At 46.2% G+C, this 72,089-nt stretch overlaps 1 protein-coding gene across 1 annotated transcript; it reads left to right on the top strand.

The window, feature by feature from the left end:
- The first annotated feature begins 13,898 nt into the window (after window positions 1–13,898).
- On the top strand, window positions 13,899–57,737 carry LOC139275596 (NXPE family member 3-like). The gene is made up of 5 exons (XM_070892767.1): window positions 13,899–14,015; window positions 15,208–15,995; window positions 16,423–16,496; window positions 22,336–22,545; window positions 57,178–57,737. Exons 1-5 carry the CDS (start codon window positions 13,899–13,901, stop codon window positions 57,735–57,737), a joined length of 1,749 nt encoding a protein of 582 aa, XP_070748868.1.
- The last annotated feature ends 14,352 nt before the right edge of the window (window positions 57,738–72,089 follow it).

The following is a 72,089-nucleotide window of genomic DNA, read 5'->3' as shown; positions in this document are numbered from 1 at the left end:
AAGGTCACGTAGTGACTGTGTCTGCAGTACATGCCTCGTGTGAATTTGTAATACGGTGCAGGAACATCACACATATCACACTTGTTAGTAATTGTACAGTTAGTAATGGTGTTGTATCTATTCATCTTGTCCTGTAAATTAAGGCAAAGGACGAGGGAAGGGAATCTTGAAGGGTTATTAAAATGAAACAAGGCCAAAGTGTTTGTGAAAGTATAAACTAAAGTCAGGTGGTTTAAGGTCAAACGTTGTTTTGTTGTAAAAAGTAAGTAATGTGGAGATTTGACTGAAGACTGCAATATACCCAAAAAGGCTCAGGAAAAAGAAGAAGCCACCTAGAGTAATGTCTCTGAGTGTATAACAAGAGACATTAAAGGGGGAAGTTTAAGGGTTACACATTTCGTGATCAGGGCACAGCAAGAGGCCATGGATTCAAATGGTTTAAAAGAAAACCTGTGGGGCTGTTGGGTAGGAGAAAGAGCGCCAGCCTGGGGCAGGTGGTGACTCATAACTGATTAATGCAATTTCTGCGGTCAGGAGCGAGACCTGATTACCAAAAGGGCTTTGATAAAATCAAGCAGAGAAACCCATGGATGAATTGGCCGGAGGGGAAAAAACAGTTCCCTATGGAGACTACAAGTCTGTGAAAATCCAGGAGCACAAAGGATCCCACAAGGCGTGCATTTTTGGATAGCAAGGCATAAAAGATAAGGAGTTATCTTTGGCCCTGCCGATTCCATGCACAGATGAGTGGGGGAATTGTGACCATCCAAACAGATCCAAATCCATCATTCAGCCATCGAGACTCATCCAGATGCATTAACTGAAAGCAGCCCAGCAGGAGACTTGTATAATTGAATGGATATATATGAAGGAGCTCACAGAAGTAAAACACCTCAGAACAACAGGTCAAAGGAACAATGACCACGAAAGGGGAACAATGGAAAAAAGACCAAGAAGAGAGAGATGACGAGAAGGAAACAAAAGCAGGAGGAGAGACAAGCGCAGAAGCAAGCAGCTGGGACCCAACCTTTTTCCTAGCTCCATGAGCCGACAGTCCACAACAGCAGCAATTGGTTGGATGGGTGATTGTATGTCTTCCATCAATCTCTAAGAAGTTTTGTTCTGTAATTTTTAGTTGATTTTTTGCAATAAACTAACATTTGGGTTTAAGCCTAAACTTTGCGTTATGTGGAGTCCTTCCTGTAATTCCCGAGGTCTAGGATTCAAAGTAGAGTGAAAAACGAACACCTTGCATAGGCGGGCGTTGTTAACAGCGCCACGCACATTCACAAAATCACTAACGGGAGGTGCAAATGCACTGAATTTCTATCCCGTTATTTACTGTGAGTCAGATGATAGCACTCCTTCTTCTGAATCAGGAGGTTGTGGGTTCAAGTCCCACTCCAAAGACTTTTAATTATTTTTATTTATTCATTCATAACTTCTGTGCATCATTGGCAAGGCCTGTATTTATTGTTTATCTCTCATTAGAACATAAGATTTTTTTTTGATTGATTCACGAGATGTGGATGTCGCTGGCAAGGCCAGCATTTATTGCCCATTCCTAATTGCCCTTGAGAAGGTGGTGGTGATCCACCTTCTTGAACCACTGGAGTCCTTGAGGTGAAGGTACTCCCACAGTGCTGTTAGGGAGGGAGTCCCACGATTTTGACCCAGCGACGATAAAGGAAAGGCGATATATTTCCAAATCAGGATGGTGTGTGACTTGGAGGGGAACTTGGTGTTCCCTTGTGCCTGCTGCCCTTGTACTTCGAGGTGGTAGAGGTCATAGGTTTGAGAGGTGTTGTTGAAGAAGCCTTGGCGAGTTGCTGCAGTGCATCTTGTAGATGGTGCACACTGCAGCCACGGTGCACCAATGATGGAGAGAGTGAATCTTGAAGGTGGTGGATGGGGTGTCAATCAAGCGGGCTGTTTTGTCCTGGATGGTGTTGAGCTTCTTGAGTTTTGTTGGAGCTGCACTCATCCAGGCAAATGGAGAGTATGCCATCATATTTCTGACTTGTGCCTTGTAGATAGTGGAGGCTTTGGGGAGTCTGGCGATGAGTAACTCGCTGCAGAATACCCAGCCTCTGACCTGCTTTTGTAGCCACAATGTTTTTGTGGCTGGTCAAGCTAAGATTCTGGTCAGTGGTGATCTGCAGAATGTTGATGGTGGGTATTGCGGTGATGGTAATCCCATTGAATATCAAGTGAAGTGGCTAGACCTTCTCTTGTTGGAGATGGTCATTGCCGAGCACTTGTGTAGTGTAACTGTTACTTGATACAGGTAGTAGAGTTTTGGATGAGCACACATTTATGTAGTGTGGAAGATGGGAGTTCAGCCAGGAGAGCATTGGAATGGTCAGGTCTAGAGGTAACAAATGTATGGGTGAGGGTTTCAGCAGAAGATGAGGTGAGGCAGAGTAGGAGTGAGGCGATGCTATGGAGGTGGAAGTAGGCGGTCTTAGTGACGGAGTGGGTATGTGGTCGGAAGCTCATCGCGGGGTCAAACACAACATCAAGGTTGTGTATAGTCTGGCTCAGCTTCATACAGTTGCCAAGGAATGGGATGGAAACGGTGGTCAGGGAATGGAGTTTGTAGCGGGGACCAAAGACAATGGCTTCAGTCTTTCTAGTATTTAGTTGGAGAACATTCTGCTCACTTTCCTCAATAAGACATCCTTACAAGGTCCAGGTCACACATCATACTCCTTTGTTTGCTGACCTACATTGGCTCCTGGACCCCAATCCCTCAAATTGAAAATGTTCATCCTAATATCGAAGTCGGTTCATTGCTTCACCGTTTCCTATCATTGTAACATTCTCTAGCTCTGTAATGCTTTGTGACCTCTGTGTTTCTCCAGCTCTTGTACATCCCACACTTGCTTTGACCCCCATCAATGGCCGTGCTTTTTGCTGTCTAACCCCTAAGTTCTGGAATTCCCTCCTTAAACCGTTCCACTTGCCTCTCCTTCTTTAAGACATTCCTAATAACCTATCACATTGAACAAGTTTTTTGTCACCTTTACTAATTGCTAGGATGAGAGTGTTGTCCTATGAAAAAAAAGACTTGCATTTACATAGTGTCTTTCCTGACCACCGGATGTCCCAAAGCGCTTTACCACCAATGAAGTACATTTTAGTTGCAATTTAAGAAATGCAGCAGCAAAATTTGTTCACAGTAAGCTTCCACAACCAGCAATGTGACAATGCAAGTCTCCAGGAAATTCTGGGCCATTTTAGGTAACATCGGAAATTTGTTTTGAATTCCACACCAACAATAACTTGCATTTATATAGCACATTAAATGCAGGAAAAGTTCCCAAGGTGCTTTACAGGAGTGTGATAAGTCAAAAAAAATGACACTGAGCCAAAGAAGGAGATATTAGGCCGGGCATCTAAAAGCTTGGTCAAAGAGGTTGGTTTTAAAGAGTGCCTTAAAGTAGGAGAGAGAGGAAGAGGCGGATTGAAGGCCTGGCTGCCAATGGCGGTGCAAAAAGAACGGGGAGTCTAGAGTGGAGCAATGCAGATTTCTTGGAAGTTTATTGGGTTGGAGAAGGTTACAGAGATAGTAAGGGTGAGGTGATGGAGGAATTTGAACATGAGGATGAGAATTTAAAATCGAGGTATTGATGGACTGGGAGGCAATGTTGGTCAGTGAGCACAGGGGTGATGGGTGAGCGTGGTGCAGATTAGGATACTGGCAACAGAGTTTTGGATGAGTTCAGGTTTATGGAGGATGGGGGGTCAATCAGGAAATCATTGGAATAGTCGAAATTGGAAGTTATAGAAAAGCATGGATGAGGGTTTCAGGAGCAGATGGGCTGTGGCTGGGGTGGAGACAGGTGATGTTAGGGAGGTGCAAATAGGCTTTGTGATGGAGAGGTTATGGGGTCAGAAGTTCAACTTATGTTCAAATAGCACGGCGAGGCTGCGAACATTGTAGTTCAGCCTTAGACAGGAGGAGGATGGAATCGGTGGCGAGGGAGTTTTATGCCTTTTATTTACCGGCACTGGGTAATGAGTTGTGAATCTGTTCATTCAGGTCTTGCTGAAGAAAATGAATAAACTCTTCTTCCATTAGCACAAAAGTAACTGTCAATCTGTAGACAGAAAGCTCAGAAGGAGGGGAAGAGAATTAAATCAATCAGGGAAGTATGAAAGGAGTAACAAGCAAAGTGAAAAAGAAACACATTGTCGAAAAATGTTAGTATAAGGGAACCAAAGTCATAAAAAGGAAAGTCTCCGGGAGGTGGATGCAGTCATTCACATGTCAAGTGAATCGGTTCGGAAGGTGGTTGAAGGAAAGTGGAGTAAAAGGAATTGAGAATAAAACGGGCAGATTGGATTCGGACTTCTGCTTGTGTGGAGGATAAACATTAGCAGGGAGTGGGTTGGGTCGAATGGCTTGTTTCTGTAACAAACCTGTCAAAACACTTCTTAGTCTTGAAGGTTGTCAGCTCAGGGTGAAAAACACATTCTCAAGTTTCTCTTTCATCATTTTAATCACTTATTTCTGGTAGCTTTCTAGTGAATCTGTGATACAACTTTTCATTGCTTTTATCCTTCCTATAATGGGTTGCCTAAAGCTGTACATAAAACTATTTTCTAAGTTCTTTTACAAGTTCAACGTTATCCTTACTCCTAAATTCCAGGAACAGATGGATTCTGTTTGCTATTTTATGCCTTTTATCTACCTGCACTGCCACCTTTTATTGACCTGTGAAGCTGCCTCTCTGGATAGTGGGACTCGTCCAGTTTATTTTCACTAAGTCTTCAGAAATGTCCACCCATCCTGCACCCTTCACCATCCAGGAAAAAGTGAAACACCAAAAATACCCCAAGACATGTTTTTGTCGGAAGCTGTATGTCATGTATCTCACACTACTGTACATAACTGTATCTTACCATGCTATACATGACTGTAACTAGAGATGACCTGTAACCACAAGCTTACCTTACCACCAGGGGTGCACGTGCAGGAGACACTGGATAGCTGTCCCAGACAGGTATATAAGGACAGGTCTCAGGCAAGTGTGGCATTTGAGAGCTGTGTAATAAAGGTGCAGGTCCTGAGTGACCTTGACTTCAATATGTGCCTCATGTTGTGTCAGAAACGAGCGTACATGCTTAAACAAAGGGGACTACAGTGGGATGAGGGCAGAGTTGGCTAAAATAGACTGGAAACAAGGACTAAACGGTGGCACAATTGAGGAACAGTGGAGGACTTTTAAAGAGCTCTTTCATAGTGCGCAACAAAAATATATTCCAGTGAAAAAGAAGGGCGGTAAGAGAAGGGATAACCAGCCGTGGATAACCAAGGAAATAAAGGAAAGTATCAAATCAAAGACCAATGCGTATAAGGTGGCCAAGGTTAATGGGAAACTAGAAGATTGGGAAAATTTTTTAAGGAACAGCAAAGAATGACTAAAAAAGCAATAAAGAAAGGGAAGATAGATTACGAAGGTAAACTTGCGCAAAACATAAAAACGGATAGTAAAAGCTTTTACAGATATATAAAACGGAAAAGAGTGACTAAAGTAACTGTTGGTCCCTTAGAAGATGAAAAGGGGGATTTAATAATGGGAAATGTAGAAATGGCTGAGTCCTTAAACAATTATTTTGCTTCCATCTTCACAGTGGAAGACACAAAAACCATGCCAAAATTTGCCGGCCACAGGAATGTGGGAAGAGAGGACCTTGAGACAATCACTATCACTTGGGGGGTAGTGTTGGACAGGCTAATGGGACTGAAGGTAGACAAGTTCCCTGGTCCTGATGAAATGCATCCCAGGGTATTAAAAGAGATGGCGGAAGTTATAGCAGATGCATTCGTTATAATCTACCAAAATTCTCTGGACTCTGGGGAGGTACCATCGGATTGGAAAGCAGCTAATGTAACGCCTCTGTTTAAAAAAGGGGGCAGGCAAAAGGCAGGTAACTATAGGCCGGTTAGTTTAACATCTGTAGTGGGGAAAATGCTTGAAACTATCATTAAGGAAGAAATAGCGGGACATCTAGATAGGAATAGTGCAATCAAGCAGAAGCAGCATGGATTCATGAAAGGGAAATCATGTTTAACTAACTTACTGGAATTCTTTGAGGATATAACGAGCATGGTGGATAGAGGTGTACCGATGGATGTGGTGTATTTAGATTTCCAAAAGGCATTCGATAAGGTGCCACACAAAAGGTTACTGCAGAAGATAAAGATACGCGGAGTCAGAGGAAATGTATTTGCATGGATAGAGAATTGGCTGGTGAACAGAAAGCAGAGAGTCGGGATAAATGGGTCCTTTTCCGGTTGGAAATCAGTGGTTAGTGGTGTGCCACAGGGATCGGTACTGGGACCTCAACTGTTTAGAATATAGATAGATTACCTAGAAGAGGGGACAGAGTGTAGTGCAACAAAATTTGCAGATGACACTAAGATTAGTGGGAAAGCGGGTTGTGTAGAGGACGCAGAGAGGCTGCAAGGAGATTTGGATAGGTTAAGCGAATGGGCTAAGATTTGTCAGATGGAATACAATGTTAGAAAGTGTGAGGTCATCCACCTTGGGAAAGAACACAGTAAAAGGAAATATTATTTGAATGGGGAGAAATTACAACATGCTGTGGTGCAGAGGGACCTGGGGGTCCTTGTGCATGAATCCCAAAAGGTTAGTTTGCAGGTGCAGCAGGTAATCAGGAAGGCGAATGGAATGTTGGCCTTCATTACGAGAGGGATGGAGTACAAAAGCAGGGAGGTCTTGCTGCAACTGTATAAGGTATTGATAAGGCCATGCCTGGAGTACTGCATGCAGTTTTGGTCACCTTACTTAAGGAAGGATATACTAGCTTTGGAAGGGGTACAGAGACGATTCACTCGGCTGATTCGAGAAATGAGGGGGTTACCTTATGATGATAGATTGAGTAGACTGGGTCTTTACTCGTTGGAGTTCAGAAGGATGAGGGGTGATCTTATCGAAACATTTAAAATCATGAAAGGGATAGAGGCAGAGAGGTTGTTTCCACTGGTAGGGGAGACTAGAACTAGGGGTCACAGCCTCAAAATACAGAGGAGCCAATTTAAAACCGAGTTGAGAAAGAATTTCTTCTCCCAGAGGGTTGTGAATCTGTGGAATTCTCTGCCCAAGGAAGCAGTTGAGGCTAGCTCATTGAATGTTTTCAAGTCAAAGATAGATAGATTTTTAACCAATAAGGGAATTAAGGGTTACAGGGAGAGGGCGGGTAAGTGGAGCTGAGTCCACGACCAGATCAGTCATGATCTTATTGAATGGCGGAGCAGGCTCGAGGGGCTAGATGGCCTACTCCTGTTCCTAATTCTTATGTTCTTATGTTCTTATGTGAATCTGTACTGCAGGGACAGAATTTTACAGTGGCGACGAGTTACGGGATTACAGAATCCACAGAATGGCGACCAACGGCTCAGATGAAAAATACAATGCTGGAGATAATTGGGAGGACTTTATAGAAAGGCTCCAGCAAAGCTTTGTAACCAAAGACTGGTTAGGCGACGATAAGGCAGACAAGAGAAGAGCCCATCTCTTGACCAGCTGTGGCTCAAAAACATACATCTTAATGAAGGACCTGCTGGCACCCGAGAAACCAGCAAGCAAGTCGTTTGAAGAGTTGAGCACACTGGTAAAAGACCACCTGAAGCCAGCGAGCAGCCTACACATGGCCAGATGCAGGTTCTACAACTACAGACACTGTGTGAGCCAGAGCATACCCGACTTCGTGGCGGAACTTCGGAGGTTGACTAGCTTATGTGAGTTCTCCGATGAACTAAGGAGAGAAGTACTGAGAGACTTTTTTATTGAAGGAATATGCCACGTAGGCATATTCCGAAAGCTCATAGAGACCAAGAACTTGACTCTAGAGGCAGCAGCACTGGTTGCACAGACATTCCTGGCAGGAGAAGAAGAGACGAGGTTGATCTACAGTGTGGGTATGACAACTAACGAAACATCGGAACAAGGGGTTCACAGCGTGAAACACGCCGCTACCCCCACACACAGACAAAGGCAGGAGAGCATTTCCTCAACAGCAGGCAGTGGCGCCAGAAGCCATCAAGGGTCACATGAACAGCCGTTCACACCTCATCAACCCACAATGCGAGCAATCAACTACAAACTGAGAGAAGCTCAAGAGAGATCAGCCAGACGTAGCTCATCCTTTGGAAACAATGGAAGCGGTCTGTGCTGGAGATATGGGGGAAGGCACTCATCAAGGGGGTGTCGATTTCAGCATGCTGTTTGCAGAAACTGCGACTATACAGGGCATCTGGCCCGCTTGTGCAGAAAAACGGCAGCTCAGCTAGTATACGAATCGGAAGTGTCGGAAAGCAGACCAGAAGACGGTGGGGACAATACCCGGTACATCGATGTACAGTGGGTCAACACGATCAATGTCCACTGCCCCTACAACAAGACGCCTCCAATAATGAAGAGGGTCCTAATCAACGGGATACCCGTCAACATGGAGCTGGATACGGGAGCGAGTCAATCTCTCATGAGCGCTCAACAATTTGAACAGCTGTGGCCGCACAAAAGAGACAGACCAAAACTCACAAGGATCGACACCAAACTAAGGATCTATACCAAAGAAATCATCCCAGTCCTCGGCAGCGCCATGCTCTCCGTCACACACAAAGGGACAGTGAACCGACTTCCCCTGTGGATTGTCCCCGGAGATCTCCCAGCACTGCTGGGGAGAAGCTGGCTGGCAAAACTAAACTGGAACTGGGATGATGTTCACGTCATGTCATTAGAGGAACGGACCTCCTGCTCAACAGTTCTAAGTCGATTTGAACATCTCTTTCAGCCAGGTGTGCGCACCTTCAAAGGGGCTAAAGTCAAAATCTACATCACACAGGATGCTAGACCGGTCCATCACAAGGCTACAGCTGTGCCCTATGTGACGAGGGAAAAGATTGAACATGAACTGGACAGGCTTCTGCGGGAAGGCATTATCTCACCCGTGGAATTTAGCGACTGGGAAAGTCCCAGCGTCCCAGTCATGAAGCCTGATGGATCCGTACGAATCTGTGGGGACTACAAATCTACCATAAACAGAGTCTGCTTACAGGACCAATACCCGCTGCCCAGAGCAGAGGACTTATTTGCCACATTGGCTGGAGGAAAACTTTTCTCAAAACTATATCTCACATCTGCGTATATGATGCAAGAATTGACCGACGAGTCCAAGCTACTCACCACCATCAACACACATCGAGGCCTTTTCATGTACAATCGATGCCCATTCGGCATCAGGTCGACAGCTGCTATATTCCAGTGCAACATGGAGAGTCTGCTCAAGTCCATTCCGGGGACGGTTGTATTTCAAGATGACATACTTATCATGGGCAGGGACACCGACTCCCATCTCCGCAATTTGGAGGAAGTACTCAAGCGGTTGGATCGGGTAGGCCGAAGAGTTAAGAAATCCAAGTACCTGATTCTCGCGCCCAAGGTTGAATTTTTGGGCAGAAGGATTGCCGCTGATGGAATCCGCCCAACAGAGTCTAAAACTGAAGCAATTCGCCTGGCAGCCAGGCCCCAGAATGTCTCAGAACTGCGCGCCTTTCTCGGGCTACTCAATTACTTTGGGAACTTTATGCAGAACTTAAGCTGGAGCCTCTCCATATGATCCTCAGAAAGGGGTGCGATTGGTTTTGGGGGGGACGCCCAGGAATGTGCCTTCAATAAGGCACGCAACCTTCTGTGTTCCAACAGTGTTTTGGCTTTCTTTGATCCGGTAAAAAGCTAGTTCTTACATGTGATGTGTCAGTGTACAGGGTCGGGTGCGTTTTACAACCTGTCAATAGTGTGGGTAAATTACAACCCATAGCTTATGCCTCCAGGTCACTTTCGCGGGTGGAGCACGGGTATGGAGTGGTAGAGAAGGAGGTGCTCGCATGCGTGTACGGTGTCAAAAAGATGCACCAATACCTTTTCGGGGCCAAGTTCGCGTTAGAAACCGACCACAAGCCCCTCACGTCCATTCTATCCGAGAGCAAGGCAATAAATGCCAACGCCTCAGCGCGCATTCAACAGTGGGCACTCATGCTGGCGTCTTACGATTACACCATAAGGCACAGACCAGGCACAGACAACTGTGCCGACGCACTTAGCAGGCTACCTGTGGCGACCACGGAAGGGTCTGACGAACAGGACTGTGAGATAGTCATGGCAATCAATGCCTTTGAGTCCACAGGTTTGCCCATGACGGCTCGCCAAATTAGAGCCTGGACGTCGAGCGACCCCACGTTATCCCTAGTAAAAAGATGTGTCTTAACTGGTGACTGGGCAGAGGCTCGCGATGCCTGCCCCGAGGAGATCAAACCTTTCAATAGGTGCATTCATGAGCTGTCACTACAAGCAGACTGCCTGATGTGGGACAGCCGAGTAGTTGTGCCTCTGCGAGGCAGAGAGGCATTTGTCCGGGAGCTCCACCGCGAGCACCTGTGGATTGTTCTCATGAAGGCCATAGCCAGATCCCACGTCTGGTGGCCTGGCATTGACACAGACTTGGAGCTCTGCGTCCGACGGTGCACCATTTGTGCCCAACTCAGTAATGCCCCCAGGGAGGCCCCCCTGAGCCCCTGGCCCTGGCCTACCAAACCGTTGTTGCGGGTGCACGTAGACTATGCGGGCCCATTCATGGGCAAAATGTTCCTCGTAGTTGTAGATGCATTTTCTAAGTGGATCGAATGCACCATTTTAAACTCGAGCACCACCTCCACCACTGTGGAGAGGCTTGGAACCATGTTCGCAACGCACGGCATTCCTGACATATTGGTCAGTGATAATGGTCCGTGCTTCACCAGCGCAGAATTCCAAGATTTTATAAGTGACCACGGCATAAATCACGTTAAGATGGCACCGTTCAAGCCAGCCTCCAACGGCCAGGCAGAGCAAGCAGTGCAGACCATTAAACAAGGCATGCTCAACATCCAAGATCCCACGCTGCAGGGCCGCCTGTCGAAACTGCTGCTGGCATACAGATCTCATCCGCATTCATTGACTGGAGCTCCCCCCGCGCAACTATTAATGAAATGGACCTTAAAGATGAGGCTCTCATTAATCTTCCCAGACATGCATGAAATTGTACCATGACCGAAATTCGAGGGGGAGGGGACAAAGTGTTTGTGCTAAACTATGGCAGGGGTCCCAAATGGCTTGCAGGGACAGTAACAGGCAAGGAAGGAAACAGACTACTGGTGGTACAAATGGACAATGGCCAAACCTGCTGGAGGCATGTCGACCAAGTCAAAAGTAGATTTATCAACAACACTGCTGAACCAGAGGCAGACTACAATGTGGAACTCACACCACACCTGGTGGACAGACAGAGGGAACAACCTGAGGAAAGGGCAATCCCAACAGACAGCCCAGGTGAGACATCAACAATCATACTGAATGAAACAGACAGCCCAAACGAGATACCAACAATCACACCGAAAGAAAAACAGGCACCAAGGCAAACAACTGAACCACAACTCAGACGCTCCACGCGAGAGCGTAGACCACCTGAGAGACTGTACCTATAAAGACAATAAGACCTTGGGGGAGGGTGATGTCATGTATCTCACACTACTCTACATAACTTTATCTTACCATGCTATACATGACTGTAACTAGAGATGACCTGTAACCACAAGCTTACCTTACCACCAGGGTGCACTTGCAGGAGACACTGGATACATGTCCCAGACAGGTATATAAGGACAAGTCTCAGGCAAGTGTGGCATTCGAGAGCTGTGTAATAAAGGTGCAGGTCCTGAGTGACCTTGACTTCAGTATGTGCCTCGTGTGAATCTGTACTGAAGGGACAGGACTTTACACTGTAAGCAGCATTGTGAAAAACCACCAGCAGTGAGCCCGAGCTAAAGTGTTTCTGACGCAAGTAACATCTCATTTTAAAAAGATAACCATGATCATCCCAAACTGATGCCGTGCATCCTAAAATCCTTGTCACCCAACAAAAATATTCCCTCACCCGATGGCCCGTGGAGAAGGGAGGGTGGCAAACAAAGTCTGGAAGCGGAGAAAGTAATCAGACATTCTCGATCATTTTACTCCCCTGGTGGCAGACATAGAAATCAGTCAATACATCCACTGGCAAACGTTCAGCAGAAGTTGGTAATCATGGGAACTTGGATCAACGATGATATCTGACCCCGGGCCTCCCACTGCCCACAACCCTCCGAACTGAGAAGGAAATCTGGCTTCTCCCCACCTCCCGATGAGAAGAAACTCCCCCTCCACTCCACTCCCCCCTCCGCTCTACTCCCCTTCACCTCCACACCCACTCCCCTACCCTACACTCCACTTCCCCTCTCCTCCACTCCCCCCTCCCAGTCCTAAAAAGACAAACTCTTTGACTTCTTTGAGGCCTCCACCTTTAAGTAATTGTGCCTCTGAGTCAAAAGGTCTCGGATTCAAGACCCACTCCAGAGACTTGAGCACATCATCCAGGGTGACATTTCATTCAAGTATTGAGAATGCTGCACTGTCGGAGGTACCCTCTTTCAGATGAGATGTTAAAACGAGCATCTCAGGTGGACGTAAAATATCCCTTGGTTCTGTTCGAAGTAGACCGAGTCAAAGCCAATATTTATCCCACAACAAAAATCATTAAAAAACCCAGATTATCTGGTCTTTTATTGCATCACTGTACATGGGACCTTGCTATGTATAAATTGGCTGCTATATTTCCTTACAACACAATAGTGACTCCATTTCCCTAGAAAGTACTTCATTGGCTGTGAAACGGTATGGGATGTTCTGAGGTCATGAAACGTGCTGTATAAATGCAAATTTTTTTCTCTCTTATCTTGGTCCCTCAGAGGAAAATCTCTCCTGGCATCCGCCCCCATTACCCCTCTCCCTCTCCACTCCCCTCCCCCTCCCCCCTGCCCCTTCCTCCCCCTCCCTCATTGCCCTTTGCTATCGATCTCTTTTGTGGTATTTCGTCCAATGCAATTTGTGAATCCATAAAAACAACACCAGCTGCATAGAATAGAATAGATTAGTACAGTACAGAAGGAGGCCACTTGTCCCATCGAGTCAGTGCCGGCTCTTTCAAAGAGCAATCCCGTTAGTCCCATTCCCCCCCCCCGCACCCCTCTCTTTCCCCGTATCCCTACCATTTTTCTCCTTCAAGTATTTATCCAATTCCCTTTTGAAGGCTATTATTAAATCTGTATCCATCACCCTATCAGACAGTGCATTCCAAATCCTAACCACGCATTGCATAAGAACATTTTTCCTCGTGTCACCTCCGATTCTTTTGCCAATCACCTTAAATGTGTGCCCTCTGATTGTCGACCCTTCAGCCACTGTAAACAGTTTCTCTTTATTTAATCTATCTAAACCTATCAAATCTCCTCTCCAAAACGGACAACCTCAGCCTCTCCAGTCTATCCACATAACTGTAATCCCTCATTCCTGGAACCATTCTTGTAAATCACTTCATGCCCTTCCTAAAGTGTATATTCTTTATGTATGCTCTCTGGTAGAATTCATTGAAGAAATATTAGTCAAGCATAAAATATTTTTAAGAAATCAGTACTGACTGGCGGTTTTAACTTGTGTTTCTCCAAGTGCTTAGTAATATAGGTTAGTAGTTAGTAGTAATTACCTGGCTTCTCCTGGTCTCTTTTTTTTTAGAGGGATGCCACATTTGCCACCCTCCAGTTCTCTGACACAATTTCACTGTCTAGAGGATTTGGGGAAATTAAACTCAGCGGCTTCCCTTCGGGCGCTCGAATAGTAACTATCAGGTCCCAGTGATTTGTTGATCTTAAAGTTATTGGTGTTTTTTGTGGCAGATTTACAAAGCAGAAGTGCTAAACAGACTGATGCTGAACTGGTGCACAGTGACCTTCTAGTATGGATGAACAAACCACAAAAAAAGCTGCTCTTCCCTCCTCCATATTCCGCTCCCTTTTCACATTGCTGATTCTGATGACACTGCTGATGCTGATTCTAAACTTGCGTCTTATAAAGGTGTGTAGAGTGGTAAAACCAATTGTTTCTCTTCTGGACTCAGTGACGCCCAACATGTTCTCGCCCTATGCCATGCTCTTTCAACATAAGTCATTGGATAATGATCAGGAGTGGGAGTGCTGACTGATTATACACATTCTACAGATTGGTTTTCACTCCTGGTCTGAGATGCAGTCTGAAAATCTAAAACTCCTAATGCATGCTGCTTCATTTAAGTACATAACCCATTTAATTATGGTGTAGCAATCCTTAAGAAATCTGTGATCTAAACTACCTTTCATTTATTCTTTTTTGACTACATGGAAATGCAAATTTAAAAAAAATTACTTCATTGGCTGTAAAATGCTTTGCGACGTTCAGTGTCATGAAAGGTGCTATATAAATGCAAGTCATTCTTTCTTTTTGCATAGAATGGACAGCATAAGAACAGGCCATTTGGCCCAACAGGCCACGCCGGTGATTATGCTCCACACGAGCCTCCTCCAACCCCTCTTCCTCTAACTCTATCTGTATAACCTTCCATTTCTTTCTCCCTAATGTATTTATCCAGCTTCCCCTTAAATGCATCTGTGATATTCGCTCACATTCTAGCGAGTACCACATTCTAAACACGCTCAGGGTAAAGACCTTTCTCTGGAATTCCCATTGGATTTATTAGTGACAATGTTATATTTATGGCCCCTTGTTTTAGTCTCCCCCAGAGGTGGAAACATCTTCCCTCTATCTACCCTATTAAACCCTTTCATAATCTTAAAGATTTCTATCAGGTCACTCCTCAACCTTCTCTTCTCTAGAGTAAAGAGCTCAGTCTGTTCAATCTTCCCTGATGAGTATAACCTCTCTGCTCTGGTATCATCCTTGTAAATCTTTTTTGCTCCTTCCCCAGTACATCTACATCATTGTGTAATATGGAGACCAAAACTGTGCAAATGCCCCAATGGTGGTCTCTACAGGTTTAACATCACTTCTCTGCTATTCAATTCTATCCCTCTAGAAAGAAACCCCAGTGCTTTGTTTGCTTTTTATGGCCTTATTAGCCTGCATCACTACTTTTGTTGATTGTGTATCTGTACCCCGAGATCCCTTTGCCCTCTACCCCATTTAAACTCTGGAGGAGGGTGTATGTTGGGAAATAACATGTATGCAATCACAATACAAAACATATTTATTAAAATGTTGTTCCTTTTCATAGTTTGATAAACATTCAATTTCTGGATCAGAGTCCAAATGGAGGAGATATCCAACTCCAAAGATTTATTCTGCAATGAGGCAGAAAGTGGAACCAAGGAAGACCCCTTGGACACAGCAATTGGTGCAATGTGGTTACCAGAATCAGAGCTTCACCCCTGAAGAAAGGTCAGAGGGGACAATCCTTATGAAAATGATTGAATGGCCAAAACCTCCCAAGCCTGCTGTGCCCTTTCTGAAAAGCAGCGACCCCTCACATGCTCGCTTTGTTATTCTAAATTCTGGAAAGACTTTCTATGTTGGAGATCAGTTACAAGTGATGCTGCGTATGAATGATTTTGAAGGACACCCAAAGCAGTATGGGGGTGACTACCTCCAAGGCCGGATCCACACTCCAGCTTTAAAAGCCGGATCAGCGGGAACAGTTGTAGATAACCAAAATGGATTTTACTATATAACTTTTAATTTATCTTGGCCAGGCAAAGTCGAAGCGTCTGTTTCCCTGGTTCATCCCAGTGAAGGGATCCAAGTACTTGAAAGGCTGCGCGAGGAAGAGCCAGATAGAGTGTATTTTCAAAGTGCCTTCAAATATGGGGGTACTTCAGAGACCACTGTGTGCAATCTTTGTTTGCCTCATACTAAACCGCTCTGTAACTTTACTGATCCCAGGACTGGGGAACCCTGGTTCTGTTACAGACCAAAGGAACTGCCCTGCGCTGCTCGTATCAACCATGCTAAAGGAGGATATAAGAAAGGACTCTTAATTGGAGAAGAAGGTCGTTATTTCCAAAGGTATATAACTTACATTCTTTTATTTATATATTGATTTTCCTTCTCCTGTTCTGACTCAGATTGTGATATGTGTGTGACTTCTCGAACCAAACTTCCCAATACTGGAATGTCAAATAAAAACTTGAACATTGTGAGAACAAATCTCAATTCCATTTGTTTCTTATCATAAGTTCAACCCATAGGAAGCATAGATCACCAAGAGTGAGATAACTGATGTCACTTTGTCTTTTAAAGATAAACTTTATTTATGAAACTGACACTGGTTATACATGGAAAGAATGACAGTAATACATTTGATCTGTTGAAATAAATTTCAGATAAATGTTTGAGGAATAGGAAAGCTGAAATTAGTTTTGGGCTGTCTCCTGTAAGTCTTCATTTTTACATTGATTCAACGGCTTCATGTACAATATGTTTACATTTTCAGTAAAGTTAACATCAAGAAGCCCATATTACCCAGTGCCAAAGGTTATATAACCGTAGAGCCTTCACCTCGGGCAGGTAAGATAGCTTTAAGTTCATGATAAATAAGTTGAAGGTTTGCTACATTAGCTGGAGTATGATTAAGCAGAATAGTGAAGTAATTCTTTGCTGCAAATGCTCAGAAATTTGGGGCTTTTTTTCAAATAAGGTGTAATTTAATGCCCATGTAGCGGTTTACTGAATTAGATTATCGTTCTGGGTACAAGATTATTTAGAGCAAGTAGGATTTATAAGTTGCTTTTTAAAAAAACAAATTCATTGGAAGAACATTCAATTGAAAATTCAAGTTTTTTTACCGATAAATGGGACACATTTTTATCAAATTGCTCTTACGTGGTGTGAATAATGTTATGGCTTTTCAAAATATGACGTGCATTTCCTGCAGTGTAGAAAATCCAAACTTAAACTTGATAAAGTGGGATATTACAAATTATAATCAGAGAAATTAATGATCTGATCATGTACGCAGCTCCACTTCCCTGCCTGCTCCCCATAACCCTTTATTTCCTTATCGCTCAAAAATCTGTCTATCTCTGTCTTAAATATATTCAATGATACAGCCTCCACAGCTCTCCAGGGTAGAGAAGTCCATAGATTTACAATCCTCTGAGAGAAGAAATTCCTCCTCATCTCAGTTTTAAATGGGCGGCCCTTTATTCTGAGTCTATGGGACCGAAATTCATCACTCATCGCCCACTTCTGCCGACAATGCTCTTCCTGACCCACCCAGTGCCACTTTCGAGGTGGCTAGGAGCGGGCGGGAGGAGAGAACCGCCGGGAACCGCCCGCTGATGTCAGCAGACGGCTGAGTGGTGCAACTGAGCTCCCGCCCGCCGAGCTCCCAGATACCTGTGGGCGGGAGTCAGCGGGACTCGGCGGCAGAACAGGGGTGGACTGCTGGCTGGAGGCTGGTCTGTCCCCGATGGTAAGTAGGAAGAAGCTGAAAAAAAGTTAAGTGAACATTTTAAAGGTAAGCGAACACCTGGAGGTGTTCCGATAGTTTTTACATTTTTTTTTCCAGCTCTTCGACCTTCCGTGGGCCCGACTCCATCCTCGGTGGCACTTGGGCGGCAAGCGCCTCTGCCGCCGAGAATGAGACCTCCCACCCGCTGCCACCCAGATTGGCGGTGTACGTCGTTCATTTGCTGCTTGCTGACCTTCGAGGGACTTCGGCCATGAATATCCCGCCCAAAATACCATCCGGTACCTCGGCGGCCATCTGAGCGGCACTTGGGCGGGCGGAGCCTTGATGAAAATCAGCCCCTATGAACGCTCGTTTTAGTTTTCCCTATGAGTGGAAATATCCTCTCTGCATCCACCTTGTCGAGCCCCCTAATTATCTTACATGTTTCGATAAGATCATCTCTCATTCTTCTGAACTCCAATGAGTATAGGCCCAACCTACTCAATGTATCTTCATAAGTCAAGCCTCTCATCTCCAGAATCAACCTAGTGAACCTTCTCTGAACAGCCTCCAATGCAAGCATATCCTTCTTTAAATACGGAGACCAAAACTGTACACAGTACTCGAGGTGTAGCCTCACCAATACCCTGTACAGTTGTAGCAGGACTTCCCTGCTTTTATACTCTATCCCCCTTGCAATAAAGGCCAATATTCTATTTGCCTTCCTGAATATTTGCTGTACCTGCATACTAACTTGTTGTGTTTCATGCACAAGGGTCCCCAGGTCCCTCTGTACTTCAGCACTTTGCAACTTTTCTCCATTTAAATTATAATTTGCTTTTCTGTTTTTTTCTGCCGAAGTGGACAACCTCATATTTTCCCACATTATACTCCATCTGCCAAATTTTTGCCCACCCAATTAGCCCGTCAATATCACATTATTTTATCAGTACTACTTCTTTAGTGATTGTATTAAGTTCCTTCCTCCCTATAGCCCCTTGTTTATCCACTATTGGGATGTTTTTCGTGTCTTCTACTGTGAAGACCGATACAAAATATTTGTTCAACGTCTGGTTTAAGATCCAACTTTCTCACCCTCCAACTGAATTTGAAATTCAACCATGTTATGGTCACTCTTTCCAAGAGGATCCTCTACTAGGAGATGATTTATTAATCCTGTCTCATTACACAGTACCAGATCTAAGATAGCCTGCTGCCTGTTTGGTTCCGCAATGTATTGTTCAAGGAAACTATCCCGGATACACTCTATGGAACTCTTCCTCAAGGCTACCCTGGCCAATTTGTTTTGTCCAATCAATATGACGGCTAAAATCGCTCATGATTATTGCCGTTCCTTTTTTACAAGCCTCTATTATTTCTTGATTTATACTCCATCTTATAGTGTAGCTACTGTTAGGGGACCTATAGACTACGCCCACCAACGACATTTTCCCCTTATTATTCCTTATCTCCGCACAAACTAATTCAATATTTTGATTTTCTGAGCCAATATCATTTCTCACTAACGGGTTGATGTCATCCTTTATTAACAGTGTTACCCCACCTCCTTCTCCTTTCTGACTGTCCTTCCAAATGGTCAAATACCTCTGAATATTTAGTTCCCAGCCTTGGTCAGCTTGCAACCATGTCTCTGTAATGGCTATCAGACCATACCCATTTTATCTATTTGTGCTATCAACTCATCTACTTTGTTACGAATGCAGCGTGCAATCAGATAGAGAGCTTTTAAATTTGTATTTTACCATCATTCCTGCTTTGACCCCACTTTCCGATTCACCTTTATGTTTATACATTCTGTCCCTTCCTGTCATGCTCTGGTTTTCATTTCCCCAGTGCTACCCAGCTCTATTGCCTTTTCCTTATTCTTTGACTTTTAAATTTTTCACTCAGCTGAACCCTCCCCCGCCTCCCCCCCACCCGCCCCCACTAATTAGTTTAAAGCCCTCTCGACAGCCCTAGTTATTCGGTTCGCCAGGACCCTAGCCCCAGCACGTTCCAAATGGAGTCCTTCCCAACGGAACAGCTTCCTCTTACCCCAGTACTGCTGCCAGTGTCCCACGAACCAAAACCCATTTCTTCCACACCTGTCTTTGAGCCACGTGTTTAACTCTCTGATCTTATTTACTCTATGCAAATTTGCTCATGGTTCAGGTAGTAATCCAGAGATTATTTCCTTTGTGGTTCTATTTTTTAATTTGGCCTCGAGCTGCTCAGAATCTCTCAGCAGAACCTCTTTTTTGTCCTACCTATGTCGTTGTTCCCACGTGGACCACGACAACTGGATCTTCCCCCTCCCACTCCAAGTTCGTGTCCAGCCCAGAGGAGATGTCCTTAACCCTGGCACCGGGCAGGCAACACAGCCTTCAGGACTCACGCTCTCGGCTGCAGAGAACAGTATCCATCGCCCTAATTATACTGTCCGCTACCACTACAATGTTTCTTTTTACTCCCTCCACTTGAATGGACCCCTGTACCACACTGTATCGACAGTATCAAGCCCTCTCAGAATTTTATATGTTTCAATGGGATCAATTTTCCATCTTCTCAATGCCTTGGAGTATAGGCCGATTTTACTCAACCTCTTGTCACAGGGCAAACCTCTCATCCCAGGAATTAAGCTAGTGAACCTTTGTTGCACAACCTCTAAGGCAAGTATACCCTTCCTTCGGTACGAAGACCAAAACCTCAGTACTCCAGGTGTGATCTCACCAAAGACATACAATTGCAACAAGATTCAATACATAGCCGTGAACAGTTTATATTGTATAGGAAAAATAACCAGTTAGTAGCTTCTTTCCTAACCTAACCTCTATTCTCAGGGGAAGTGGGATAGACCTGGACTAGAAGCAATACCAAAGAAGGCAATAGTTAAAAGTCAGGGGTGGTGCAACTTTAACATTTTAATTATTTGTTTCCATCATATTTTCTGGAGAAAGTAAAACATTTTATTTGGCAGCCACATGTACAAAAGGCTGTACTCAATGGGACATGACTATATGGTCCACATTAAATTGTGGCCTCGCCGGGTGCGTACGATGTGTGCACCCACCCAAAGAGGCCTCGCAAATGCCGGTTCTCAGCACGCAGTGCATGCATCCCCATAGGAAGGACGTCCGTGAGGCAGTGATTGGGCTATTTGCTCAACTCTAGCCCAGCGAATGTCCTTCAAACTCTTACATGTGGTAAACAAGATTCCAGCGTAAGTTTTAAAACATAAAAAAATTAAATTTAAGCACTAATTTTAATATTAAAAACTCTGTCCATTAAGGTAAGTTTATTTTTAACCCTATTAAAACACATTAAAAAAATTCAAATCAAATATTTTTTTCTAAAACATTTATTTACATTCAGTTTCAATGTTTTTATTTATTGTGTTGTGTTTCTTGTTTTTAGAGGGTATTCTCATTGATAGTATTGGGAGCTCGTACAAACGGTGTTCCCATTATTATCAATGAGAATACTCAGGGGCTGAAGTTGCCCCTCTCCTTAAGGCCTGTTACCACCACAAATCACCAGCCACGCTGCGGAGTGGAGTGGCTGCCAACTTTTCATGGAATGGCCGCTGATAGCCCAATTGCCCTTCCGAGGTTTCCCAGCGGTGCCCCAATCTCCCCCCCCCACCGCCACTGCTCTGCTGCTGCCGATCCGTGTTAATTGCGTCATCACCGTGCACACCGCCGATTTACCCCTCCACCCCCACCGCCACTACTCCGCTGCTGCCGATCCGTGTTAATTGCGTCATCACCGTGCACACCGCCGATCTACCCCCCACCCAGCCCCCGCCACTACTCCGCTGCTGCCGATCCGTGTTAATTGCGTCATCACCGTGCACACCGCCGATTTACCCCTCCACCCCCCCCCCACCGCCACTACTCCGCTGCTGCCGATCTGTGTTAATTGCGTCATCACCGTGCACACCGCCGATCTACCCACCACCCGGACCCCGACAGCGACATTCCCCTCTGAAAATCTTCGGCCCGCACGGCGGCGCCAAAACCTGTTTTTTCTGGTGATCCACTGAGGCTGAGGCCTTCTGCATCGGCGGTAAGGCTTCCTTTAAAGGGGAGAATGCACTGCCGCTGCCGCCATGTTTTTTTTGTCGGCCGACTTACCCAATGACACAGCATTGACTTGAATACTGCTCGAATCATTTTTTTTGTGTGTGTGTATTTCTAGGATTTATTTCTAGAGGGATAGAATTGAAAAATAAAGCAGTTACGTTAAACTTGTATCGAACATTGGTTAGACCTCACTTGGAGTACTGTGTATAATTCTAGTCATCATATTAGAGGCACTGGAGGGTGCAGAGAAGATTTACAAGAATGATACCCGAAATGTGAGGTGAACCTATCAGGAAGGGATGAACAGCCTGCGTCTCTTCACTTGAAAAGAGAAGACTGAGGGGTGACTTAATAAATGTATTTAAAATTATGAAAGGTTTTCAAAGAGTAGACAGAGAGAATATTTCCACTTGTGGGAAAGAGCAAAACTAGAGGCCATCAATATAAGAAAGTCGGCAAGAAATCAAATAGGGAATTCGGCGGAAATGTTTTACACAGAAAGTGGTGAGAATGTGGAACTCGCTACCACAGAGAGTGGTTGAGGCAAATAGTATAGATACATTTAAGGGTAGGCTAGATACACATATGAGGGAGAAGGGAATAAAGGATTTTGCTAACAGAGTTAGATGAGGAAAGATGGGAGGAGGCTGGAGTCTAGCATAAACACTGGCAGGGACTGGTTGGGTCGAATAGCCTATTTCTGTGCTGTATATTCTATGTAATGTTATGTAATACTTTCTGTGGCAACAGCTAATGGTGCTGCTGGGATTTGTCATTGTCATGGAAACTGTGATTTGCCAAATGGAAATGTACTGATAACCGAAGGTATAATGCTTCATGATTCCTGTATCTTGGATCTCTTTATTTTCAGCTGCAGTTCTGGGAGAATGTGTCCCTGGAAAGCCTTTGGTATCACCATCGGGCTTTTATTATAAGGACCAGTGGATGTCAACGACCTGCAATATTCGCCGCTTTGACACCCCTGCAAGAATTACAGACTGTCTTCGTGGAAAAATAGTTCATCTGTTTGGAGATTCCACTATGCGTCAGTGGTTTGAATATTTGACTCAATTTATTCCAGGTTAGGTTGGTTAGTTGGTCTATCTAGCTAACTAGCTATATCTATCATTTTGCATGTAACATGGATCACACTTTAAATGCATATGAAATTTGTCGATTATGCTTTTATAATTGGCCCAAGTAAAAACTTGAACCAAGAAAAGCAGTTAGAAAACTACTGATGAGAAACTTCACTGAACTTAATGAAAACAACCAATCTTAAAATGACTCACTTAGTGGCAAGTAACATTTGCGCCACACAAGTGCCAGGCAATGACCTATCTCCAACAAGAGAGGGTCGAACCACCCCCCCTTGACATTCAGTGGCATTACATTATCGAATTCCCCATCATCAATGGGCTGGCGGGTCACCATTGACCAGAAATTTAATTGGACCGGCCACAAAAATACTGTGGATACAAGAGCAGATCAGTTACTAGATATTATGTGATGAGTGTTTCACCTCCTGACTCCCCAAAGCCTTTCCACTGTCTACAAAGCACAAGCCAAGTTTTCTGACGATACAAAGATGGGAGGAAAAGCAATGTGTGAGGAAGACACAAAGAATCTGCAAAAGGACACAGACAGGTTAAGTGAGTGGGCAAAAATTTGGCGGATGGAGAAAAATGTTGGAAAGTGTGAGGTCATGCACTTTGGCAGAAAAAAATCAAAGAGCAAGTTATTATTTAAATTCAGAAAGATTGCAAAGTACCGCAGTACAGTGGGACCTGGGGGTATTTGTGCATGAAACACAAAAGGATAATATGCAGGTATAGCAAGTGATCAGGAAGGCCAATGAAATCTTGGCCTTTATTGCAAAGGAGATGGAGTATAAAAGCAGGGACATCTTGCTACAGCTACATAAGGTATTGGTGAGGCTTCACCTGGAATACTGCATGCAGTTTTGGTTTCCATATTAATAAAAGGATATACTTGCTTTGGAGGCAGTCCAGAGAAGGTTCACTAGGTTGATTCCGCTTTGAGGGGGTTGAATGAGAGGAAAGGTTGAGTAGGTTGGGCCTCTACTCATTGGAATTCAGAAGAATGAGAGGTGATCTTATCGAAACGTATAAGATTATGAGGAGACTTGACAAGGTGGATGCAGAGAGGATGTTTCCACTGATGGGGGAGACTAGAACTAGAGGGCATGATCTTAGAATAAGGGGCTGTCCATTTAAAACAGAGATGAGAAGAAATTTCTTCTCAGAGGGTTGTAAATCTGTAGAATTCGCTGCCTCAGAGAGCTGTGGAAGCTGGGACATTGAATAAATTTAAGACAGAGATAGACAGTTTCTTAAATGATAAAGGGATAAGGAGTTATGGGGAGCAGGTGGGGAAGTGGACCTGAGTCCATAATCAGATCAGCCATGATCTTATTGAATGGCGGAGCAGGCTCGAGGGGCCGTATGGCCTACTCCTGTTCTTATATTCTTGTCAGGAATGTGATGGAATATGTTCCACTTGCCTGGATGAGTGCAGCTACAACATCACTCAAGAGGCTCGACAGCATCCAGGACAAAGCAACCCGTTTGATTGGCACCCCATCCACCACCTTAAAAGCTCACACCCTCCACCACCGACAGACCGTGGCTGCAGTGTATACCATCTACAAAATGCACAGGAGCAACTCGCCAAGGGTTACATAAGAACATAAGAAATAGGAACAGGAGTAGGCCATTTGGCCCCTCGAGCCTGCTCCGACATTCAAAATGATAATGGCTGATCTTAGAAAAGTAAAAGTGGAGGGCAGAGAAACCTAAGGCAAAAAGCAAAAAGGGCCACATTACAGCAAAATCCTAAAGAGGCAAAGAGTGTTAAAAAGACAAACCTGAAGGCTCTATGCTTCAATGCGAGGAGTATTCGGAATAAGGTGGACGAATGAACTGCTCAGATAGCAGTTAACGGATATGATGTAGTTGGCATCACGGAGACATGGCTCCAGGGTGACCAAGGCTAGGAACTCAACATTCAGGGTTATTCAACATTTAGGAAGGATAGACAGAAAGGAAAAGGAGGTGCGGTGGCGTTGCTGGTTTAAGAGGAAATTAATGCAATAGTAAGGAAGGACATTAGCTTGGATGATGTGGAATCGGTATGGGTGGAGCTACGGAATACCAAAGGGCAAGAAACACTAGTGGGAGTTGTGTACAGACCACCAAAGAGTAATAATGAGGATGGGGACAGCATCAAACAAGAAATTAGGGATGCGTGCAATAAAGGTATAGCAGTTACCATGGGCTACTTTAATCTACATATTGACTGGGCTAACCAAACTGGTAGCAACGCGGTGAAGGAGGATTTCCTGGAGTGTCTTAGGGATGGTTTTCCAGACCAACATGTTGAGGAACCAACTAGAGGGCTGGCCATCCTAGACTGGGTGACGTGTAATGAGAAAGGACTAATTAGCAATCTTGTTGTGCGAGGCCCCTTGGGGAAGAGTGACCATAATATGGTAGAATTCTTTATTAAGATGGAGAGTGACACAGTTAATTCAGAGACTAGGGTCCTGAACTTGGGCAAAGGTAACTTCGATGGTATGAGACGTGAATTGGCTAGAATAGACTGGCAAAGGATACTTAAAGGGTTGACGGTGGATAAGCAATGGCAAACATTTAAAGATCACATGGATGAACTTCAACAATTGTACATCCCTGTCTGGAGTAAAAATAAAACAGGGAAGGTGGCTCAACCGTGGCTAACAAGGGAAATTAAGGATACTGTTAAATCCAAGGAAGAGGCATGTAAATTGACCAGAAAAAGCACAAACCTGAGGACTAGGAGAATTTTGTGATACAGCAGAGGAGGACAAAGGGTTCAAATAGGAGGGGGAAAATAGAGTATGAGAGGAAGCTTGCTGGGAACATAAAAACTGACTGCAAAAGCTTCTATAAATATCTGAAGAGAAAACGATTAGTGAAGACAAACATAGGCCCCTTGCAGTCAGATTCAGGTGAATTTATAATGGGGAACAAAGAAATGGCAGACCAGTTAAACAAATACTTTGGTTCTGTTTTCACAAAGGAAGACACAAATAACCTTCTGGAAATACTAGGGGACTGAGGGTCTAGTGAGAAGGGGGAACTGAAGGATATCCTTATAAAGTGGGAAATTGTTTTAAGGAAATTGATGGGATTGAAGGCCGATAAATCCCCGGGGCCTGGTAGTCTGCATCCCAGAGTACTTAAGGAAGTGGCCCTAGAAATAGTGGATGCATTGGTGATCATTTTCCTACAGTCTATCGACTCTGGACTGAAGAGTAGCTAATGTAACACCACTTTTTAAAAAAGGAGGGAGAGAGAAAACGGGTAATTATAGACCGGTTAACCTGACATTAGTAGTGGGACAATGTTGGAATCAATTATTAAAGATGAAATAGCAGCGTATTTGGAAAGTAGTGACAGGATTGATTCAAGCCAGCATGGATTTATGAAAGGGAAATCATGCTTGACAAATCTTCTGGAATTTTTTGAGGATGTAACTCATAGAGTGGACTAGGGAGAACCAGTGGATGTGGTGTATTTGGACTTTCAAAAGGCTTTTGACAAGGTCCCACACAAGAGATTGGTGTGCAAAATCAACGCACATGGTGTTGGAGGTAAAGTACTGACGTGAATAGAGAACTGGTTGGCAGACAGGAAGCAGAGAGTCGGGATAAACGGATCCTTTTCAGAATGGCAGGCAGTGACTAGTGGAGTACCACAGGGCTCAGTGCTGGGACCCCAGCTCTTTACAATATACATTAATGATTTAGATGAAGGAATTGAGTGTAATATCTCCAAGTTTGCGGATGACACTAAACTGGATGGCAGTGTGAGCTGTGAGGAGGACACTAAAAGGCTGCAGGGTGATTTGGACAGGTTAGGAGAGTGGGAAAATGCATGGCAGTTGCAGTATAATGTGGATAAATGTGAGGTTATCCACTTTGGGGGCAAAAACACGAAGGCAGAATATTATCTGAATGGCGGCAGATTAGGAAAGGGGGAGGTGCAATGAGACCTGGGTGTCATGGTTCATCAGTCATTGAAAGTTGGCATGCAGGTACAGCAGCCGGTGAAGAAGGCAAATGGTATATTGGCCTTTATAGCTCGGGGATTTGAGTATAGGAGCAGGGAGGTCTTACTGCAGTTGTACAGGGCCTTGGTGAGGCCTCACCTGGAATATTGTGTTCAGTTTTGGTCTCCTAATCTGAGGAAGGATGTTCTTGCTATTGAGGGAGTGCAGCGAAGGTTCACCAGACTGATTCCAGGGATGGCTGGACTGTCATATGAGGAGAGACTGGATCAACTGGGCTTTTATTCACTGGAGTTTAGAAGGATGAGAGGGGATCTCATAGAAACTTACAAGATTCTGACGGGACTGGACAGGTTAGATGCGGGAAGAATGTTCTCGATGATGGGGAAGTCCAGAACCAGGGGACACAGTGTTAGGATAAGGGGTAGGCCATTTAGGACTGAGATGAGGAGAAACTTCTTCACTCAGAGAGTTGTTCACCTGTGGAATTCCCTTCCGCAGAGAGTTGTTGATGCCAGTTCATTGGATATATTCAAGAGGGAGTTAGATATGGCCCTTATGGCTAAAGGGATAAAGTGGTATGGAGAGAAAGCAGGAAAGGGGTACTGAGGGAATGATCAGCCCTGATCTTATTGAATGATGGTGCAGGCTCGAAGGGCTGAATGCCCTACTCCTGCACCTATTTTCTATGTTTCTATGTTTCTATGATCTGACCATTAGCTCAACTTCCCTCAACTGCCCGCTCCCCATAACCCTTGGTTCCCTTATCATTCAAAAATCTGTCTACCTTAAATATATTCAATGACCCAGCCCACACAGATCTTTCGGATAGAGATTTCCAATGATTCACAACTCTCTGAGAGAAGAAATTCCTCCTCATTTCCATTTTAAATGGGCGACCACTTATTCTGAAACAATGTCCCCTAGTTCTACATTCCCCCACGAGGGGAATCATCCTCTCTGCATCTACCTTGTCGAGCCCCCTCACAATCTTTCAGTAGATCACCTTTCATTCTTCTAAACTCCAATGAGTATAGCCCCAACCTGCTCAACCTTTCTCAATAAGATTACCCCTTCATCTCAGGAATCAAGTGAACTTGTGCACAGTTCTCTGAACTGTCTCCAATGAAAGTAGATCTCTCCTTAAATAAGGAGACCAAAACTGCACACAGTACTGCAGGTGTGGTCTCACTAACACCCTGCACAGTTGTAGCAGGACTTCTCTACTTTTATACTCAAACCCTCTTGCAATAAAGGGCAACATTCATTGAAACATTGTCGCTGGGTCAAAATCCTGAAAATCTCTCCCTATCAAGCACTATGGCAACACCTTCACCACATGGACTGCAGCGGTTCAAGAAGGCGGCTCACCACCACATTCCTGAAGGTAATTAGGGATGGGCAATAAATGCTGGCCTTGCCAGCGACACCCACATCCCATGAATCGTAACATAGGAACAGGAGTAAGCCATTTAGTCCCTCAAGCCTGTTCCGCCATTCAATGAGATCATGGCTGATCCACGACCTAACTCCATATACCCTCCTATGCCCAAAAACCCTTAATGCCTTTGGTTAACAAAAGTCGATTAACGCAGATTTAAAATTAACAATTGATCTAACATCAATTGTCATTTGCGGACGAGAGTTCCAAACTCCTACCACCCTTTGTGTGTAGAAGTGTTTCCTAATTTCACTCCTGAAAGGTCTGACTCTAATTTTTAGGCTATGCCCCCCTGTCCTTCAACCAGACTCTCCAACCAGCAGAAATAGTTTCTCTCTATCTGCCCTGTCTGTTCCTATTAATATCTTGAAAATTTCGATCAAGTCACCACTTAAACTTCTAAATTCTAGGATATACAACGCTTATTTGTCTAATATCTACTCATAATTTAACCCTTGCAATCTGGATATCATTCTGGTGAACCTATACTGCACTCCCTCCAGGGTCAATCTATCCTTCCTAAGCTACCCCTTGTATCTTCTACCTTCTACTTCCTCGTCATTCTTGACTTGTTGGCAGCCTTTGAGATGGTTGACCATTCCATCCTCCTCCAATGCCTCTCCACTGTCGTCCAGCTGGGTGGGACTGAATTCGCCTGGTTCCATTCTTATCTATCGAATCATAGCCATAGAATCACCTGCAATGGCTTCTCTTCCCACTCCCATATCGTTACCTCTGGTGTTCCCCAAGGATCTATCCTTGGCCCCATTTTATTTCTCACTTACATGCTGCCTGTTGGCGACATCATACGAAAAACACAGCATCAGTATTCACATGTACGCTGCCGACACCCAGCTCTACATCAACGCCACTTCTCTCGACCCCTCCATGGTCTCTAAGTTGTCAGACTGATTGTCCGACATCCAGTTTAGGATGAGCAGAAATTTTCTCCAATTGAATATAGGGAAGATGAAAACCATTGTTTGCAGTCCCCTCCACAAACTCCATTCCCTAAATACTGACTCCATCTCTCTCCCTAACATCTGTCTTCAGCTGAACCACACTGTACGCAACTTTGGTGTCACACTTGACCCGGAAATGAGCTTCCAACCACATATCCACGGCATAACTAAGACCGCCTATTTCCACCCCCGTAACATGGAGCGTCTCAGCCCATGCCTCAGCTCAGCTCCAAGAAACGCTCACCCATGCCTTTGTTACCTCTCGACTTGACTAATCTAATGCACTTCTGGCTAACCTCCCACGTTTTACCCTACTTAATCTTGAGATCATTCAAACTTCGGCTGCCCGTGGCTTAACTTGCACCTAGTCCCATTCATCCATCACTCCTGTGCTCGAAGATTGTTAAGCAATGCCTTGGTTTCAAAATTCTCATCCTTGTTTTCAAATCCCTCCATGACCTCGCCCCTCCCTATCTCTGTAATCTCCTCCAGTCCCACAACTCCCGAGATATCTGCGCTCCTCTAATTCCGCCCTCTTGAGCATCCTTGATTATAATCCATCAACCATTGGTGGCCATGCCTTATGTTGCCTAGGCTCTGGAATTCCCTCCCAAAACCTCTCCACCTCTCGACCTCTCTTTCCTCCTTTAAGACATTCCTTAAAACCTACCACTTTGACCAAGCTTTTGGTCATCTGCCCTAATTTCTCCTTATCTGGCACGGTGTCAAATTTTTTGTCTTATAATACTCCTGTGAAGCGCCATGGGATGCTTTACTATTTTAAAGGTGCTATATAAATACAAGCTGTTGTTGTTGTTCTAAAGACCAGTATTCCAGTAGCCTTTTTGATTATTTTTTATACCTGTTCATGACATTTTAATGATCTATGTACCTGCACCCCCAAGTCTCTTTGGACCTCCCCTGTTTTTAGCTTTTCACCATTTAGATAGTACCCTGTTCCATGCTTTTTAGGTTCAAAGTGGCTGACCTCATATTTTCCGACATTGAAATCTATTTGACACAGTTTTTAATCTATCACTTAATCTATCCCTTTGTAATTTTATGCTTTCATCTACACTGCCTACAATGCCGCCTATCGTTGTGTCATAGGCAAACTTGGATATGTGGCTTTCTATCACATCATCGAAGTCATTGATAAATATAAAAGGAAAGAAAGAAAGACTTGGATTTATATAGTGCCTTTCACGACCACCGGACGTCTCAAAGCACTTTACAGCCTATGAAGTACTTTTTGAGTGTAGTCACTGTTCTAATGTAGGAAACGCGGTAGCCACTTCGCGCAGAAGCAAGCTCTCACAAACAGCAATGTGACAATGACCAGATAATTTGTTATTTTGCTATGTTGATTGAGAGATCAATATTAGTCAGGACACCGGGGATAACTCCCCTGCTCTTCTTCAAAATAGTACCATGAGAGAACAGACGGGGCCTCGGTTAAAAGTCTCAACCGAAAGACGGCACCTCCGACAATGCAGTGCTCCCTGAGCACTGCACTGGAGTGTCAGCGTAGACTTTTTTGTGTTCCAGTCCCTGGCTCAGAGGCGAGTGCGAATAGTTGCGGCCCCCACACAGATCCCTGCGGGACACCATTAATCACATCCTGCCAATTAGAGTAGCTGCCCATTATCCCTACTCTCTGTGTCCTGCCGCTCAGCCAATTTCCGAAACAGGTCTGTAATTTGCATTCAATTTCGTGGGCTTCAGCCTTAGTTAATAGTCTCTTGTGAGGGACTTTATTAAATGCCTTCTGGAAGTCCATATAAATAATATCCATAGACGTTCCCCTGTCCACTACTTTAGTCACCTCTTCAAAAATTTCAATCAGGTTTGTCAGGCATGACCTACTTTTTACAAATCCATGCTGGCTCTCTCTGATTAGTTGAAAATTTTCAAGGTGATCAGTCACCTATCCTTAATTTCCCGACACCAGATGAACTCCTCATCACTAACACCCTGTTCCACCAGAGGGACAAATACAAGGCATCGTGGCAACACCCTCGCTCCAAACACTGGCACTTGCTCGACTATGTCATCATCCAAGCTAGGGATCGCAAGGATGTGCGCATCACCCGCGCCATGACAGGAGCTGATGACCGCTGGACGGACCACCGCCTAATCTGATCCATCATCAACATTAACATAGCCCTAAAGCAGAGGGGACAGCAGAAGCAGTGCCGCAAAAAAGTCAATGCCGGGGCTAAGAGAGCCCTATACAACCAGCGCCTCACAGCTAGTCTGGAGCACCTTGATGACCCTGAGATGCTGAATGCCCACAGCGCTTGGTCTGCCCTCCAGGCCTCTATAACCAGTACCTGTGAAGAGACACTTGGTCACTCAACCAGAAAACACTAGGATTGATTTGATGAAAATGATCAAGAGATCCAAGAACTAATAGATCGTAATCGCAAAGCATTTCTGAGCATCAAGCAACAACCGAACTCGGGAGCAGCAAAGCAACGTTACAGATGGCTCAAGGCTGAGGTCCAACAAAAAACCCGGAACCTAAAGAACAGGTGGTGGATGGAGAAAGCGCAGCAGATAAAACAACTGGCCGACAGCCACGATATGCGAGGATTCTTCATCGCAGTCAAGGCCACCTACGGTCCAAACTCCCAAGGCCCCACCCCACTCCTGGCCAAGAATGGGGAAACACTTATCAAGGACAATGAGACTGTCGGGGCCCGCTGGAAGGAGCACTTTGAAGATCTCCTCAATCGAGACTCTGCCTTTGACTCGAGTGTTCTCGACTCCATCCCGCAGCATGCGACCCGCCACCACCTCAGTGAAACCTCAACGTTGCACGAAGTAGGGAAAGCCATAGGACAGCTTAAAAACAACAAGGCTACGGATGCGGATGGAATCCCTGCTGAGACATTGAAGTATGGTGGAGAGGCGCTGTTGGCCCGGATACATGACTTCATCTCTCTCATCTGGAGGGAGGAGAGCATGCTGGGAGATCTCAGAGATGCAGTGATCATGACCATCTTTAAAAAAGGGGACAAGTCCGACTACAGCAATTACATGGGAATCTCCCTGCTATCAGCCACTGGGAAAGTTGTCGCTAGAGTTCTCCTCAACCGTCTTCTCCCTGTGGCCGAGGAGCTCCTCCCAGAATCACAATGCAGATTTCATCCCCTACAGGGCACAATGGACATGATCTTTGCAGCGTGACAGCTTCAGGAAAAATGCAGGGAGCAGCGGTAGTCCTTATACATGGCATTTTTCGATTTTACAAAGGCCTTTGACACTGTCAACCGTGACGGCTTATGGAGCGTCCTCCTCCGTTTCGGATGCCCCCAAAAGTTTGTCAATATCCTTCGCGTGTTCCATGACGACATGCAGGCCGTGATCCTTACCAGCGGATCCATTACAGATCCAATACACATCCGGACTGGTGTCAAACAGGGCTGTGTCATCGCTCCAACCATCTTCTCAATCTTCCTCGCTGCCATGCTCCACCTCACAGTCAACAAGCTCCCCGCTGGAGTGGAACTAAACTACAGAACCAGTGGGAAGCTGTTCAACCTGTACTGTCTCCAGGCCAGGTCCAAGATCACCCTAACCTCTGTCGTTGAGCCTGTGTCTGTGCACATTCTGAGGCTGAACTCCAGGATATAGTCGATGTATTCACCAAGGCATGTGAAAGCATGGGCCTTACGCTAAACATCCGTAAGACAAAGGTCCTCCACCAGCCTGTCCTTGCCGCACAGCACTGTCCCCCAGTCATCAAGATTTATGGCGTGGCCTCGACAACGTGGATAATTTCCCATACCTCAGGAGCCTCTTATCAACAAGAGCAGACATTGATGCCGAGATTCAACACCGCCTCCAGTGTGCCAGTGCAGCCTTCGGCCGCCTGAGGAAAGAGTGTTCGAAGACCCGGCCCACAAATCTACCACCAAGCTCATGGTCTACAGGGCTGTCGTAATACCCACCCTCCTGTATGGATCAGAGGCTTAGACGATGTACAGAAGACACCTCAAGTCGATTTGAGATATATCACCAACGATGTCTCCGCAAGATCCTGCAAATCCCCTGGGAGGACAGGCACACTAATATCAGTGTCCTCACCCAGGCTAACATCCCCAGCATTTAAGCACTGACCACACTCGATCAGCTTCGCTGGGCAGGCCACATAGTTCGCATGCCAGACACGAGACTCCCTAAGCAAATGCTCTATGTGGAGCTCCTTCACGACAAATGAGCCAAAGGTGGACAGCAGAAACATTACAAGAACATCCTCAAAGCCTCCCTGATAAAGTGCAACATCACCACTGACACCTGGGAGTCCTTGGCCGAAGACCGGCCTAGGTGGAGGAAGTGCATCCGGGAGGGTGTTGAGCTCTTTGAGTCTCAACGCAAAGAGCGTGATGAGGTCAAGCGCAGGCAGCAGAAGGAGTGTGCGGTAAACCTGCCCCACACACCCCTTCCCTCGGCGAATATCTGTCCCACCTGTGACAGAGTCTGTGGCTCTCGTGTTCGACTGCTCAGCCACCAAAGAACTCACTTCAGGAGTGGAAGCAAGTCTTCCTCGATTCCGAGGGACTGCCTATGATGATGATGATGATGATGACAACTTTTTACAAATCCATGCTGGCTCTCTCTGATGAGTTGAAAATTTTCAAGATGATCAGTCACCTATCCTTAATTTCCCGACAACAGATGTTAGGCTAACTGATCTATAATTCCCTGGTTTCCCTCTCTCACCATTCTTAAATAACGGAGTGACAGACACAATTTTCCAATCTAAAGTAATGTTTCTGAATCTAGAGAACTTTGGAAGATTATAGTTGGGGCATCTGGAATGTGCTCATGGAAAGGATGGAAATAATCCGGGCCTGGGGATTTATCACTCTTTAGTGCTGTTATTTTCTTCATTACTGTTATTTTGTTTAGTCCTTGTCCCTGATTCAATATTAGTTTCCTTGGGATTTCCGGCATGCAATCCTCTTCCTGTACCATAGATACTGACACAAATTCATTGATCAGCATGTCCTCCATTTCCCTATTACCATCGACAATATCAGTTGCTCATGACCACTCTCTTTTCCCAATATAATTGTAAAAAATGTTTGTGTTGATTTTGATATCCCTTGCAAGTTTCCTTTCATACTCCCTTATTGTAGCTCTTAGTGGCTGTTTTGTCACCCTTTGCTGATCTTTGTAATGCTCCCATTCGCCAGGATCTGTGCTCGCGTTTGCATTTTTGTATGCCTTTTCTTTTCATTTTATGTTGTCTCTTACCTCTTTTAGTCGTCCATGGTGTTTTTTTTATCAAGTAGCACTCTTGCCCCTCAGGGGTATAAACTGGCTCTGTATCACATTCAATTCTTGTTTGACCATCTCCCATTGACCCTCTGTCATTTTACTCTTTTGCATTTCTCCATTTCAAACATTACGTTGAACTCGATCATGTTACAATCGCTATTAGATAAAAGTTTACTCACAGTTTGGCTGGTAACTAAATCTGGCTCATTACTCATTACTAAATCTAATATGGCCTGCTGCCTTGTTAGTTCCAGGACATATTTTTGCACAGAAATTTCCCGGATACACTCAAAAAATTCACTACCTTTCTGACACGTGCTAAACCGCATATCCCAATCTATATGAAAAGTAAAATTCCCGATGAAAACAACTCTGCCTTTACTACATGTTTGTCTAATGTCTGTAATTACACAATCTAACACTTCAAGCTGCTACCACGCAGCCGATCCACAACTCCCATTACAGTCTTAAATCCTTTCCTATTTCTCAATTCTACCCATAAAGTCTCCATAGCCTGCTTACCTCTGGTTATATCTTCTCATCATTGAAGAGCTTTCATCCTTAATCATTAAAGGTACTCCTCCCCCTTTTCCCTACCTTTCCTGTAGACCTTGTAATCGGGTATATTTATTTCCCAGCCCTGACTATCTTGCAGCCATGCCTCAGTAATCGCTACCATGACTAAACGGTGGCACAATTGAGGAACAGTGGAGGACTTTTAAGGAGCTCTTTCATAGTGCTCAACAAAAATATATTCCAGTGAAAAAGAAGGGCGGTAAGAGAAGGGATAACCAGCCGTGGATAACCAAGGAAAAAAAGGAGAGGAGCAAATTAAAAACCAATGCGTAAAAGGTGGCCAAGGTTAGTGGGAAAATAAAAGATTGGGGAAATTTTAAACGACAGCAAAGAATGACTAAGAAAGCAATAAAGAAAGGAAAGATCGATTAAGAAGGTAAACTTGCGCAAAACATAAAAACGGATAGTAAAAGCTTTTACAGACATATAAAACGGAAAAGAGTGACTAAAGTAAATGTTGGTCCCTTAGAAGATGAGAAGGGGGATTTAATAATGGGAAATGTGGAAATGGCTGAGACCTTAAACAAATATTTTGCTTCGGTCTTCACAGTGGAAGACACAGAAACCATGCCAGAAATTGCTGGTCACAGGAATGTGGGAAGGGAGGACCTTGAGACAATCACTATCACTAGGGGGGTAATGCTGGACAGGCTAATAGGACTCAAGGTAGACAAGTCCCCTGGTTCTGATGAAATGCATCCCAGGGTATTAAAAGCGATGGCGGCAGTTATAGCAGATGCATTCGTTATAATCTACCAAAATTCTCTGGACTCTGGGGAGGTACCAGCGGATTGGAAAGAAGCTAATGTAATGCCTCTGTTTAAAAAAGGGGGGAGACAAAAGGCAGGTAACTTTAGGCCGGTTAGTTTAACATCTGTAGTGGGGAAAATGCTTGAAGCTATCATTAAGGAAGAAATAGCGGCACATCTATATAGGAATAGTGCAATCAAGCAGACGCAGCATGGATTCATGAAGGGGAAATCATGTTTAACTAATTTACTGAAATTCTTTGAGGATATAACGAGCATGGTGGATAGAGGTGTACTGATGGATGTGGTGTATTTAGATTTTCAAATGGCATTCGATAAGGTGCCACACAAAAGGTTTCTGCAGAAGATAAAGGTACGCGGAGTCAGTGGAAATGTATTAGCATGGATCGAGAATTGGCTGGCTAACAGAAAGCAGAGTATTGGGATAAATAGGTCCTTTTCGGGTTGGAAATAAGTGGTTAGTGGTGTGCCACAGGGATCGGTGCTGGGACCACAACTGTTTACAACATACATAGATGACCTGGAAGAGGGGACAGAGTGTAATGTAACAAAATTTGCAGATGACACAAAGATTAGTGGGAAAGCGGGTTGTGTAGAGGACACAGAGAGGCTGCAAAGAGATTTAGATAGGTTAAGCGAATGGGCTAAGGTTTGGCAGATGGAATACAATGTCGGAAAGTGTGAGGTCATCCACCTTGGGAAAAAAAACAGTAAAAGGGAATATTATTTGAATGGGGAGAAATTACAACATGCTGCGGTGCAGAGGGACCTGGGGGTCCTTGTGCATGAATCCCAAAAAGTTAGTTTGCAGGTGCAGCAGGTAATCAGGAAGGCAAATGGAATGTTGGCCTTCATTGCGAGAGGGATGGAGTACAAAAGCAGGGAGGTCCTGCTGCAACTGTACAGGGTATTGGTGAGGCCGCACCTGGAGTACTGCGTGCAGTTTTGGTCACCTTACTTAAGGAAGGATATACTGGCTTTTGGGGGGGTACAGAGATGATTCACTAGGCTGATTCCGGAGATGAGGGGGTTACCTTATGATGATAGATTGAGTAGACTGTGTCTTTACTCGTTGCAGTTCAGAAGGATGAGGGGTGATCTTATAGAAACATTTAAAATAATGAAATGGATAGGCAAGATAGAGGCAGAGAGGTTGTTTCCACTGGTCGGGGAGACTAGAACTAGGGGGCACAGCCTCAAAATACGGGGGAGCCAATTTAAAACTGAGTTGAGAAAGAACTTCTTCTCCCAGTGGGTTGTGAATCTGTGGAATTCTCTGCCCAAGGAAGCAGTTGAGACTAGCTCATTGAATGTATTCAAGTCACAGATAGATAGATTTTTAACCAATAAGGGAATTAAGGGTTATGGGGTGCGGGCGGGTAAGTGGAGCTGAGTCCACAGCCAGATCAGCCATGATCTTGTTGATTGGCGGAGCAGGCTCGAGGGGCTAGATGGCCTACTCCTGTTCCTAATTCTTATGTTCTTATGTTCTTATGTCATAGCCTCTAAGTTGAATTTGCACCTGCAGTTCATTCAATGTATTCCTTATAATCCGTGCATTTGTATAAAGAACGCTTATTTGGGTCACACACCCGAGTCTGTCCTTCAGCTTTAATGCTTTACCAGGTGAATTTATAATGGGGAACAAAGAAATGGCAGACCAATTGAAAAAATACTTTGGATCTGTCTTCACTAAGGAAGACACAAATAACCTTCCGGAAATACTACGGGTTCGAGGGTCTAGCGAAATAAGGAACTGAAGGAAATCCTTACTACTATCCATCAAACAAGAAATAAGGGATGTGTGCAATAAAGGTACAGCAGTTATCGTGGGCTACTTTAAACTATATATTGATTGAGCTAACCAAACTGGTAGCAATGCGGTGGAGGAGGATTTCCTGGAGTGTATTAGGGATCGCTTTCTCAACCAATATGTTGAGGAACCAACTAGAGAGCTGGCCATCCTAGACTGGGTAATGTGTAACGAGAAAGGACTAATTAGCAATCTTGTTGTGCGAGGCCCCTTGGGGAAGAGTGACCATAATATGGTAGAATTCTTTATTAAGATGGAGCGTGACACAGTTAATTCGGAAACTAGAGTCCTGAACTGAAAGGAAAGGTACCTTCGACGGTATGAGGCGTGAATTGGCTAGAATAGACTGGCAAAGGATACTTAAAGGGTTGATAGTGGATAAGCAATGGGAAACATTTAAAGATCACATGAATGAACTTCAACAATTGTACATCCCTGTCTGGAGTAAAAATAAAACGGGAAGGTGGCTCAACATGGCTAACAAGGGAAATTAAGGATAGTGTTAAAACCAAGGAAGAGGCATATAAATTGGCTAAAAAAAGCAACAAACCTGAGGACTGGGAGAAATTTAGAATTCATCAGAGGAGGACAAAGGGTTCAAATAGGAGGGGGAAAATAGAGTACGAGAGGAAGCTTGCAGAGAACATAAAAACTGACTGCAAAAGCTTCTATAACTATGTGAAGAGAAAAAGATTAGTGAAGATAAACGTAGGTCCCTTGCAGTCGGATTCAGGTGAATTTATAATGGGGAACAAAGAAATGGCAGACCAATTGAACAAATACTTTGGTTCTGTCTTCACAAAGGAAGACACAAATAACCTTCCGAATGTACTAGGGGACAGTGGGTCTAGTGAGAAGGAGGAACTGAAGGATATCCTTATTAGGCAGGAAATTATTTTAGGGAAATTGATGGAATTGAAGGCCGATAAATCCCCGGGGTCTGATAGTCTGCATCCCAGAGTACTTAACGACGTGGCCCTAGAAATAGTGGATGCATTGGTGATCACTTTCCAACAGTCTTTCGACTCTGGATCAGTTCCTGTGGACTGGAGGGTAGCTAATGTAACACCACTTTTAAAAAGAGGAGGGAGAGAGAAAACGGCTAATTATAGACCAGTTAGCCTGACATCAGTAGTGGAGAAAATGTTGGAATCAATCATTAAGGATGAAATAGCAGTGCATTTGGAAAGCAGTGACAGGATCGGTCCAAGTCAGCATGGATTTATGAAAGGGAAATCATGCCTTACGAATCTTCTAGAACTTTTTGAGGATGTAACTAGCAGAGTGGACAAGGGAGAACCAGTGGATGTGGTGTATTTGGACCTTCAAAAGGCTTTTGACAAGGTCCCGCATAAAAGATTGGTGTGCAAAATCAAAGTGCATGGTATTGGGGGTAATGTATTGAGGTGGATAGAGAACTGGTTGGCAGACAAGAAGCAGAGAGTCGGGATAAACGGGTCCTTTTCAGAATGGCAGGCAGTAACTAGCGGAGTGCCGCAGGGCTCAGTGCTGGTACCCCAGCTCTTTACAATATATATTAATGATTTAGATGAAGGAATTGAGTGTAATATCTCCAAGTTTGCAGATGGCACTAAACTGGGTGGCGGTGTGAGCTGTGAGGAGGACGCTAAGAGGCTGCAGGGTGACTTGGACATGTTAAGTGAGTGGGCAAATGCATGGCAGATGCAGTATAATATGGATAAATGTGAGATTATCCATTTTTGGAGCAAAAACAAGAAGGCAGAATATTATCTGAATGGCGGCAGATTAGGAAAAGGGGAGGTGCAACGAGACCTGGGTGTCATGGTTTATCAGTCATTGAAAGTTGGCATGTAGGTACAGCAGGTGGTGAAGAAGGCAAATGGTATGTTGGCCTTCAAAGCGAGAGGAATTGAATGTAGGAGCAGGGAGGTCTTACTGCAATCGTTCAGGGCCTTAGAGAGGCCTCACCTGGACTATTGTGTTCAGTTTTGTTCTCCTAATCGGAGGAGGGACGCTCTTGCTGTTGAGGGAGTGCAGCGAAGATTCACCAGACTGATTCCAGGGATGGCTGGACTGTCATATGAGGAGAGACTGGATCAACTGGGCCTTTATTCACTGGATTTTAGAAGGATGAGAGGGGCTCTCATAGAAACATATAAGATTCTGACAGGACTGGACAGGTTACATGTGGGAAGAATGTTCCCGATGTTGGGGAAGTCCAGAACCAGGGAACATAGTCTTAGGATAAGGGATAGACCATTTTGGACTGCGATGAGGAGAAACTTCTTCACTCAGAGAGTTGTTCACCTGTGGAATTCCCTGCCGCAGAGAGTTGTTGATGCCAGTTCATTGGATATATTCAAGAGGGAGTTAGATATGACCCTTACGGCTAAAGGCATCAAGTTGTATGGAGAGAAAGCAGGAAAGGGAATGATCTATGTTTCTATGTTTCTCTCTTGTCCACTCTACTAGTTACATCCTCAAAAAACTCGAAGATTTGTCAAGCATGATTTCCCTTTCATAAATCCATGCTGACTTGGACCGATTCTGTCACCGCTTTCCAGTTGCACTGCTATTTCATCTTTAATAATTGATTCCAACATTTTCCCCACCACCGATATCAGGCTAACCATTCTATAATTCCCCATTTTTTCTCTCCCTCCTTTTTAAAAAAGTGGTGTTACATTAGCTACCCTCCAGTCCATAGGAACTGATGCAGAGTCAATAGACTGTTGGAAAATGATCACCAATGCATCCACTATTTCTAGGGCCATTTCCTTAAGTATTCTGGGATGCAGCCTATCAGGAACTGGGGATTTATCGGCCTTCAATCCCATCAATTTCCCTAACAAAATTTCCTGACTAGAACATAGAAACATAGAAAATAGGTGCAGGAGTAGGCCATTCGGCCCTTCGAGCCTGCACCACCATTCAATAAGATCATGGCTGATCATTCAACCTCAGTACGCCTTCCCTGCTTTCTTTCCATACCCCTTGACCCCTTGGCTGTAAGGGCCATATCTAACTCCCTTTTGAATATATTTAATGAACTGGCCTCAACAAATTTCTGCGGTAGAGAATTCCACAAGTTAACCAGTGGATGTGGTGTATTTGGACTTTCAAAAGGCTTTTGACAAGGTCCCACACAAGAGATTAGTGTGTAAAATTAAAGCACATGGTATTGGGGGTAATGTATTGACGTGGATAAAGAACTGGTTGAAAGACAGGAAGCAGAGAGTCAGAATAAACGGGTCCTTTTCAGAATGGCAGGCAGTGACCAGTGGGGTGCCGCAGGGTTCAGTGATGGGACCCCAGCTATTTACAATATACATCAATGATTTAGATGAAGGAATTGAATGTAATATCTCTAAGTTTGTAGATGACACTAAGCTGGGTGGCAGTGTGAGCTGTGAGGAGGATGCTAAGAGACTGCAGGATGACATGGACAGGTTAGGTGAGTGGGCAAATACATGGCAGATGCAGTATAATGTGGATAAGTGTGAGGTTATCCACTTTGGTGGCAAAAACAGGAAGACAGAATATTATCTGAATGGTGACAGATTAGGAAAAGGGGAAGTGCAACGAGAAGTGGATGTCATGGTACATCAGTCATTGAAGTTTGGCATGCAGGTACAGCAGGCAGTGAAGAAGACAAATGGCATGTTGGTCTTCATAGCTTGAGGATTTGAGTATAGGAGCAGGGAGGTCTTACTGCAGTTATACAGAGCCTTGCTGAGGCCACACCTGGAATATTGTGTTCAGTTTTGGCCCCTAATCTGAGGAAGGACGTTCTTGCTGTTGAGGGAGTAAAGCGAAGGTTCATCAGATTCATTCCTGGGATGGCAGGACTGACATATGAGGAGAGACTGGATGAAATGGGCTTGTATCCACTGGAGTTTAGAAGAATGAGAGGCGATCTCATAGAAACATATAAGATTCTGACAGGATTGGACAGGTTAGAGGCAGGAAGAATGTTCCCGATGTTGGGGAAGTCCAGAACCAGGGGTCACAGTCTAAGAATAAGGGGTAAGCCATTTAGGACCGAGATGAGAAGAAACTTCTTCACCCAGAGAGTGGTTAATCTGTGGAATTCTCTACCGCAGAAAGTGATTGAGGCTAGTTCGTTCGAGATATTCAAAAGGGAGTGAGATATAGCCCTTACGGCCAAAGGGACCAAGGGGTCTGGAGAGAAAGCAGGAAAGGGATACTGAGATTGAATGATCAGCCATGATCTTATTGAATGGCAGTGCAGGCTCGAAGGGCCGAATGGCCTGCTCCTGCACCTAATTTCTATGTTTCTATGTTTCTATGTTACTCACATGTTTCTTACTTCTCAGACCTGGCTTAATCATTTACATTTTTTAGATTTCCCTTTACCAAGCACAGTTACTGACTGTTATTCTCCTCTCTTCCCTTTCGTTTTTTTTTACTATTATTTTATTACATTTTGCACCTGAGCCCTCCCCGCCATTTACTGGTTGAAATCCTTGAACTGGATTTTCGACTTTCCTGATTTTGGGGCACTAATCGCGGCGGGGCGGTAAAGATACTGCCTGAAAATAGTTTGTGCCCTCAGCTGGAAAATTCGACAAAAAATTAGGATCCATGATTGTGGGCGTTAAATCAGGTGTTACACAACGGATTTTGTGCACCTGAGCCGAAAATCGCGGTGGTAAAAGAGGTGGCATTTTGCGCATGCACTGTTGTTGTTTTTATCCCGGGTGCAAACACTATTTCAGGGTGCGGCAGCTTCCTGCGCGCATGCTCATATGATCCACCCCACTTCTGCCACTTCTGCAGAGCTGGAGCAGCAGGATGGCAGGTCGCGTGCCAGGTGAATTTCAAATGAGGCTGCTGAGGCCTTAGTCCATGCAATGGAAAGAAGGTGGTGATCACTCTATCTGGCTGGGGGAGCGAGACCGCTGCCAGCTATATTTAAACAAATTTGGAGAGAAACTGCCCAGGAGGTGTCTGCAGCAGGTACGGTTCCCAGAACTGGGACACAATGTCGCAAAAATTTCAACAACCTTGCCAGAGTCGTCAGGGTGAGTACCAGTGACATTTATTTATGGCTATCCTTCCAACATGAATGTCAGACGCTATGTGAGGTCTTTCATGTATGTGATATTCTCAAAGTCTTGCAGCCTGTGCAATGTGTTTCACAATGCATCAGAATGCTGAAAGCTGACTTCTCCAGCCATTGCCTCTTAAAGAAGGATGCACATATACTCTAGTTCCCTAATTATTGAGAACCTTCCACACAATATACTCCACTGCTGATATAGTTTCCATAAAGATCACCTGAAGCCCTTATGTTACATCCCTCTCACCTCCGAACAATCGCTCACAAAGCTCATGCAACATCCACACAGATTGAAGTGAAGTCATTAGAAGATCCATACAGTCTCACCTGTTGAAGTATGGTAGGCATATGTGACACAACAGGAGATGTGCCCTTTCTAAATCCTCCCTATTTTTCTCTTTGCAGTCAAAGCACTCACACAACAGGCGTGAGCAGCTGCACACAGGCGGGGATCCGCCTCAAATCCTAGACTTGACGGATGTCGAGGAACGGGTGTCTGCATTCATTGGACCACCAGCTCGGGCAGTTGCCAGGTATGATGCTGGGCCCCCTTCTGGTTGTGAGGACATGTAAATGGATGCGCGACTGATGTGACTTCATTGAGCTGTATTATGATGTGGCGTACATGTGCAATGCCACTTTTCTCCTATCACTCTGCCCTCTCCCCTGCTGCTAACCACACATCTGTTTTGTTGAGCTTGCAGAAGATCAGCCACAATCACGCCAGCCTTCCCATGAGGCATCTACCTCTGGCCATGGGGTGATGAAGAGGCTTGTGAAGACACTCAAATGCCTGAGCCGCAGAGCCCACCAGTTGGCCCCTTGCAAGAGACCACATCTGGGGCCGATGCCAATTTCCAGTGTTTGAGTCGGCGGAGGCTCCTGATCCTAGTCGCCTACAGCAACGCGCAGCGAGAGGGGAATCTCGGAGGCCAGCTCTCCGGTGGGTGAGTTGGCAAAGTAGGTCTGTTCAACAACAAGCAGACATGGAACCGGACTTGGTGGAAATGTCCAGGGAAAACACAGGCATGTACCGTGAGCTCATGGCTGCATTGGGTCAGATCTCACAGAGCATCGACTAGCTTTCTGTGACTGTTATGGAGGCAGCATCTCGCATTGTCGGTGCAACTCAGGAGTCCAGTGAGGCCATCATTGCCCAGTCACATGGCCTCCAGCAGCAACAATGGAGTTCCAGAATGTGTGGCACGTGCCCTCGATCACCATCGTTGTATCGATCGAATCGCAGGCACTATGCTGTAGCTTGCTGATGTGATGCGGTCGATGACTGGTGCCATTCTCTCTGTGTTCCCCACTGTCCAATGGGGAAGGGACGGTGCCGAAGCAGACCAGCAAGTTGTGAAGTCACATCGTGCTCCGGATGTTGAGCCCAGCCCAGTCGGAATCTCAGTGGCTCCCAGGAAATGGAAGGTGCTGCCCTTCCTCAGGATGACAGTATTCCGGCTCCCACCACTGACTCTCCAACCATGCACCATACACGGTAAACACCCCAGCTACCGCTGACTGCTTCCACCGATGATGAGGTGCAGCAGTCTGCAGCTGGGCTGTCTGGGCCAAGAGATGGTCCAGGGCGTCATCATATGCCGTCTGCACTGTCTGCCCCCTAACACAGCAGCCCTCAAGCAGCCTTATGTAGGCACTGAGACCTCATTGAGGAGGAGCAGCAGGTGTGGGAGGGGGTTGAAGGGAAGTGGGGCGAAGTGTCAAGGCAAGACCCATTAAGGGGTGGCACAACCTTGTGCAGATGCATTGGTATATAATGAGTCACCTGTTGTTTTTTATAAATTAACTTGTTGTTCACTGACTTGCTGCAGAATGCTGTTTATTGTTTTGGTTTGGTTTTGTTGGTCGATTGTATCATTAGGTGCTGTTGGGGGGCATTGCTTATTACTAGTTTTCATAAAAATAATAATTTGTCCCTTTGCTATTGGAGTCGTGTGTCTCATTCTAAAATTCAGTGTAGAAGAGCCTTTATGGTGGCACAGAGTCGCGAGTCTTAGCTGCATCCCTAGCTTCCTAATCCAACCAAAAACCTGTCCGTTATGACCGGGCGACGTGCGGCTCCTGCTCTGGCAGCATCTCCATGCTGCCTCCCCCGTGGATGGTGTAGCTCTGCAATCGGTGCCTCGCCAGGTTCCTCTTTGTCGCCCTCCTCCTCCTGAGGTGGGCCTGCAATCCCCACTGGCAATGCCTGGCCCCTCATGACAGCCACATTGTATAACATGTAGCACAACACAATGAATTCAGAGACCTGTTGAGGGAAGTATTGACGGCTGCCTCCAAAATGGTCCAGGCATCAGAAGCGCTGCTTCAGCACCCCAATTGTCTGTTCAATGATGTTCAATGGGTAGCTGCATGGCTCTCACTATAGCACTGCTTGGCTTCTGTGGTGGGGTTGTGGAGGGGGGCCATGAGCCAGGTGGCTAGGCCATACCCTTTGTCCCCGATCAGCCAGCTCTGCCCATGCCTTTGGTGCTGAAACATTTGTGAGGCACATGAAAGCATCATGTGCACTCCCTGGATAGTGGGCATTCACTGCCAGGATGTGCTGCTTATGGTTGCACACCAGCTGCACGTTTAGGGAGTGGCATCCCTTTCGGTTTCTGAATGGTGCTCACAAGACGACTTGTGTGCAGTCAATGGCTCCTTGAACCCTCGGGAAGCTTATTATTCTGCCAACCCTAAAGCCCTCTCATTCTAGCTGTCCCTGCTCATAGGGAACTTTATGAAGTCGATTCTGTGGGCGTACAGAGCCCTTGTAACCTGCCGAATGCAGCAATGTGCAGTATGTTGAGAGATGCTCCATATGGCCCCTGCTGCTGCCTGGAGGGAGCCGGAGCCACGGGCAGCTCAGTCCTGTTGGCACTGGTAGGCTGTAGGTCTGCCTGCAGGAGATCGCATATCTCTGTCAGCACTTTCTTTTGGAAGTGCAGCCTTCTCATGCAGTGCCCTCAGAGAGCTGGAGGTCTGAGCGATGGTCCCTGTCACCCCGTGGGCCCAAGAGCCTTCCTTCTAGCTTGAAGAGCCTGCCAATAGCAAGCAGCATAATACGCTGGCGGACTGGTAATGGCCCCATTCAAATCTCTCACTGACCTTGTATGGAAACTGTAATCACACATAAAAGTGCCTTTTGCAAGTCAGAGCTTCACGTAGCGTGCTGTGCTCAACCGTTGCAGTCAATGTCAACTACGATGTCTAATCCCCCACCCTCACTTTAAATACAGCGCCAATACCGCCTGCTGCACGCTGAGAACACCGCTTTTTTCAGACGTTTCTAGAAGCAGGCGTTAAATGAGACATAAAGGCCAAATTTTTCATCTGGGGCACGAGCGAGGCAATGCACGATGATTGATGTCACAATCTCAGTGAAAATGGAGGGTGGAGCGGTAAGTTTTTGCAATGCCGCAAATCAGTTGCCGAATTTACCGGTCGGGTGCTTAAACCTGGACAGCTTTTTCGACACACTAACCTGCATTCAGCAGTAAAACACTGGAAATTCTACTTAAATGCCTCTGGAGGAGGAGAGAGAGGAGCTCGGAGGAGGAGAGTGAAAGGAGATCGGAGGAAGAGAGCGAGAGGAAATTAGAGGGGGAGAGAAAGAGGATATCAGAGGGTGTGGAGAGGGAATTGGAAGGGGAGAGAGCGATGAATCAGAAGGGGATATAGGGGATTGGAGGGGGAGAGAAAGAGGAGATTGAAGGGGGAGGAGAGGAGATCGGATGGGGAGAGAAAGAGGAGATTGGAGGGGGAGGAGAGGAGATCCGAGAGGGAGCGAGTGAAGACCAGAGGGGAGAGAGAGAGATCGGATGGGGGGAGAGAGAGAAGATCGGAGAGGGAGAGAGAGTGAAGATTGGAGGGGGAGAGAATGGAGATCGGAAGGGCGGGGGGGAGAGGGAGGAGCTCAGAGAGGGAGAGAGAGAGGAGACTGGTGGGGGAGAGAAGCGCTAGGAGAGGGAGGAGCTCAGAGAGGGTGAAGATCAGGAGCTGGGGGTGAGGAGGTGAGGCGCTCTGGGAGAGAAGGCCATGAACTTTTGGGGTGGGAGCACGATGAGAACAGTGAGGAGGGGGAAAACATGATGCAGGTGTGAAAGTGGGCGGGGTGTGAGAGCTAGACCTTGATCCAAACGGGAAGATAGAACGTATTCTGTATTGGTCCTACAACATGCATAACATGACATTTATGTATTATTTGCCGGACTCGACTATTCCAATGTTCTCCTCCCCAGCCTCCCATCTTCCATCGATGAACTTGATGCACATATTGTAACACGCAGCAAGTCCCATCCACCCATCACCACTGTGCTCGCTAAGCTGTCTGGATATCTGTGACTGCACACCGAAAAAACAATTAGGGGCAACATTGAAATAAAAACAGAAAGTGCTGGAAATACTCAGCAGGTCAGGCAGCATCTGTAGAGAGAGAAACAGAGTTAACATTTCAGCTCTGGTCATGCTGGGTGGGGAGATCGATATGTAAAGTCCTTACTCGACAGCATGAAACACAAGGCACATTCCAGGGACAAGGCCACTCTGTGACCTTAACTCTTTATTGCAGGACTCCAGAAGTGATGACCCTGCGTGGGATCTCCCTTTATATACCTGTGTGATCAGGTAAGGAGTGTCTCCCACAAGTTCACCCCATGTGGTCAAGATGTGCATCTAGGTTGAGTGTATACAGTAATACAGTGGTGTTACATTGTAATTATAAACATGACATCACCTTCCCCCCCGCAAAGTCTTATTGGGATCATAGGTTCAGTCTTTCAGGTGGTCTACGCTCCCTCGTGGAGCGCTGCAGTTGGGGCTCTGGTTGTTGGACACTGACGTAGTGTCTGTCACCTGTGGTGATTCCGGCCTGTCCGGGCTGACCTCAGGGACTGTGCATTCTTCCGATTGCTCTTGTTGCATGTTCGCTGGCAGTAGTGTGAGCTCATCTCATGGTCTTCTTCAGCTTCCTCCGTGTCCATGCTGAACCTTTTTTTTACTTGGTCCAGATGCTTACGGCATATCTGGCCATTGTTGAGTTTTACCACGATGATCCTATTTCCCTCTTTGTCAATTACAGTACCCTCAAGCCATTTGGGTCCCATGGCGTGATTGAGGACGAATACAGGATCATTTATTTCTATACATCTCCCCCTTGATTTACAGACATGGTATATGTTTTGTGACTTGCGTTTGCCCTCAACTATGTCGGTCAGGACTGGATGGATGAGGGACAACCGAGTTTTGAGTGTCTGTTTCATGAGTAGCTCTCCGGGCGGGACCCCCGTGAGCAAGTGCGGGTGGGATCTATAGGCCAGCAGGAGGCGCAATAGGCGGCATTGAAGGGAGGGTCCTTGAATCCTGAGCATACCTTGCTTAATGATTTGGACTGCCCGTTCCGCCTGGCCATTGGAGGCCGGCTCGAACGGCGCAGTCCTGACATGGTTGATGTCATTGCCCGATATAAACTCCCGGAATTCGTGAAACACGGACCATTGTCACTAACCAGGATGTCTGGCAAGCTATGGGTTGCAAAGATTGCATGTAGGCTTTCCACAGTGGTGGATGATGTGCATGAATTCAGGATGATGCACTTGATCCATTTCGAGTATGCAGCTACTAAAATGAGGAACATCTTCCCCATGAACGGGCCCGCGTAGTCAACGTGAATGCGTGACCATGGTTTGGTGGGCCAGGGCCACGGGCTGAGCTGGACACTGGTCGTTCACCTGCGAACACAGTGTTCCAGATCTGAATCAATTCCAGGCCACCAAACGTGTGACCGGGCAATGGCCTTCATCATTACAATGCTTGGGTGCTCGCTGTGGAGTTCCCTGATGAATGCCTTCCTGCCCTTAGTAGGCAGTCGGCTTGGATGGAGAGCTCATGTGGAATGGTCTGACCTCCTCAGGGCATGCTCCGTGTGCGGGCGCCCAATCCCCAGTCAGGACACATTTCTTAATCAAGGATAGGAGGGGATCTCTGTTTGTCCAGGTTTTGATCTGGCGGGTTGTGATGGGGGAGCCTGCACTGTCAAAGACATCGGCAGCCATGACCATCTCAGCGCTTTGCTCAGCTGCCCCCTCAGGTGGCCAGTGGGAGCCTGCTGAGTGCGTCAGCGCAGTTTTCAGTGCCGGGCCGGTGCCGGATGGAGTAGTCATAAGCAGCTAGCGTGAGGGCCCACCGTTGTATGCGAGCTGATGCGTTGGCATTGACAGCCTTGCTGTCTGACAACAGGGATGTGAGTGGCTTGTTGTCTGTCTCTAATTCAAACTTCCCACTGAAGAGGTACTGATGCATTTTTTTTTACACCATAGACACATGCAAGCGCTTCCTTCTCGACCATGCCATATATCCCCGTTCTGCTTGAGAGAGCGACCTGGAGGCATAAGCCACAGATTGTAGCTGACCCTCAGCATTACCCTGCTGCAACACTTACCCAACCCCATATGACGATGCATCACAAGTCAGAACTAAATGTTTACAGGGGTCTTACAGGGTCAACAATTTGTTTGAACAAAGTAGGTTTCGCGCCCAATCAAAAGCCTGTTCCTGACAGTCCCCCCAAAACCAATCGCAACCCTTACGCAGGAGCACGTGTAGTGGCTCCAACAACATGCTCAAGTTCGGTGGAAAGTTCCCGAAATAGTTCAATGGTCCCAGGAATGAACGTAGCTCCGATGTGTTGCAGGGCCTGGGTGCTCGTCGAATCGCCTCTGTTTTGGATTCGGTGGGCCGAATCCCATCTGCAGCAACCCTCCTGCCCAGAAACTCAACCTCAGGAGCTAAAAACACACATTTAGACTTCTTGAGTCGCAGGCCTACCCGGTCCAGTCGGCGTAGCATCTCCTCCAGGTTGTGGAGGTGTTCCACGGTATCTCAACCCGTGATGAGGATGTCGTCCTGGAATACGATCGCTCCAGGAGTGGATTTAAGCAGGCTTTCCATGTTGCGTTGAAAAATCGCGGCCACTGATCGAATGCCAAACGGGCACCTGTTATACGCAAACAATCCCCTGTATGTGGTGATGGTGGTCAGTAGTTTGGATTTGTCGGCCAGTTCCTGGTTCATATAGGCTGAAGTGAGGTCCAACTTGGTGAACAGCTTGCCACCTGCCTGTGTAGCGAAGAAGTCCTCCGCTCTTGAGAGCGGGTATTGGTCTTGTCAGGACAGCCGATTGGTGGTGGCCTTGTAGTCGTCACAGATCCTGACAGAGCCATCCGCTTTTAAAATGGGAATGATGGGGCTCGCCCAGTCGCTGAATTCAACAGGCAAGATGATGCCCTCTCATAACAGCCGGTCCAATTCGCTCTCGATTTTTTCCCGCATCACATACGGCACCGCTCTGGCTTTGTGGTGCACTGGCCTGGCGTCCGGGGTGATGTGTATCCCTACTTTAGTGCCTTTAAAAGTCCCAATGCCCGGTTGAAATAGTGACTCGAATTGTTGTAGGACTTGTGAGCATGAACTTCACTCCACCGAGGACATTGCGTGAACATCCCTCCATTTCCAGTTCATCTCGGCTAACTAGCTCCTCCCCAACAGAGCGGGACCATTGCCCGGGACAATCCAGAGTGGCAGCCGGTTCACTAACCCATTGTGTGTGACAGCCATCATTGCACTGCCTAGCACCGGAATGATTTCCTTGGTGTAAGTCCTTAATTGTGTCTCAATATGTTCTAATTTGGGTCTGCTGGCTTTGAGTGGCCATAGCTTCTCGAATTGCTGAACGCCCATGAGTGACTGACTGGCCCCAGTATCCAGCTCCATGCATACTGGGATGCCGTTCAACAAAACCCTCATCATCATTGGTGGCTTTTTGGTGTATGAATTGTGAATATTTGCCGCATGGACCCGCTGAACCTCGGCGTCCATCGATTTGCCCCAAAAGTCATCCTGCCTCACAGAACCCTCTTCTGGTCCATCTGTCTCATATATCAGTCTGGTTGCAGGTTTTCTACACATTCGAGCTAAATGACCACTGAGATTGCAATTTCAGGAGACAAAATGTTGGAATCTGCAGAAACTGGCTGAATGTTTTCCCCCACACCCCCAGCATGAGTTAAAGTTTCCATTGTTGGGGACAAAGGAACTATTGCCAGGAATTCTGCGCTGACCGTCCCTTTGACTGCTCTTAAGTACCCTATTAGTGGGTGTCAATGGCCCCATCCCAGGCCGCATTGTCCACTGTGATGGCGTGAACGTCCGTTCAGCCTGCCATTGTCTCTGTTGAGATCCTGCTCTGGGATCTATTGCTGCCTAGTAAATGTCGGACTGCCCCTGCCTGCCTGCTGGGCTCTGAGTAGCATTTATGATGTTGACTCCCTGATTCATCACCGCGTTAGAGGCAGAATTGCGCGCGTAAATCATTTTCGTCTCTTCCTCCCCCGCCATGAAAGTTTGAGCTAACAACGCTGTCGCTTCCAAGGTCAAGTCCTTGGTCTCAATTAACTTGCGAAAAATTCCCGCATGACCGATACCCTCGATGAAGAAGTCCCTTAGCATCACCCCCTGCAGGCATCTGTGAACTTACAGAGCCTGGCCAAACACCGGAGATCCGCTACAAAGTCCAGTGTGCTCTGTCCTTCAGGACGTCGTTGGGTGTAGAATCTGTGTCAAACCATGTGTATGCAGCTCGCCGGCTTGAGGTGCTTATAGAAACATAGAAACATAGAAAATAGGTGCAGGAGTAGGCCATCCAGCCCTTCGAGCCTGCACCACCATTCAATAAGATCATGACTGATGATTCGTTCAGTACCCCGTTCCTGCTTTCTCTCCATACACCTTGATCCCTTTAGCCGCAAGGGCCATATCTAGCTCCCTCTTGAATATATCCAATGAACTGGCATCAATAATTCTCTGCGGTAGGGAATTCCACAGGTTAACAACTCTCTGAGTGAAGAAGTTCCTCCTCATCTCAGTCCTAAATGACTTACCCCTTATCCTAAGACTATGTCCCCTGGTTCTGGACTTCCCCAAAATCAGGAACATTCTTCCTGCATCTAACCAGTCCAGTCCCATCAAAATTTTATATGTTTCTATGAGATCCCCTCTCATCCTTCTAAACTCCAGTGAATACAGGCCCAGTCGATCCAGTCTCGCCTCATATGTCAGTCCTGCCATCCCAGGAATCAGTCTGGTGAACCTTCGCTGCACTCCCTCAATAGCAAGAACATCCTTCCTCAGATTAGGAGACTAAAACTGAAAACGATATTCCAGGTGGGGCCTCACCAAGGCCCTGTACAACTGCAGTAAGACTTACCTGCTCCTATACTCAAATTCGCTTGCTATGAAGGCCAACATACCATTTGCCTTCTTCACCGCCTGCTGTACCTGCATGCCAACCTTTAATGACTGATGAATCATGACACCCAGGTCTCGCTGCACCTCCCCTTTTCCATATATTATTCAGATAATATTCTGCCTTCGTGTTTTTGCCCCCAAAGTGGGTAACCTCACATTTATCCACATTATACTGCATCTGCCATGTATTTGCCCACTCACCTAACCTGCGCAAAGCACCCTGCAGCCTCTTAGCGTCCTCCTCACAGCTCACACCGCCACCCAGTTTAGTGTCATCTGCAAACTTGGAAAGATTACACTCAATTCCATCATCCAAATCATTAATATATATTGTAAAGAGCTGGGATCCCAGCACCGAGCCCTGCGGCACTCCATTAGTCACTGCCTGCCATTCTGAAAAGGACCCGTTTATCCCGACTCTCTGCTTCCTGTCTGCCAACCAGTTCTTTATCCACATCAGTGCATTACCCCCAATACCATGTGCTTTGATTTTGCACACCAATCTCTTGTGTGGGACCTTGTCAAAAGCCTTTTGAAAGTCCAAATACACCACATCCACTGGTTCTCCCCTGTCCACTCTATCCTCAAAAAATTCCAGAAGACTTGTCAAGCATGATTTCCCTTCATAAATCCATGCTGATTTGGACCAATCCTATCACTGCTTTCCAAATGTGCTGCTATTTCATCCTTAATGATTGATTCCAACATTTTCCCCACTACTGATGTCAGGCTAACTGGTCTATAATTACCCGTTTTCTCTCTTCCTCCTTTTTTAAAAAGGGATGTTACATTAGCAACCCTCCAGTCCATAGGAACTGATCCAGAGTTGATAGACTGTTGGAAAATTATCACCAATGCATCCACTATTTCTAGGGCCACTTCCTTAAGTACTCTGGGATGTAGACTATCAGGCCCTGGGGATTTATCGGCCTTCAATCCCATCAATTTCCCAAACACAATTTCCCGCCTAATAAGGACATCCTTCAGTTCCTCCTTCTCACTAGACCTTCGGACCCCTAGTACATCCGGAAGGTTATTTGTGTCTTCCTTTGTGAAGACAGAACCAAAGTACTTGTTCAATTGGTCTGTCATTTCTTTGTTCCCCATTATAAATTCACCCAAATCCGACTGCAAGAGACCTACGTTTGTCTTCACTAATCTTTTTCTCTTCACATATCTATAGAAGCTTTTGCAGTCATTTTTTATGTTTCCGGCAAGCTTCCTCTCGTATTCTATTTTACCCCTCTGAATTAATCTCTTTGTCCTCCTCTGCTGTATTCTAAATTTCTCCCAGTCCTCCGGCTTGCTACTTTTTCTGGCTAATTTGTATGCCTTTTCCTTGGATTTAACACTATCCTTAATTTCCCTTGTTAGCCATGGTTGAGCCACCTTCCCCGTTTTATTTTTACTCCAGACAGGGATGTATAATTGATGAACTTCGTCCATATGATCTTTAAAGGTTTGCCGTTGCCTATCCACCGTCAACCCTTTAAGTATCATTTGCCAGTCTAATCTAGCCAATTCACGCCTCATACCATCAAAGTTACCTCTCCTTAAGTTCAGGACCCTAGTTTCTGAATTAACTTTGTCACTCTCCATCTGAATAAAGAATTCTACAATATTATGGTCACTCTTTCCCAAGGGGCCTCGCACAACAAGATTGCTAATTAGTCCTTTCTCATTACACATCACCCAGTCTCGGATGGCCAGCTCTCTGGTTGGTTCCTCAACATATTTGTCTAGAAAACCATCCCTAATACACTCAAGGAAATCCTCCTCTACCGCATTGCTACCAGTTAGGTTAGCCCAATCAATATGTAGATTAAAGTCGCCCATGATTACTGCTGTACCTTTATTGCACACATCTCTTATTTCTTATTTGATGCTGTCCACAACCTCACTACTACTGTTTTGTGGCCTGTTCACAACTCCCACTAGCGTTTTCTGTCCTTTTGTATTCCGTAGCTCCACCCATACCGATTCCATATCATCCAAGCTAATGTCCTTCCTTACAATTTCATTCATTTCCTCTTTAACCAGCAACGCCACCCCACCTCCTTTTCCTTTCTGTCTACCCTTCCTAAATGTTGAATACCCCTGGATGTTGAGTTCACAGCCTTAGTCACCCTGGAGCCATGTCTCCGTGATGCCAATCACATCATACCCATTAACTGCTATCTGCACAGTTAATTCTTCCACCTTATTCCGAATACTCCTCGCATTGAGGCACAGAGCCTTCAGGCTTGTCTTTTTAACACACTTTGACCCTTTTGAATTCTGCTGTAAAGTGGCCCTTTTTATTTTTTGCCTTAGGTTTCTCTGCCCTCCACTTGTACTCTTCTCCTTTCTATTTTTTGCTTCGGTCTCCATTTTATTCCCCTCTGTCTCCCTGCATAGGTTCCCATTCTCCTGCCATATTAGTTTAACTCCTCCCAAACAGCACTAGCAAACACACCCCTGAGGACATTGGTTTCTGCCCTGCCCAGGTGCAGACCATCCGGTTTGTACTGGTCCCACCTCCCCCAGAACCGGTTCCAATGTCCCAGGAATTTGAATCCCTCCCTTCTGCACCACTGCTCAAGCCACGTATTCATCTGAGTTATCCTGCGATTTCTACTCTGACTAGCACGTGGCACTGGTAGCAATCCTGAGATTACTACTTTTGAGGTCCTACTTTTTAATTTAACTCCTAGCTCCTTAAATTCATCTCTGGACCTCATCCCATTTTTTACCTATATCGTTGGTACCTATGTGTACCACGGCAACATTCCCGTTACAATCTAATCCCCTATCACTATTGCTCTCCCACTCTTTTTCCTGACCTCCTGTGCAGCAGAGCCAGCCATGGTGCCATGAACCTGGCTGCTGCTGCTCTCCCCTGATGAGTCATCCCCGCAACAGTACTCAAAGCGGTGTTTCTGTTTTGCAGGGGGATGACTGCAGGGGACCCCTGCACTACCTTCCTTGCACTGCTCTTCCTGTTGGTCTTCCATTCCCTGTCTGGCTGTGGACCCTTTACCTGCGGTAAGACCATCTCACTAAATGTGGTATTCACATCATTCTCATCATCGTGCATGCTCCAGAGTGAATCCACCCGCAGCTCCAGATCCGCAACGCGGTTCGTCAGGAGCTGGAGGCGGATACACTTCCCACACACGTCGTCGTCAGGGACACCAGAGACATCCCTGATTTCCCACATGGTACAGGAGGAGCATAAAACGTGTCTGAGCTCTCCTGCCATGACTTAACCCCTAGATTAACTTAATTTGACAACAACAATGCTCAAGGTTACTTACTGATAGAGAAAAGAAAAAGAAAAGCTACTTACCAATCACCAGCCAATCACTTACCCCCTTGGCTGTGACATCACCTTTCGATTTCTTTCTGCTTCTTTTTTACCTTCTGTCCCCGCTGCAGCTGCACAAGTACGCCTCTCCAACTCACTCCCCGAACTGCCGCCATGTTGGGCCTTTTTTTGGCCTGCCTCAGCGATCTCCCGCCTCTCCAACGCACTCCCCGAACTGCCGCCGCGTTGGGCCTTTTATAGGCCTGCCTCAGCGATCTCCCGCCTCTCCAACACACTCCCAGAACTGCCGCTGCGTTGGGCCTTTTATAGTCCTGCCTGAGCGATCTCCCGCCTCTCCAACACACTCCACAAACTGCCGCCATGTTGGGCCTTTTATAGGCCTGCCTCAGCGATCTCCTGCCTCTCCAACCTACTCCCTGAACTGCCGCCGCATTGGGCCTTTTATAGTCCTGCCTCAGTGATCTCCCGCCTCTCCAACGCACTCCCCGATTAAATTGCTGAGTTCTTCAAAGGTTTTGTCCGACGGCTTTTCGGATGGAGTAAGTCCTTCATAAGTGCATAAGTCTTTGGCCCGCAGCTGGTCAGGAGATGAGCCTGTCGCTTGTCGGCCGCTGCATCCCCTAGCCAGTCTTTAGTTACGAAGCTTTGCTGAAGCCTCTCTACAAAATCGTCCCAGTCTTCCCCAACACAGTACCGTTCCTCTATGCTACCGGTGGCCATTCTCATGGGTCATGAATTTCCTTTTCTCGTCGCCAATGTAAAGTCCTTACTCTACAGCATGAAACCATACGAGGCACATTCCAGGGACAAGGCCACTCCATGACCTTAACTCTTTATTACAGGACTCCAGAAGTGATGACCCTGCGTGGGACCTCCCTTTATATACCTGTGTGATCAGGTAAGGAGTGTCTCCCACAAGTTCAACCCTATGGTCAAGGAGTGCATCTAAGTTGAGTGTATACAGTAATACAGTGGTGTTACATTGTAGTTACAAACATGACACGATAGTAGTCTGGGGGGGTCCCGATTGTGGGGGGTGGGCTCCGCTGATGGTCGGGGGTCCGATGGTGGGGGACAGGGAGCAGACAGTTGTGGTGAGGGAGGGGAGGTTTGCTGGACAGCTGGTTGGGTCTGGAGGAAGCTCTCCTCCTCCTCCTGTCCCACAAGCAGTGCTGTAAAGACACTTACCTCATGAATTCCACCCTTCTCGCCTGCTTTTAGTTCCCGAGTTTCCTGTAGTTAAAAATAGAATCAATGTTAAAAGGAAGGCAGTCAGCCTCATTATAATATTTAAATGACCAATCCACTTCCCGTGAGCAGATTGGGCGTCTGCCCATTGTCCCGCCTCCATCAAAAACAGAAGTGGGCGGGTTCGAGGCGGGTTTGGTTCCTGTTCCAGATATTTTGCATTTTAACCTCTGACAGGACCCCAACCCACCCATTGTTTGGGAGTTAAGCTTCAGCAGAGTGACAGTTGCAGAAAGAAAAACACCATTTCTTATCCATGGAAATTGGCATGTATAGATAGAAAATTCTGACGTGACATCAGTAAATTATGAATTTACTAAGTTGACTCAGAATAGATTCTTATTGAGCATTGCCCAGTTAACAGTAACGTTCACCAGTGTGTATTCCTCTCTGTGTTCCCACAGAGTGAGCTTCTAATCTCTGGTCGCCCAGTTGGATAGAAGTATTTCTCAGAGGGAGGAAGAGAAAATCTGACACAGTTAACCCTCACCTTGCTTTGAGGTCTGACAGACCAACATTGGCAGAGCCCTGGGAACAGGTCACCAGTCTGCCTGCCCCTCAATTGGAGGATGGTGCTCGATTTAAGGGGAACAAAGGAGATTAACTAATTTACAAAATAAGTGGAAGAAAATGAATATGTAGCTGGTATACTCGTATTTTCCAGTTTGTCAGCCTGTGCTTATTACAAGATCCCACTGTAAGATTGATGTCTGTTTGCTCATCTGTTACATTGGCTGGTGTTAAATCTGGGGCTCCATGTTGGTGTTGTGCTGTGTGACATGATGTCCCCCTCCCAGTTCTATACCTGTTAACATCAGCAATATTGTGGGTAAACATGTTAAATTAGGTTATATTTTCTATTTTAGGTCTCAAAACATTTGATCTTGGCAATCTTAAAAATATTGGCCCTCACCTTGCTGTGGACTCGGAAAACAGCATCTTGTTGGAATTCCGTCCTCATGGCCCACCAATCCGATTCAACGCCCTTTCAAGCCAGGATCTGCACTACATTTCAAATGAACTGGATGAAATTAAAGGAGGAAAAAACACAGTTATAGCCATTACCTTATGGTCCCATTTCAGCACTTTTCCAGTGGAAGTGTATATCCGAAGGTTACAGAATATCCGGAGGTTAATTCTACAGTTGCTCGGGAGGAGTCCGGATACAATGGTTGTAATGAAGACTGCCAATGTACAGGCCCTTCCAGAAGATGTCAGTCTCTACAACAGTGACTGGTATGCCTATCAGCATGATTTAGTGCTGAGAAAGATGTTCACAGGCAACAACGTGGCATTTGTGGATGCATGGGAAATGACGATAGCACATTACCTGCCACATGAGCTGCACCCCCAGAGAGTCATTATAAAGAATCAAATAGATGTGTTTCTTTCATATGTGTGCCCTTCTGAAAAGTGGTTCTGGTAGTGAGCTACCGGCTTCATCACAAAGACTGTCCACTTCCACCTCCGTAACATCGCCCGTCTCCGCACTTACCTCATCTCATCTGCTGCTGACAATCTTTTGTCAGCTCTAAGCTCGACCATTGTAATGCATTTCCTGGCCGGAATCCTGTCTTACACCCTCTGTAAACTTGAGCTCGTGCAAAACTCTCCTGACTCGCACCAAGTCCCGTGCTCATACCGATCAACCCATGCTCTCTGATCTACATCAGCTCTCGGTCCAGCAATGCCTCTACTTTAAAATTCTCATCATTGTTGTCAAATCCCTCCATGGCCTCACCCCTCCCTATCTCTGCAAACTTCTATGGCCCTACATCCCTCCGGGATCTTTGTGATCCTCCATGTCCGGCTTTTTGTAAATCCCTGTTTTCATCACTCCACTATTGGCTGTCGTGCATTCAGCTGCCTGTGCTCTACAGTTCCCTCCATAAAATTCTCCGCCACTACCTCTCTCTGCTCCTTAAGGCACTCTTTAAAACCTACCACTTTGACCAAGCTGTTGGTCACCTGTCCTAATTGCTCTGTATATGGCTCAGAGTCAAACTTTCTTTAATAATGCTCCTGGGAAGTGCTTTGGGATATTTTATCACATTAAAGGCAATATATAAACTCAAGTTTGCATTGCTGAGACAAATACTGGCCGCCAAATCCAGTGTTGCAGCACCAGCCGTTAAGGATGGTTTTGTTGAAAAAATGGCGGCCGCCTCACTTCCTCCCGGTTCCGACACGGAACTCGTCAGCCGCCATTATAGAGAGCCAGCGCTCGCCTCTCCCATGTAGATATGCAGATCGTGACATCAATCGGCGTGCAACGCCTGAATTGACACATTTTTGTGATTTTGGGCATTGCCGTACTCCATACCGCCCTCTCCTGTCCACACATGGCAGAACGTGCATGCAGCAGTTGTACAGAGACGCTGTCAGTGCTTCTTAAAGGGAAACACACACATCTTTCAGGTAAATTTCGATTTCAGCATTTGGGATGTTTTTTTTTACATTTTATTAGAGTAGTGGCTTGGTGCAATGCATTAAAAAAGTTGTTAACATGTGGGGGAAGTGCAGGGAGCACTGCTGGATGCTTGCAAGACTTTGGATGTTGAAGGAAAGCCTCTGAGAACACCACATGCTCACTACCCTGGGGACTCAAGTTGTAGTCCCCTTTGGGCTGCAACATCACAGGAAGCAGAGGAAACAAAGGGGACAAGATACTTTCAGAGAGAAGAGGAAGAAGCAAAAGTGGAGGGAGGAGAAGGAAAGAGGCATCCCAGACAGTCCCTTTCTGGCTACGATATCAGGGATGGAATCAGCCGCCTGCGGTACCAGTGACCACAACCCCCATTCCCCTTTCAACATTGTCCCACACCTTACCTTCCCTCTGTTACCGACCATCACAGTATTCTCTTGGTCACAATGCTGAAAGAAAAGCCACCACAAAGCAAACTTTCTGTCATGTATGGACTTGCTGTTTGTAGCCACCAGATGGTGTCATTGCTGGAGGCCACTGAGCAGCACGCACATGGTACTGCTCTGGTATAAAAGGCCAGCCATTTTGTGAGTCAGCCACTTAAGGCCAAAATAAAGCAGAAGCAAGGTTGTGCCTTGCTTAGTTAAACAGTACTCAGTTTGAACCTTTATTGCATACATAATGTTTGGCAACGAGAATACAAGAAACTTTGTTTGCAAAATGAGCACGATTGGATTTTTAGAGCAATTCATGGAGGGAGAAGATTGGGCAGACTTTGTGAGCCCTTTGAACCAGTACTTTGTGGCCAACAAAATGGAGGGGGTCGACGATGCAGATCGGCGCCGGGCCGCGTTCCTCACTGTGTGCGGATCAAAGATCTACAGCCTGATAAAGAATCTTCTCATGCCTAGTGATCCAACAGAGAAAACGTACGAGGAGTTGGGTACATTGATACGGGAACACCTTAAGCCAGATGACGGCATCACCATCTCAAGATACAGGTTTTATACACACATTCGATCGGAGGGCCAGAATGCGGCGGAATTGGTTGCCGACCTGAGATGTCTAGCGGGATTGTGCAAGTTCGGGATGGTGTTGGCAGACATGCTGCGGGACTTCTTTGTTATCATTATCAACCACGAGGTGATCCTGCACAAACTTCTGGCTGTGGAGGAGTTGGATTTAAAAAGGGCCATCCAGATCGCTCAACCATGTATGACGACAGACAGGAGTCTAAAGCAAATAGTGGTGAAGAACCAAACCTCGGCAAGTACTGTGAATGCGATTGATTCAGCATTTGGCAGGGCTGCAAATGGCAGGGCCTATCCGGCTGCATTCGCAATTGATTCGGCGTTCGGCAGAGCGGCAAATGGCAGGGCCTATCTGGCTGCGTTCGCAATTGATTCGGCGTTCGGCAGAGCCGCAAATGGCAGGGCCTATCTGGCTGCGTTCGCAATTGATTCGGCATTTGGCAGGGCTGCACATGGCAGGGCCTATCTGGCTGCGTTCGCAATTGATTCGGCGTACGGCAGAGCGGCAAATGGCAGGGCCTATCTGGCTGCGTTCGTGAATGATTCGGCGTTCGGCAGGGCAGCACATGGCAGGGCCTATCCGGCTGCGTTTGCAATTGATTCGGCGTACGATAGAGCGGCAAATGGCAGGGCCTATCCGGCTGCGTTCACAATTGATTCGGCTTACAGCAGAGTGGCACATGGCAGGGCCTATTCAGCTGCGTTCACGAATGATTCGGCGTACGGCAGAGCGGCAAATGGCAGGGCCTATCCGGCTGCATTTGCAAAATCTGTGGCTGCCCAAAGTCCGCCAGCCGGAATGCATCCGACTTCTCCGTGTTGGAGTTGTGGGGGAAATCATCGGCACCAGCAGTGCCGATTTAAGCAATATAGTTGCAAAGGCTGCCTGAGAGTGGGACATCTCCAGCGCAAGTGTACGCAGATGAGCAAGCGAGCTGCGACACACTACATGGAGTTGAGAGCCAGACTAACGCGGATCCGGATACGCAATCCGAGATGCCAGAGGAGGAAGTGTATGGACTGTACTCTTTCATAATCAAGAGTAAACCAATTTTGATTAATGTGAAGTTTAACGGGATACCGGTATCAATGGAACTGGACACAGGGGCGAGTCAATCGATTATGAACTAGAGGGCATTTAATAAGCTGTGGAATACTAAGACTGTGAGGCCCAGGCTGAGCCCTGTTAACGCCAAGCTGTGCACGTACACCAAAGAACTGATAAAGGTGAATGGTAGTGCTCAAATTAATGTGTCGTATAACGGTGCGGTTCACGAGTTACCGCTGTGGATTGTTCCAGGCAATGGCCCAACGCTGCTCGGCAGGAGCTGCTTGGAGAAAATCAGATTCGATTGGAATGACATAAAGGCATTGTCATTGGAGGAAGATACATGTACTCAAGTATTGAGCAAGTTCCCCTCGCTGTTCGAACCGGGTATTGGCTACTTCACGGCAGCCAAGGTGCAGATCCACGTGGACTCAGATACAAGACCCATCCATCATAAAGCTTGGGCAATGCCGTATATGATAAGGGAAAAGGTCGAAATTGAACTGGACAGACTCCAGTGTGAAGAGATCATATCACCGGTTGAATTCAATGAATGGGCCAGCCCCATTGTTCCTGTGCTGAAAAGTGATGGCACAGTCAGAATCTGTGGAAACTACAAGAATACAATCAACAAGGTTTCGAAACAAGATCAGTACCTGTTACCGAAGGCTGATGACGTGTTTGCGATGCTAGCGGAGGGAGGTCGTTCACAAAACTGGACTTGACATCGGCCTGTATGAAGCAGGAGTTGGTCAAGACGTCAAAGAGACTTACATGCATTAACAAGCACAAAGGATTGTTTATTTACCACAGGTGCCCGTTTGGAATTCGCTTGGCTGCAGCAATATTCCAGAGGAATATGGAAAGTCTACTGAAGTCCGTTCCCAGAACCGTCGTGTTCCAAGATGACATCCTGATCACCGGTCATGACTCCAAGGAACATCTGAACAACCTGGAAGACGTTCTACTGCATTTGGATAGAGTGGGACTCAGACTTAAATGCCCGAAGTGCGTCTTCATGGCACCGGAGGTCGAATTCCTCAGGAGGAAAATCGCCGCTGATGGCATCAGACCTACTGACATGAAAACCAAAGCCATCAAGAATGTACCCAAGCCACAGAACATGACGGAGCTGCATTCGTTCCTGGGTCTACTCAACTACTTTGGCAACTTTCTTCCTAAATTGAGCACCTTACTTGAACACCTGCACATGCTATTGAGAAAAGGCAACAACTGGGTGTGGGGCGCATTGCAAGACAGAGCCATCGAGAAAGCCAACAATCTGCTTTGCTCAAACAAGCTGCTGGTATATTATGACCCATGTAAACATTTAGTTTTGGCCTGTGACTCATCGTCATATGGAATTGGTTGCGTGTTACAAGAATGAGTCGGGGAAACTTCAAGCTGTCATGGATGTATCCAAAAGTTTGTCTAAAGCAGAAAGAGCCTACAGTATGGTAGAAAAAGAAGCTTTAGCATGTATGTACTGTCATGTATCTTACATTATTAAATATAACTGTATCCTAACATGCTATACATGACTGTAATAAGATATGATCTGGAACCACCAGCATACCTTACCACCAGGGGTGCACTTGCAAGAGACAGGTATATAAGGACAGGTCTCAGGCAAGTGCAGTATTCCAGAGCTGTGAAATAAAGGTGCAGATGCAGAGTGACCTTAACTTCACTACATGCCTCGTGTGAATCTGTACTGAGGGGACAGGACTTTACAGTGGCGACGAGTTACGGGATTACAGAATCCACAGAATGGCGAACAACGGATCAGATGAAAAGTACAATGCGGGAGACAATTGGGAGGACTGTATAGAAAGGCTCCAGCAAAGCTTTTTAACCAAAGACTGGTTAGGCGACGATAAGGCAGACAAGAGAAGAGCCCATCTCTTGACCAGCTGTGGCTCGAAAACATACGCTTTAAGGAAGAATCTGTTGGCACCCAAGAAAACAGCAAGCAAGTCGTTTGAAGAATTGAGCGCACTGGTAAGAGACCACCTGAAGCCAGCGAGCAGCCTACACACGGCCAGACACAGGTTCTACAACTACAGACGCTGTGTGGGCCAGAGCATACCCGACTTCGTGGCGGAACTTCGGAAGTTGGCTAGTTTATGTGAGTTCTCCGATGAACTGAGGAGAGAAATGCTGAGAGACTTTTTCATTGAAGGAATAGGCCACGCAGGCATATTCCGAAAGCTCATAGAGATCAAGAACCTGACCTTAGAGGCAGCAGCACTGGTTGCACAGACATTCTTGGTAGGGGAAGAAGAAACGAGGTTGTTTTACAATACAGGTACGACAACTAACGAAATATTGGAACAAGAAGTTCACAGCACTAAACAAGCTGCTACCCCCACACACAGACAAAACCGGGAGAACAGGCTCTCGACAGCAGGCAGAAGCCATCAAGGGCCACAGGAACGGCCATTCACACCTCATCAACCCACAATGCGAGCAATCAACTACAAACTGAGAGAAGCTCAAGAGAGATCAGCCAGACGCAGCTCATTCTTTGGGAACACTTTGAACAATGGAACAGGTCTGTGCTGGAGGTGTGGGGGTGGGCACTCGTCAAGAGGATGTCGATTTCAGCAGGCTGTTTGCAGAAATTGTGAAAATACAGGGCATTTGGCCCACGTGCAAAAAAACGGCAGCTCGGCTGGTATACAAATCGGATGGGTCAGAAAGTGGACCAGAAGATGGTGGGGACAGTACCCGGGACATCGATGTACAACGGGTCAACACAATCAATGGCCACTGCTCCTACAACAGGACGCCTCCTATAATGATGAGGGTCCGACTCAATGGGATATCTGTCAACATGGAGCTGGATACGGGAGCGAGTCAATCTTTCATGGGCGCTCAACAATTTGAACAACTGTGGCCACATAAAAGAGACAGACCAAAACTCACAAGGGTCGACACCAAACTAAGGACCTATACCAAAGAAATCGTACCAGTCCTCGGCAGCGCCATGCTCTCTGTCACACACAAAGGGAACCGACTTCCCCTGTGGATTGTCCCCGGAGACCCCCCAGCACTGCTAGGGAGAAGCTGGCTGGCAAAACTAAACTGGAAATGGGATGATGTCCATGCCACGTCATTAGAGGAACGGACCTCCTGCTCAACAGTTATAAAGTGATTTGAACATCTCTTTCAGCCAGATGTGGGCACTTTCAAAGTGGCCAAAGTCAAAATCTACATCACACAGGATGCTAGACCAGTCCATCACAAGGCCAGAGCTGTACCCTATGTGATGATGGAAAAGATTGAACATGAACTAGACAGGCTTCTGCGGGAAGGCATTATATCATCTGTGGAATTTAGCGACTGGGCAAGTCCCATCGTCCCAGTCATGAAGCCTGATGGATCCATACGAATCTGAGGGGACTACAAATCTACCATAAACAGAGTCTCCTTACAGGACCAGTACCCGCTGCCCAGAGCGGAGGACTTATTTGCCACATTGGCTGGAGGTAAACTTTTCTCAAAATTAGACCTCACATCTGCGTATATGATGCAAGAATTGACCGAGGAATCTAAGCTACTCACCACCATCAATATACACCGAGGCCTTTTCATGTACAATCGATGCCCATTCGGCATCAGGTCGGCAGCTGCCATATTCCAGCGCAACATGGAGAGTCTGCTCAAGTCCATCCCGGGGATGGTTGTATTTCAAGACGACATACTTATCACGGGCAGGAACACCGACTCCTATCTCCGTAATTTGGAGGAAGTACTAAAGCGGTTGGATTGGGTAGGCCTACGAATCAAGAAATCCAAGTGCCTGTTTCTCGCACCCGAGGTTGAATTTTTGGGAGTAAGGATTGCCGCTGATGGAATCCGCCCAACAGAGTTCAAAACAGAAGCAATTCGCCTGGCACCCAGGCCCCGGAATGTCTCAGAACTGCGCGCCTTTCTCGGGCTACTCAATTACTTTGGGAACTTTATGCAGAACTTAAGTACGCTGCTGGAGCCTCTCCACGTGCTACTCAGGAAGGGGTGCGATTGGTTTTGGGGGGACGCCCAGGAACACGCCTTCAATAAGGCACGCAACCTTCTGTGTACCAACTGTGTTTTGACTTTCTTTGATCCAGGTAAAAAGCTAGTTCTCACATGCGATGCGTCAGCGTATGGGGTTGGGTGCATTTTGCAACATGTCAATAGTGCAAGCAAATTACAACCCATAGCTTATGCCTCCAGGTCACTTTCACGGGCGGAGCGCGGGTACGGAATGGTAGAGAAGGAGGCGTTCGCGTGCGTGTACGGTGTCAAAAAGATGCACCAATAACTTTTCGGGGCCAAGTTCACATTAGAAACCAACCACAAGCCCCTCACATTCTTCCTATCCGAGAGCAAGGCAATAAACACCAACGCCTCGGCGCGAATTCAACGGTGGGCACTCATGCTGGCGTCCTACGGCTATACCATAATGCACAGATCAGGCACAGACAACTGTGCCGACGCGCTCAGCAGGCTACCCCTGGTGACCACGGAAGGGTCCGACAAACAGGACTGTGAGATAGTCATGGCAATCAATGCCTTTGAGTCCACAGGTTCGCCCATGATGGCTCACCAAATCAGAGCCTGGACGGCCAGCGACCCCACGTTATCCTTAGTAAAAAGATGTGTCCTAACCGGTGACTGGGCAGAGGCTCGCGATGCCTGCCCCGCGGAACTAAAACCCTTTCACAGGCACATGCATGAGCTATCACTACAAGCACACTGCCTGATGTGGGGCAGAGAGGCATTTGTCCGGGAGCTCCACCGCAAGCATCCGGGAATCGTTCTCATGAAGGCCATAGCCAGATCCCACGTCTGGTGGCCTGGTATTGACGCGGACTTGGAGCTCTGCGTCCGACGGTGCACCATTTGTGCCCAACTCAGCAATGCCCCCAGGGAGGCTCCACTGAGCCTCTGGCCCTGGCCTACCAAACCGTGGTCGCGGGTGCACGTAGACTATGCGGGCCCATTCATGGGCAAAATGTTGCTTGTAGTTGTCGATGCATTTTCAAAGTGGATCGAATGCACCATTTTAAACTCGAGCACAACCTCCACCACTGTGAAGAGCCTTGCAACCATGTTTGCAATGCACTGAATCCCTGACATATTGGTCAGTGACAATGGTCCGTGCTTCACCAACGCAGAATTCCAAGACTTTATAATTGACCACGGCATAAATCACGTCAAGACGGCACCGTTCAAGCTGGCCTCCAACGGCCAGGTGGAGAGAGCAGTGCAAATCATTAAACAAGGCATGCTTAAAATCCAAGGTCCCACGCTGTAGGGTCACCTGTCGTGACTGCTGCTGGCATACAGATCTCGTCTGCACTCATTGACTGGGATCCCCCCCGCGCAACTGTTGATGAAAAGGACTTTAAAAACAAGGCTCTCATTAATCCTCCCAGACATGCACGAAATTGTTGAGGCAAAGCGCCGTAAGCTAACTGAGTACCATGACAGAAATTCGAGGGGGAGATGGAATGAGATAGGGGACAAAATGTTTGTACTAAACTATGGCAGGGGTCCCAAATGGCTTGCAGGGACAGTAACGGACAAGGAAGGAAACAGGCTACTGGTAGTACAAATGGACAATGGCAAAACCTGCCAGAGGCATGTAGACCAAGTCAAAAGCAGATTTACCAACAACACTGCGGAACCAGAGGCAGACTACAATGTGGAACTCGCACCACACCTGGCGGACAGACAGAGGGAACAACCTGAGGAAAGGGCAATCCCAACAGACAGCCCAGGCGAGTCAACAACAATCACACCAATCGAAAGAGACAGCCCAGGTGAGATACCAGCAACCACACCCAAAGAAAAACAGACACCAAGGCAAACAACTGAACCACAACTCAGACGCTCCACGCGAGAGCGTAGACCACCTGAGAGACTGAACCTATAAGACCTTGGGGGAGGGTGATATCATGTATCTTACATTATTATATATAACTGTATCCTAACATGCTATACATGACTGTAATAAGATATGACGTGTAACCACCAGCATACCTTACCACCAAGGGTGCACTTGCAAGAGAGAGGTATATAAGCAGAGGTCTCAGGCAAGTGCAGCATTCCAGAGCTGTGAAATAAAGGTGCAGGTCCAGAGTGACCTTGACTTCACTACATGCCCCATGTGAATCTGTACTGAGGGGACAGGACTTTACATGTACAGTGTTAAAAAGATGCATCAATACCTGGTCGGTCTGAGGTTCGAATTAGAGACCGATCACAAACCTCTCATTTCATTGTTTCCCGAGAGCAAAGGTATCAAAACAAACACTTCATCCCACATCCAAAGGTGGGCGCTGACATTATCTGCCTATAATCATGTCATTTGCCACAGACCTGGCACAGAGAATTGTGCCGATGCTTTGAGCCGGTTGTCGTTGCCCACACTGGAGGTGGAAACGCCACAACCGGCAGATTTATTGTTAATCATGGATGCTTTTGAGAGTGAAGGTACCTCTGTCACAGCTCAACTAGTTAAGACCCGATATTATCATTTGTAAAGGGTTGCATCCTCAAAGGGGATTGGTCTGCCATACCTAAGCAAGTGTGCGAGGAGGCCAAACCATACATTCGTTGCAAGGACGAACTGTCTATTCAAGCAGATTGTATATTGTGGGGCAATCGAGTTGTAATGCCTGAGAAAGGGGCAGAGAAGTTTGTGCATGAGTTACGCAGCACACATCTTGGTATAGTGATGATGAAGGCCATCGCCAGGTCCCATGCATGGTGGCCAGGAATTAATTCCGAGCTGGAATCATGTGTGCATCAGTGCAACACCTGCATGCAGCTCAGCAAAGCACCCACAGAACCATCGCTGAGTCTATGGTCATGGCCATCCAAACTTTGGTCCAGGATCCATGTAGATTTTGCAGGTCCCTTCCTGGGCAAGATGTTTTTAGTGGTGCTTATTCGAAGTGGATAAAATGCATAATCATGTCATCCAGTACATCCAAGGCAACCATAGAGAATCTCAATGTCATGTTCGCGACACATGGTCTGCCTGACATAGTGGTCAGCAACAATGGGTCATGCTTCACCAGTCAGGAGTTTCAGGAGTTTGTAAAACTTAATGGCATAAAACATGTAAGGTCAGCACCGTTCAAGCCTGCGTCCAACGGGCAAGAAGAACATGCAGTACAAATTATCAAGCAAAGCATTAGGAGAGTAACCCAAGGGTCACTGCAGACCCGCTTGTCTTGCATACTGCTGAGTTACAGGACAAGACCCCACACACTCACAGGGGTCTCACCTGCTGAACTCATGATGAAAAGAGTTCTTAAGACCAAGTTATCTCTTGTACACCCGGATTTAAGTAATCATGTTGAATACAGAAGACAGAGTCAACAAGGGTACCACGATCGCACAACTGTGTCACACGAGATTTCTGTTAATGATCCTGTATATGTGTTGAATTATGGTCAGGGTCCCAGATGGATCGCTGGTACGGTCATGGCCAAGGAGAGCAACAGAGCATTTTTATTAAGCTCAAGAATGGGCATACTTGCAGGAAACACATGGATCAAACAAAGCTGAGGCACACAGATGAGCCAGTGCACTCGGACAAAGAAACCGTCGACGACCAATCAACCTACCAGCAGCCTTCAGTGGACTCAAGGGTCATCAGTGAAGCCGGAATTTCCATCACGGACTTGTTCAATAAAAATGGACTTGCAATTCCTGACATGACAACTGCCACAACCAACAAGTCAGCCATCCAGCCACCAGCCACAACAGACTCCGCACATTCACCCAAGGCCGGAATCGAACTGAGACGGTCAACTCGGGAGCATAAAGCACTGGACCATCTCAACCTGTGAAAGACTGTGATAAAATCTCAGAGGAGGGTATTGTCAAGTATGTACATGCTGTTTGTAGCCACCAGATGGTGTCATTGCTGGAGGCCACTGAGCAGCAAGCACATGTTGCTGCTCTGGTATAAAAGGCCAGCCATTTTGTGAGTCAGCCACTTTGGGCCAAAATAAAGCAGAAGCAAGGTTGTAGCTTGCTGAGTTAAACAGTACTCAGTTTGAACCTTTATTGCATAGATAACACTTTCCAATCCAACTTTGTACATCTATCCTCCCAATATGACTTCAAGAACCAAGAGGGGGTTGGGGGTAATATATTAGCATGGATAGAGGATTAGCTAACTAACGGAAAGCAGGATTCGGGATAAATGGGTCATTTTCAGGTTGGCAAATTGTAATTAGTGGGGTGCCACAGGGATCAGTGCTGGGGACTCAACTATTTACAATTTATATTAATGACATGGATGAAGGGACCGAGTGTAATGCAACCAAATTTGCTGATGGTTCAAAGATAGGTGGGAAAGCAAGTTGTGAGGTGAAAGCAAAGAATCTGCAAAGGAATACAGATAGGTTAAATGATTGGGCAAAAACTTGGCAGATGGAGTATAATGTGGGAAAATGTGAGGTTATCCACTTTGGTAGGAAAAATAAAAAAACAAATTATTTAAATGGGGAGAGAATGCAATATGCAGTGGTACAGAGGGATTTGGGGGTCCTTGTACATGAAACACAAAAAGTTAGCATGCAGGTACAGTAAGTAATTAGGAAGGCAAATGGAATGTTGGCCTTTATTGCAAGGGGAATGGAGTATAAAAGTAGGGATGTCCCGCTATAACTGTACAGGGCATTGGTAAGACCACACCTGGAGTACTGCATACAGTTTTGGTCTCCTTATTTAAGGAAGGATATACTTGAACTGGCGGGAGTTCAGAGAAGGTTCACGAGGTTGATTCCTGAGATGGAGGGGTTGTCATATGAAGAAAGGCTGAGGAGGTTGGAAGAGTTTAGAAGATTTAAAGGTGATCTTATTGAAATGTGTAAGATTCTGAGGGTAGATGCAGAGGGGATGTTTCCCCTTGTGGGGGAATCTAGAACTAGGGGACATAGTTTCAGAATAAGGGGTCACATGTTTAAATGGCGATGAGGAAGGATTTCTTGTCTCAGAGGATCAGGAATCTTTGGAATTCTCTACCTCAGAGAGCTGTGGAGGCAGACAGATTTTTGAATGATAAGGGAGTCAAGGGTTATGGGGAGCGGGCGAGGAAGTGGAGTTGAGGCCAGGATTAGATTAGCCATGATCTTATTGAATGGCGGAGCAGGCTCGAGGGGCTAAATGGCCTACTCCTGCTCCTATTTCTTATGTTCTTAGAAATCAACTCATAATTCTTGTGCATTCCCTTAGTGACTGTCTTGCGTGTGCCTTTGCCTATCCTATTTATGTCATGCAATGCTACCCCAATGGCTGCAGCCTGACTGATGGCTGGCTGCTGACTTTTAGTCAGGGACACTGCAAATGGACTTGCAGGACAACCTCAATGAGCTGGTGGCTGGGAGTGTGAAATCGAGTGATGGTGTTTCTTGTTCTTCACAAGTAGGGTAGGGTTGTGGTGCGAGGAGGGGGATAAAGTAAAAAGGGCTTGTAAATCAGGAGAGATTGTGGGATAAGCGGGAAGTGGCATGTTAGAAGGAGGATAACGAATGAGCCTACCGGCACCTTGTACTCTTTCAGCCCCATTGCTGGCCAACGGCTTAGCCATGCCCCTGCCAAGAATGGCCAGCACCGTCTCCTCCAAGGGTGTGAGGTGATACTAGGAAGGAAAGATTTGCCTTGTGTTTGGTAGAGATTGTTGGTAGGTGAATGATGGGGAAGGGGACTTGTGCATTGAGAAGAGTGTGAGTCTAGTGATGCAGTTGCTAAAAGGAGACGGCTTTTGAAGATGCATTCACTGACCTTGACCACTGGTCTGAGCTCATGGAACTTCTTTGGGCACTGGAGCCAGGTTGTGGGGGTGACATTGCTGGCAGTGACAGCTTTGGGAATCTGATCCCATATCCTTCTTTCTGGAGGGCCTCCTGGCCGCTGTGGGTAGAGGATCTGTCTTCCTTTATTGACCCCCTGCACAAAGCTGGAGTGCCCTGTCCTGGCCTGTTGAGCCATTTGTGTTTGGGCTGAAGCACTTGTACAACTTTCGACGTGCAGAAGGCAGTTCAGTTTTAAGAGCTGAAGACTGCCTATTTTTGAATGATTTTGAATGTTTTTTCAGAAGGCAGTTCACCTTTAGGGGCTCAAGACTGCTTTTAAAAATGTCAGCCCTGCTTTAAGAGAACGCAGCATTGCTACAGCGACGTGACATTGGGCCTCCTGCTGAGTGCACAGCCTGAAGCAGCGCATTCATTGCTGGGCTGTGTGCTTTCATCATTCGAATTAGCAGCAACACCAAATCAATTTCTAAACGGGCGCAAGCAAATCTCACCCTGCAGTGCCCTGCCCGTTTTTGGGCCTTATCGAATTTCACCCCAACTATATTCACTCTGTTCCAAGCAGGTTGTGGTGATCATGTGATTCAAAATCTAAGTAATCCCATTAGAAAGCTTAGGTTTGTAACTGCCAAGAATTAATCTGCATTTTTTAACTTAGATATCAATTGCCTTTTTTAAAACAAATGATAAATTTTAAATTAGTCAAGTTTGGGAGTGTTCATTGTGCTGGTAATGAAATAAGGTTTTGCTTTTTGTCCTGTACAATTGATCAATTGTGACTGGAGCGAGGGTGATGGAGCTTGTCTTATTAAAGGAACTGCTGCACCTGGTTATTTATTGTATTGCAGAGGGGCTTTTCCCAAAGCAAGGTAGAGTAGGACCCGGTTTGGTGGTGCTGAGAGAGTGACAAACTCCACCTCCCTTATTATCAATGGAATTTTGCCTCAGGTCAATGAAGAAAGCTAATTGAAAACTCAGGATACGGAGAGTGAGGAGGGAATGCATTGAAGGCCAAGGATGCAGTCAAATACAAAGCTGAGGCGAAAGATTCTGAGAGACAGGACTGAGGAAGTGCTGTGCACAGGGGAAAGGAGAAGCAAAGTAACTTTGGCTGTCAAGTTGGAACATTGAAAGAAACCAGTAAAGAATGAAAAGGTGGGTGAGGGAGAAGAGAAAGTCTGTGGGTAAAGAGAATGGGACCATTTGCTGCTTGATTTCGCTTCATACCAATAGACACAAAAACAAGGCAAGGAAGCGAACAAGATTAGCAGAGACATTACAACAGTATAAAGAATTAAAGAAGAAATGAACAACATTAATGAATGGAAAGCAAAAACAGTAGGCCTTCCACTGGGAATACAGTTAAAGTAACAGTGTAAACTTTGAGCTGTTGCCATTATGTGCACTAATCCCCCTGGATCTTCTTTAAGGCACTAAGTGGCACTAAGCT

The sequence above is a fragment of the Pristiophorus japonicus genome, chromosome 11, assembly GCF_044704955.1.
Source record: "Pristiophorus japonicus isolate sPriJap1 chromosome 11, sPriJap1.hap1, whole genome shotgun sequence".
Classification (NCBI taxonomy): Eukaryota; Metazoa; Chordata; class Chondrichthyes; family Pristiophoridae; genus Pristiophorus; species Pristiophorus japonicus.
The sequence above is the reverse complement of the archived record's forward strand: the minus strand, read 5'-3'. Positions and strand labels throughout refer to the sequence as shown.

Bases quoted from the DNA above. Each gene is read 5' to 3' on its own strand.
- LOC139275596 (XM_070892767.1), top strand. From the start codon at position 13,899: ATGGATGAACAAACCACAAAAAAAGCTGCTCTTCCCTCCTCCATATTC. The intron at 14,016-15,207 runs GTGTGTAGAGTG...TCCTTTTCATAG, and splicing joins TAAACTTGCGTCTTATAAAG to TTTGATAAACATTCAATTTC. The intron at 16,497-22,335 runs GTAAGATAGCTT...CTTTATTTTCAG, and splicing joins AGAGCCTTCACCTCGGGCAG to CTGCAGTTCTGGGAGAATGT.